We start from the raw sequence: 72,089 nt of genomic DNA, 5'->3' as shown, positions 1-72,089 counted from the left end.
AACAGGTTTTTCTTTCAACTGAACTGTCAGTTCAGACTTCACCAGCTGCTGAAAAACAACTATACTCTGAGGCTGATCTCTCTTTTGCCACCATCGATGAAATAATCCAGACAGTAATGCAAGAATCTCCGAAGGATGCTCTTAGAACTGATTCAGTTGATCACTCCGTTGATCACTCTATTCCAAAAGATTCTACATTAGCTCAGCTAGATGTATCTGCTGAGAAGTTATCTCCAACTGAAGTGCCAGTTACCGAAACTGATCAATCTAAAGAGGTACCAGTTGTAGAGACCACTGGATCGCCTACTCTTCAAATTCTCTCTTCACCTCATTCAGTACAGGCAGAGATTGCTACAACTGATGTCAATATTTCTCATGAGATGGACAAGACTGATAAATCGTTGATCATTTTTGATCAAGCTACAAAAGGATCAGATTTCTCTCATCCTCCAGAAGTCTCAGACATGGATCTAGTTCTTAAAGAGATCCAAAATATGCAGAATAACATGAACAAAATGGTGACAGCAATGACGAATATGCAAAACACTCAGCTGTCCCACACCTTGAAACAAGACCAGTCTCATGAATTCAATAAAGAGCAATTGACTGAAATACAGGCGGACATTCGTTTATTATGTGCAGCAGTCCTCGAAGTTCAAAAATTCAAAGGAATAGCTGCTTGTATTACTACTTCTCAGAAATCTTCTAACAGTAAAGTTGATGCAGTTCAGACACTTATGTCCAGAAAAATGGATGCGCTACAGCTGCTCGTCCAGACTTCAATCGAAAATTTTTCTACCTCCATCTCCGTTCTATCAAATCACGTGCAGAGATTATCAGTTCAAGTAGCCCTGTTTGACAAAAAGGGGGAAGAACTGAAAGAGCTAATCAGGGATGAACTGAAAGAACTACTGAAGAAACAGAGAGAAGCCTAAATCTCTTGTTTATTGTATGATTCAGTTATGAGAATCTATTCAGTTTATGTTATCTACAATGGAGTCAGTTACTATTTCCTATGTTACTAAGTTTTGTCAAACACCATAAATGGGGAAATTGTTGGAAATCTTATTCCGGAGTTTGACAAATTAACCAACTGAACCAAGTAACTGAATCAAGCAACTGATTTACGCATTGAAGTTACTAACTGGTTACGTAACTGATCGTTCAGCTATTATTTAAGCGCCTCAACCATCGATCAGTAAAGTGTGTTCCTAACTGAACACGTCATCAATTGATTGCGACAACCGACATATAGTACAGTCTAACTGCAACAGTAGTAGTGGAACGCCGCATTTCAGAAAGTTGCAGTGTACGATCTGTCAGAGAATATCGACGTGGCAAACAATGGCTGTTATTCAAATAAATGTTACCGTTGACAGAAGCCTATAAATAGTCGAAGAGAGCAGCTGAAGAACTACCGATTCTGAACTACTCATTTTACTTGCTGTTACTCTGCGAAAATATTCTCTCAACTTCGTCAAATCAAAGCTCAAGCTTATCAGTTTTATCAGTAGCATTCAGGCTACGTTTTGAGCTAGAAAAAGCACTTTGTAATCTTCGATAAATTGTACAAGTTGTGCTAAGATCAGTTGTGATCTGTAAAAGAGTTGTTAACTAAGAGTTTCAGTTTTGGCAATAGATAAGTCCAAACTGAAGTGGGTCAGTACACGTTATTGTATTTGATCAAAGTCTTTTAGTGAATATCCTATCTTTGTGATAGAAGGGGTGACGTAGGAGTTATTCAAGTCTCCGAACATCCAGAAACATTTCCTGTGTTATTTACTTTCAGTTATCCATTCTATCTTTCAGTCAGTTAGTTTTCCGCAACTGTTTTATTCAGTTTAACTGATTGTTATCGACCGACGAGATACTTGAGTCAGTTTGTAACAAAACTGAACCCAACCTTTCGAAGAAGTTTTAATTTAGCAAGTGTTTATTCAACCCCTCCCCCCCCTTCTAAACACTTTCACCTTGAGTTAACCGATCCTATCATAAAAATTTTCAGTGTTTTGACATGAGAGCTCCTTGATACATACCTAGACACTAACGAGTGAAATGAGCGAATCCTGTGTGGAGTGTTTGGACTCTATGCATTTTATTTCTACACATTCAAATGGAAGCAAATGCTCATGAGGTTGGTAGTCAGATGCACAACAATAAAATTTCTTTGGTGCATGAAAAAATTATTTTACGGACAAGTAAATGAAGCAGAAAGAGGATAACGAGTTGAGAGAATGAATTGAACTCTTTTATGCTTGAGGACAAGCATGGTTTAAGTGTGGGAGATTTGACAGGCTCATAATAGTTTGTATTTTTATTGTCATATCCCTCATTGTTACAACTACCAACGTGCTTAATTGACACATTTTTGTGTGATTTTATTGTAGAAGGAAGTTTTCTGTTCTTGCGATAAATCTGGGCTAAAAAGGATGATTTTATATCATAATTATAGTTGCCGATAAGATCTTAATGGAAGACGTGGAGCAGAAAAATGCAGAAGATGTTTTTGCATAAGGCGTGGCCACGCCTTGTGACAACTCCTCGGCTGCCTAGGATTAGGTTTTTACTTTTTATTAATGGGCTTATCTCAAATTGACAAAAAAAAAAAGGAAAAATAAAAGCTGACCACTCACAAAAGAAGGGAGACGGCAGACAATAAAAAAGGAAGAATTCCTCCACCAAGTCTCACGCACAGCAGTAGAAAGAAAAGGCAGAGAAGAATTTACAACTCCCATCGCCACAACTCACGAGAAGAAGAAAAGGAAGCACAAGGATTTTCTCTCCAAATCTCTCAACAACTCTAGCTAAGTTTTATTTCTATTCAAGGGATTTTTTACTATTTCGATTTATCACTGTGAGGCGTTTTGCACTTTAATTTAATATTCGTGTTTTGTTCAAGTATTCGTTGATTTATGATTTATTTATATGAAAGTTATATCTCGGTTAATCTGACAATTTAATTTGATATATAATTTTTTATTGCTATCCATGAATTCAGTGATGCGTAATTGTCATGAACGATTAGTACATGAGTAGCGATAGATTAGGTGTGTTGTGCTATCATAGCATATTTAATCTAAATAAATCAACGAAACTCGATCTATCAATTGCAGCTATCTCGGTTGTTAGATTTAGGATTAACTGTTTTCTCAAAACGAAAATGCTATTTTTAATTAATATGGAACGCTATCGTGCCCAGTTAATTATTAATAAGTTTTGACTGGATGCTGGGTTTGGTCAATTACTTTAGGAAAACACAAGAATTTTAGCGGCTATCCCTATAATTCTAAAGTTAATTGCTTGTAATTGCATGAATAAATATATGTTAGCCGATGAACAGTGATACAATTGAATAGTAGAAATCCCTTGAATCGAGCTTGGTAATATTAATTTACATTTCATTAGTTATTCATCTTGATTAGTTATTTCTTCTTGCATGTTAAATTTATTTTAGTATTTTATCAAATTCATATCCAAAAATCCCCCCTTTTATTTGCACTTTTACTCGAAAGAAATCATCTCCCGTTCCCTGTGGATTTGACCCTACTCACCATTACACTAATTTTATTTAGAGAGTAGGAATTTAAGTTTGGTGGCTCAACGACAGCACACCAAGTCCCGAAACATGGAGCACGATGTGAAGTTCTAAAAGTCCATCCACACTCAAAGTCTCTTTCCAACAATTTTCTCTTTTGCATCACCTTCATAGGTCAAACGTCCACATCTTAATTCAACATAACCAATGAGGTGGTCCTTATACCCCATCATGTGGCGTAAGAACCCACCGTCGAAATACAAAATACATGCAATGCTAGTTTTCAACGATGTATAAATAACAATATATTGAATTTCGGTTTTAGGTCCCAAACTTTCTTTATTGGATGTTTGTTGTTGATAGTGTTGCGCTTGGTGTTGGGCTAAACCTTGTGCAACGTCCGGTTTGCTTCCCAGCTCATATAATCATCTCTTAGCTTGAAGCAAAATGGTTTAATGTGGCCTGACTTAAAGCAGTGGTGAAAAATGAAATGTCGCTTTCTATGCTTTGGCCTGTGAATAGAATCTTGCTTCTTGGTTTGTAGAGTCTTTACAGAAGGATCAACTCTTGGAGGGCTGAAGTAACTTTACTTTCCTTCACAAAAACAATTGATTGTGACTCAGAGTTGGAAGATTATCTATAGTCAAACACGCTTTTAATGTACCCAAGACTAGCTTTGATGTTTTTTCCCGTCATAAACATCGAGTCAAGTTTTCTGAACTCAAGTTAAATTTGGCAAGAGTCTTTATAGCCTTTTCAAGATCACCCTTGAATTTGCACAATTCAACGTCTTTTTTACTCAACATAAATTCAATTTGCGACACACATCTTCCAAATCTGTATTCTCCTTTGAGATCATTGAGTTCAACTTGTTTCTTTTGATCCAGTCTTCATGCAATTCCTCATACATATTTTGCACACTTTTTAGAGTGACTTCATCTTCATCAACTTATTGGGTTTCTAGATTACTCGAATCATTGGGAGTTTTTGCATTGAGACACAATGATTTTGAAGAGATGTTGCAAAACAAAAGGCCACACCTAGAAAATTGACTTGCAACCAATCTTTTTCTTTCAAATAGCAGATAGAGAGGTGTGATTTTCTCTTTAACTGTCTTCCTGCCCTTTTTCAGATTCTTCATCACTTAAGTAGATTGTCATACCTTTGTTCTTTCTAAGTCTGTTGGTGCCATTTTCATTTGCATAGTGACATAAATCCAAAACATTCTATGCACTGAACTGATTCTAATATTTTAACATCTGGTTGAATTATCAATTTATTCCTTGGTATAAATTGCCCTTGAGTAAATGGAAGAATTTTCTTTTTCTCAGGAGCAGCCAAAGTTGGCACATTTTTATATAATCACCAAATATTCTTTTTAATCAAGGAGACAGAATCTTTGCATAAACCAGACTAGCTGACTTTCTGAGATAACTGAATTAAGTAATTGACGGAGTCACCAGAAACTTGCAGTGCAATAGTCTCCCCTTCGACTCATATTGCAAGTCCAGATTCATCTCAAAAGTTCTGCAGTGCAATAGTATCCCCTTTGACTCATTTTGCAAGTCAAGATTCATCTCAAAAGTTCTGATAGAGCTTATCAAATCCTCCAAACTAAGTGTGGAATTGTCTTTAGACTCATCAATTACAGAGATCTTGATGTTGAATAATTCTGGAAAAGATTTAAGACCTTGATGACTAGTAGTTCATTTGACATTGGATCGCCGAGACTGAATGCTTCATTTGCAATATCACACAGCCTACAATCATATTCAACTATTGTCTCGTTTACTTCCACAACCAAGCTTTCAAATTAACAGCCTTAACTTGGTTCTGTGAACACTCTCAGATCCTTTACAGTGATTTTAAAGAATTTCTCATGAATATTTGGTAGAGATGCAATTGCTGTTCAAGCTAAACATGTTGATTTAGACTGAAGTGAAAATTGCATTGAACACTTTTGAGTTGAAATATGAAGTTTGTATTTCATCAGTTGTCCATCCACTCTCTAGTTTGATGTGACTGTCACATTCGGAATCCATAGTACTTGGTGGAGACCAATCATCTAAAACACGTTTCCATGCTATTTCTTTGATGGATTTAATGTAGACCGTCATCTTGACTTTTCAAAGAGCATAATTGGACCCATCCGAAAAGGTGGTCGAAAAGCAGTGTTGATAGCTAAAACGTCCATCATAATTTTACCTATGTAAACAAAAAAATCCAGAATCACAGTTAGTATATCAAGAGTAGGCTCTGATATATACTACTTTTAATGATTTGTTTAACATAAAAGTACAAAAATACTAAGATTCTGTGTATCCGATTTAAGTGTTGCATGCAAGTGTTGTAACACTTATTCATAACATGCAGTTGAATACATTAATTAAACACACAAATAAACTTTAAGGAATAAAATAAGACATAATAAATCATGTGCACAATTATAAAAACTTATGTGGTGTCTCAAGGAAAATTATTTACTAGAAAATTGCAATTAGTTCACAAAACCAATACTAGTGAAATTATGAAAACATGTTTCCTTAACAAATTAAAGAAGTAAATTGCATCCTAAATAAACAAAAACCAAAACCATGGATACGACAACTATATTGCCGAAACCCAAAGTCTCAAATAATTCTTAAACCAAAACTTTACATGAATGTTATTTTCGAGTGTCTCCAACACTTCACGACAACACAACAGTACGTCTCAGTTTGAGCTATTTATTAATTCTCCGATATAATTCCTTGCTCTTCCTGCAGAGTTTCACAGCTCTCCTTCAACTTTAAATCATAACCACCGACGAGCAACAACAATGAGACACAATTATTTTGAAGAGATGTTGCAAAACAAAAGGCCACACCAGCAAATTGACTTGCAACCAATATTAAATAATTATTTTTAATAATTTAAAATATGATTGATATTTTTTCTTATTTTTGAAAATATTGGGTTTTGAGGTGATTTTATACGCCGGGATGTAATTTTTATCGGTGTTGGTTTTTTTTAAAAAAATACAAACGTTTTGGCAACCCGGCTAATAAATTCACAAACTTATTTAAGCAAAATTATTTTTAATATTTTAATTAATCACTAATGAGCTTAATTGGGCCTAATTAACTAACTAATGGGCCTAAGCTTGTTTAAGGAGTAATTTACTATCTAATATGCAATTAACCCCACCCCAATTCACAATATCACACGCCCACTTTTCCTAAATTCATCAAACACTTTTCTTCCCAAGTTTTACACGGCACACACACTTCATAATTGAAAGGACAAAAAATTCAAAGGTTGCAAGGAAAATCAAGCCATCATCTTCGTGACGTCGTTCGTTAATTTGTCAACGTAAAATCATGCGTTAATGACGCAAAGGCACGCCATATTTCTTTCCTTCAAACATCTATCGCACCATAATATTTATTTGAACATGTTTTGAAACAAAAACAAGGCACACACTCTAATATTTTCGTATATGCATATTGTATGATTTTAAAAACATGTATCTTGATCCAAAATTCATGAAATTTATGTATCTAAGGTGCTGCCATGATTAGGAAGGGTTAGGGTTATGTTTTACAAAAGTTGTAAGAGTCATAATCACCCCACAACGCTGCACAACATGAAAGTTAAAAGCTGGAACCGAAGGGGGAAAGTTAGAACAAGAGCCGTGAGTTTTGAGTGCAAATCTCATGCTTGATATTAAGGGGAGGGCTCGGTGGCTTGCATGGGGCCTTGGGGCTTGGCCAGGGATGGCTGGGGCTCAAGTAGGATCAGGGGTGAGGGCCTGGTAGAGTCCTATGGGGCTAGGGCTCGCGCTAAGTAGGCTGGAAGAGTCCCTACGTGAAGGGACTCTTCATGCGCAGGTTATAATATGGTTGAGAAAAGGGGGCTCGCGGCTGGCATGGGGGTGAGCCAGGTGGGTCCCTTAGGGTCTAAGGAGGGTGGTCTATGGTTGGGGCAGGGGCTGGAGTGGCTCGAGTCAGTGCTGGCACGAGCAAACAGGTAAAACGTGAGAGGAACATGAGGCGCGCAGCTGCTGGTTGCTGATCCAGGTGGCTCGTGCGCGTGGTCCAGAGCTTTGGTTGGTCTGGGCTGGGTCTGGGCTGGGTCCAGGGTTGGTTAGGGTGAGGTTGGCTCGGGGGTGGCTCGTTGGAAGTGTCCTAGGTTGGCTAGGAGTCCTTAGGTGCTTAGGGGTCACACACACACGGGCAGAATTGGGTCAAGTTTCATAAGTGTTTTGGTCGTGCCAGGGCTGGTTTTATGGTCTGGGCTTGGTTAGGAGGGTTTCTAGATGGGTTGGCCCGGGTTTGACTCGAGGTGGCTCGGGCATGGCTCGAGTAAATTAGGAGATGGCTCGGTGTGTTCGATAAGGTGTCAAAAACGAAAATAATAGGAGTAAAATTGAATCCATGGGTCCACGGGTGTTGCTCATGAATTGGAAGGGTAAAAAAATCATAAAAAGGTAAATAAAATTTTAGAATCAAAATATTAAGTTTTGGATTTATTCGAAATTTAATTGCCGCACGAAACACTAATTAGCGAGTTAATTGAAATGCATAATTTTAATTTTTATAAAATTATGAAAAATTATATTTAAGCACAAATAATTATTAAAAGCCTAAGTTTTCAATTTGGGAATTTTATACCTAGGTATGGTTCAATTCGGGATTAAAACACAATAATACGTCACATTTAAAGATTAATTTAAAAGTTCTCGATTTATGCTAAATAAAAATATGAAAAAATTCATGTAAGCTTAAATAATTATTTGGGACATGTTAGAGTCAATGAAATTAAGAAAAAGTCAAAAACGTGAAATTTTACGTCTAGGGGTAAAACAGTCATTTTACACATGGAAATTAGTAAATGTCATGTCAATGTCCTGAATGTTGTTTTATATGCTAATATGATTATTCCAAATTTTTATGAATTTTTATGACATTTAATTTAAATATTTACGATTTATTATGTCAAAATGTTATTTTAAAAGGTTATGATTTAATATGTTAAAATGTTTATTTTAGACGTTTATGATTTAAATGCATATTTTAAATGTTATGATGTTGAAATGTGTATTTAAAAAATTCATGGATTTATATGTTAAAAGGTTTCTTTTAAAATGTTTATGGATTTTTATGAAGAAACGATATCGTTAAAAGGAATGTTGCATGCTTGTTTTTAAAAGGAAAATGATATTAAATGAGTGATTTTATGAAGTGATGAAAATGTAAAATATTGAAGGAAGTGAAGTAATTGTGACTATTGAGGATATGGGTATGTGACGTAAGAATGGGAATGTCGTGAGGGAAAAGATCCCAGAGGGAGCCCATTTATGAGAGAAGGCCCAGAGGGAGCCCGCCGATCGTATTTCTATTCGATGAGGATAGGCCAGGGCCCAGTTGACCGGTGAGAGTGTTACTGGTGTCCCCCACTGCCCAGTATTGCGGTTTCATGTAGATGGATCAATCAACTTTTGAGGTTGAGGAAAGTCACAATTAACGATCTGAATTCAATAAAAAGGAAAAATGTTTATGATCATTATGAAAGGATACATGTTATGAATGAGTAAAAGGAAAATGTTGAGGTTTAAGTTATGCATGTTCATATGTATATGTTTATGGGGATATGAAAATGTTTACGAAAATGTTTATGAAAATGTTTATGTTTCAAGTTGATGCATCATTATGAAAATGATTTTTTTTAAAGTTTTTGCCTTATGAAAATGTTTACGAAAATATTATGTTTTAAGTTTATGCATCTTCATGAAAACGATATTTTAAGTACAAATATTTTTCACTATTGCATGTGATCTGTATACGTATTACTTGTTATCAAGGATATGATGTGTTGAGTCTTTAGACTCACTAGATGTGCTTGATGCAGGTGATTATGATAATAATGTTAAAGGAGGTCTTGATGGTTGACTTTGCTGAATTGAAGGTGCACATAACCCGAGGACCGACGCTAGTTTTCCGCACTAGTTATGATTTATGATTTTAAGTTATGTTAAGAATATTTTTATGACTTTTAATTATTTATGAGTGGTTTTTGAGAAGTTATAGTATGAGCTATTTCCTTTGGTTTCTAAATTATAGTTGGTTGAGTTATTTTAAAATGATGTCAAAAATATTTTATGGTTCGACCAATGCTAAGTGAGGTTTTTTTTAAAAAAAAAATATATTTCTAGCATGTTTTAAGGAAATGATTAGAAGACGCTTCATGTGATTTTCTCTTTTGCTGGATTCCTGCCCTTTTTCAGATTCTTCATCACTTAAGGAGATTGTCATACCTTTGTTCCTTCGAAGTCTGTTGGTGCCATTTTCATTTGCATAGTGACATAAATCCAGAACATTCTATGCACTGAACTGATTCTAATCTTTTGACATCTCGTTGAATTATCAATTTATTCCTTGGTATAAATTGACCTTGAGTAAATGGAAGAATTTTATTTTTCTCAGGAGCAGCCAAAGTTGGCACCTTTTTAGATAATCACCAAATATTCTTTGTAATCAAGGAGACAAAATCTTCACATAAATCAGACTAGCTGAATTTCTAAGATAATTGAATTAAGTAATTGACGGAGTCACCAGAAACTTGCAGTGCAATAGTACTCTCCCGTTTGACTCATTTTGCAAGTTCAGATTCATCTCAAAAGTTCTGATAAGTGTGGAATTGTCTTTAGACTCATCAATTGCACAAATCTTGATGTTGAATAATTTTGGAAAAGATTTAAGACCTTGATGACTAGTCTTTCATTTGACATTGGATCGCCGAGACTGAAGACTTCATTTGCAATATCACACAGCCTACAATAATATTTAACTATTGTCTCGTTTTTCTTCAATGCTCAAGCTTCAAATTTAGAGGTTAGCAACTTAGCTTGGTTCTGTGAACACTCTCAGATCCTTTACAGTTCTTTTAAAGAATTTCTCATGAATCTTTGGTAGAGATGCAATTGGTGCTCAAGCTAAACATGTTAGTTTAGACTGAAGTGAAAATTGCATTGAATGTTTTTGAGTTGAATATGAAGTTTGTATTTCATCAGTTGTCCATGCACTCTCTAGTTCGATGCGACTGTCACCTTCGGAATCCATAGTTCTTGGTGGAGAACAATCATCTAAAACACGTTTCCATGCTATTTCTTTGGTGGATTTAATGTAGACCATCATCTTGACTTTCCAAAGAGCATAATTGGACCCATCCAAAACCGGTGGTCGAAAAGCAGTGTTGATAGGTAAAACGTCTATCATAATTTTACATGTGTAAACAAAAAAATCCAGAATCACAGATAGTATATCAAGAGTAGGCTCTGATACTACTTTTAATTATTTGTTTAACATAAAAGTACAAAAATCTAAGATTGTGTGTATCAGATTTAGGTGTTGCATGCAAGTGTTGTAACACTTATTCATAACATGCAGTTGAATACATTAATTAAACACACAAATAAACTTTAATGAATAAAATAAGACATAATAAATCATGTGCACAAGTATAAAAACTTATGTGGTGTCTCAATGAAAAATATTTACTAGAAAATTGCAATTAGTTCACAAAACCAATACTAGTGAAACTATGGAAAACCTATTTCCTTTAAAGTTAAACAAGTAAATTGCATCCTAAATAAACAAAAACCAAAACCACGGATACCATAACTGTATTGTCGAAACCTGAAGTCTAAAATAATTCTTCAACCAAAACTTTACATGAATGTTATTTTCGAGTGTCTCCAACACTTCATGACAACACAACAGTACGTCTCGGTTTGAGCTCTTTATTAATTCTCCGATGTAATTCCTTGCTTTTCCTGCGGCGTTTCACAGCTCTCCTTCAACTTTAAATCATAACCACCGACGAGCAACAACAATGATTTCTTATTTATAGATTTCATATCCCTTAAAAGTTTATTCATTTTACAAAGTCCTACACAAATATGGAAATAAGAGTTTCACTAGGAAAAACTTTTTTTAACAATAATATAATATTTAGATATCTTATCATTAACATCAATAATATAGAAAATCTTATTAGTCTAGATTAGACTAATATCAATTTATCAATAAAAATATAGTCATTTCAGTGTGATTTATGAATATATAATTTATTTTATTGATTACTATATTATTCAAAATTATTTAATTTACGACGAAATTCACTCTCACCATCGAAGAACGAAATCACATTGAAGAGCAGAACGTGAATGAAATCGAAGAGAAATAGTATACTGAATATTGGAGATCGAGTGTAAAAATATGTTTTCAAAAGCATATAATATCTGGCACACTTTTTTGGTGTCAAAATTTTATATTTATTTTTTCCATGAAATAGTGTGTTCGTATAGATGAGGACTCGTTTACTTCATTTCAAGTCCATAGAAAAATATGACCATAGGGATATTTTACTATAAATTCTTCCAATTTATAATTTACACATTCATACGTAAAAATTGTTTCAAATTCAGGAGTCTTGCTTGGAGTTGCATTAACATGCGTAAACTTTTTTGTGCACATTTTGTGCAGACATGCAAAAAAAAAATGGAGATATATTGAAAGAAAAAGTGACTTGTATTGAAAGACACAATGTTTTTAAAATTATTTTTATTATTAAATGAGATTGTACATTATGAATTTTGCCTTTCTAAAATAGCGAGTTTCTAGTTTTTTAAACTCTATATTTGATTTCTAATTTTTAAAAGAGATTTTTTCTTAATGAAATAATATTTTCTTTATCTAGTAGAAATTTATTCAAGCAATCCTATCAAGATCAAAACAAGTCTCTATATATTGAAGAATAACTGATGCACAATGTCGTGCGAGTTACGAGAGAACAGAGAAAGATTATAAAGTTCGTGAAAATTTTCTGAAGAACTCGTATAGACTAAGCACCGTTATTTAACTGGGTTTCCGTAAAATGTTAGGCACTTGAAAACAAACACACGTAAGTGTTGATTGAAAAATTGTTTTTTTGCTCCAAATTTCAGGCCACACAGGTTGGTATTCTCAAGTTTTTGTTATTGATATTTTATTATGCATTTTACTTCATTGATGTGTTAAGGAATATAGTTTTTCTTTTCTTCACTAGTATTGGTTTTGTAAATTCGATTTCTTTTTTTTGTAATTATTTTGCTCGACATCGCACGTACAAGTGTGTCCACTTGTACATAATTATCTTTGTGTTATATTTGCTGGGGATCTATATAGAGTTTAGAGAGGAGGGGGGGGTGAATAAACTCGTTCCTTTGAAAGGTCATTTTTGCAAAGGGTACTAGAATCCTATTAGAGACTATAGCTTATCTTGTTCAAGTATATAGCCAGCAAACCACAATAAAGTGCGGAAACGATCTGATGGTTCAATGGTGAATAAAGATAAAAACAGTAGGCAGTAGACAATAGTTGTTTCTAGAAGTTCGAAGATGAAATCTTCTACGTCTCCCCTTCTTCTGTTTCCAAAAGTTATCATTAAACGACTTCAGGGCCGTCTTCAGAAATTTGGAGGCCCTAGGCTATTTTTTTAGGTGAATATTTTATATAATTTTTTTTAAAATTAAATATAAAAATATCACATAAAAACTGATGATTTTTTTTCGGGCTTGATTTTCTTATTTAAAAAAGCCCTAATTATATTAGAGGCCCTACAAAAAGAGAGGCCCTAGGCGGCTGCCTAGGGCGCCTACCCCTAGAGCCGGGTCTGAACGACTTTTGTTTTTACAGTACAACACTTGTACATACCACTTCAGCATGACTCATCCTTTGCCTACTGAAACTCTTAGTATTTTCAACACAATAAAACAAATACAATAAAGTTCTGGAAAAGACTTTTTTTCAGTTTACAAACTCTTCTCAAATATAGAGTGACGAGATTAAGATTGTAGAGAGAGTAAGAAACAGTCAGAACAATATGATCTCAAAAGATCAGATAACTATTATGAAGCGTGTGCTGCTTTTCTGTGTATTGAACTTGAAGATGATAAGTAGTTCTGAGTACTCAAATCGACGTTCGTATATTAGAGAATTTAATCGTTGCTCTGGTAAAATCTAAACGTTGTTGATCTTGTGTATTTATAGAAGTCTTGAATCCAACGTCTATAAACAAAACAGCTTCTTTGACTTCTGATAAAATCAGCTTTATTGCCGAAAAAGGTTCCTGCTAAAAGCTTCAGAACAATCAGTCTTGTTACATACCACATTTGGTAAAACATATTAAATGACTTTGTTCAACAGTAATGATGCATTTAATATTTACTTGGTAAAGTAACGGTAACATTTAATATATGATCGATAGCATCTGATTTAATAAAAGACAAGTTCTGCTTCTGTTTATCTAAGCTGATAAGTACTTGAAGAGTACTGCTTTGTTAAGGCGATACAAGAACTTCTGTTTTTATACTATCTTCTGGTTTTACTAACGCGATCTACTGGTTTTGACTATGATTTCCACAATTAAATTAAGTCTATCATTATTTTTAATTAAATTTATTATTTGTGTGTTATATTATTTCGTTGCATGTTGTCATAAGGTGTTACAACATTCGAGACAACACTTATATATATGATACATACAAAAAATTTTATGTTAAAAAAATTCTTTGAAAGATGAACATTACATTTGCGTGCGGTAAATTTTGATACGCTGTTTATTTAAATCACGATATTATTACAACCAATGACCCAAATAAGAGACCATCTCACAAAATACGACACGTTAGACCGTCTCAGACAAGTTTTTGCCCAAATTAATTTGGATGAATGTAAAACAACAAAACACATCCCATTATTAGGACAAAAAATGATCAATTTCCATGATCGGACGAGGATAAATAGGAAAACCAGTTATTTTGAGCAGAACCCAGTCAATTGCTATTTAAAGCAACTCTTTTGAGTCACAAATGTGTAACAAGCACAAGTATTTCATTTTTAGTTCATTCAAGGGGCCGAAAGGCATGCTTAAACAAGCGCTGCAGACTCTATATTTTTTATTATTGTTTTACCATTCACATACGATAGTAAGATTTGACAAAATGGCTCAACTCGAAAGGACACAAATATCGGCCGAGAGTCCTAAAACGCCTAGAGCTCAGACGTCGCCGACGTTTGAGCAACTATTAAGAGGTAATCGTCTATATCATCACTTAAGTTGATTCAACAATCCTTTTGCCAGAAAATGTGTTTAATACCTTTGATTGTGATACTATAATATGTGATGATCATTTCAAAAAGTTTTCATTAATGACAGCTGAAGACGAGCATTGGTCACACACGTCGCCTATCTATGGATTGAATCATAATCAAGAAGAGCGCACCAGTCCTACAAACAACAAAAAGTCGGTTCTCACCAAGGTAAAAGAGAGAGCTAAGAAGTTGAGGCACACTCTGAGTAGCAAAAAGAGACACGGGGACGAGCAAGATGAGCATAATGGCCCCCAAGCGTGGGGCGTTACCTTGGATGACGACGATGACTACGATGAACAAGACGAGGATCCTGAATTTCTAGGAGCTCCAAGTAACATATTTTCATTATTCGACTCAATTTATATCAAAAGTTTTTTTTTTTTGACACGTATTAAATGACATTATAGAATCGAATCAATGTCGCCCGTCTCTTTATCAAAAAACTGAAAGTTGTGATAACAATACGGCTGAAATTGTTTAAGACATGCGGAAGCCTAAGTGTCATGTTTCGAAAATAATCCTAATAGAGACAATGCAACTTAACAGACAGTATAGCATCATAGATAAAGTGTTGGTAGTGGTAAGTGCAGTTTACCTCTCCCTCTCCATCTCCGGTGCTTTTAAGAGATTTCTTTGAATTTTCTGTATACAGTGATGCATCCTTGATTTAATCTCAACAAAAAAAATTAATTTCGTTATAGTGTATGAATCGGAATTGGCTCCTGCTAGCTACATAGAGAATGCGAGGCAACATCCAAGAGCGGTTCCTGTGCTTTCTGATAAACATATATTGCCTACCAGTGGCAAACAGGAAGCATCAGATATAGAAAAAGGCAAGACATTTAGCCCAAGCAAGACCATCAGCGAAACCGTTTCCGAGAAGTTTGCTCCAGCATATGCCACGGTTTCTGATGCAACTCACACAATTGCATCAAAGATTGCTGGCCTAACTGTGACAAGTCCTGAAACGCAAGAAATATTAAGAAATTCTTCCAAGATTCATGGAGGTGCACAAGATACTGCAGCAGATGTTGAATGCATTTCTGTTGCGCCACATGCAAATTATGATACCAAGAAACTTAGTGAAACCTCAGGAAATTTAGTTAAATCTGGTGGCAGTCCTCAAAAGTGGGACAAAGGTGTTTCAATGAAAGAGTACTTCTTGAATAAGCTGGAGCCTGGAGAGGACGAAAAGGCTCTATCACAGGCTATAACAGAAGCTATAAGCCCAAGGAAAAGCGCCACTAGCGATGCAGGTGTGGTGGATAAGCTTAAAGAGGCTGTAACTTCATTTTTCCTGCATGAAGAGAAATCGAACTCAATGCCAAAGGCAGGAAGCTCAGCTTATATTCGCCCCGTCTCCTCAGATATTCCAACTTACGCTCAACAGAATCTAATCTCAACCAATACATGTCCCTCAAAAGTTTCCAAATCTGCTAGTGCTAACTACTCACGTCATATCCCAATTTCAGTCAATGTCCACGAAGGTAGTCCACATACTTTTTATTCTTTTGTATAAATTTATCTGTTCAGCATTTAACTACTAGAACAATGTTTCTGCGACACTACTCTTTTGGCATATTAGGTTCACTTACAGATGTTGAATCATTTACGGATTTCTTGTGACAGAGTATGCAGAAGAAAATCTAGGAAGGATACTGCAAACCAATTAAAGACAGATTTCTCGACGACCACAGGTCACAAAGAATCAGTTGCTACCGAGTTCCTACTAGCTTTAGCTTTTCTTTTTTCCCCCTCAACAAATATATTTATCACCCAGCTCACATGTAGGCTCACGCTTTTTGAACAACATATAGTTTGGTAGGAAGAAGATCATGCAAGGATAATTTAGCTTATTTGTTTTCATGTAAATGTAATAAAAAAAAAATTGTTTACAAAAGAAAGCAGTGTGTATCATTATCTGTATTAACATTCACACACATTCAGCTCCACAATTAGAGAAAGATGAGGACATCTCTTATGAAAATAAGAACGATACCATGATCAGAAGCAATAAAGACGGAAAGAAAAAAATCCTCATAGGCGTAATCATATCAATGGGGACAGATGATTGATTGGAGTTCAACTGCTTCGTGATCAAAGGAGATGATCTGGCTTGGTTCTTAAATTAAGGGATTATAATCTTAGTTTCTACATTTATCTCACAATAAATCCTCTCAACATATGTATATAATAGAGGTTGTAAAACTATGAATGTTTTCTGTTTATAATCATCATTCGAATAAGGCGTCAAGTCTGCTTAATCTAAGTATTACCCACAAAAATGTTCTTTACATAACAATTTCTCTAGTTCATATTTAAGTTAATCATACTCTCTGAACTTGTTCCAAGTTTGAAAGCACCAAACTCCATTAGGAAACTGATAGGTGGAAATGAGATCTAATTACGTCTTCATCTGTAAATTATCATTGGTTCTTGACAAGATTAATATCAGAAGCACAATTTCAGCCATATCCAACGACTAGTTTTGATTGGAATCCGATATTTACCGTTCAAAATATGCTTTCGTTTGTTTTGTGTAACCAAATTTCAGCCATATCCAACGACTAGTTTTTCGTTTATAGCCTTTGAAGGAAAACTGCTCAAATTCTAAGCTGGAAAAACATACCTACAATTTTTCATCCATGAACATGTTAAAACGACTTCCAAACCTGATCTCCACCAGTTGAAGGGCTGGGTTTTGGAGTTGCCATTTGCATGATTCTTTTGCTATTTTCGAAATTTTCCAAGCAATCATAAGGTAAGTGGGCTCGTTTTAAAATATGTTGTGTATGAATTATTTCGTTTTTGAAAGTTTCGGTCGAGCTCCGTTATTATGTTTCTACCCCTTCTTGATACAATTATCGTATATTTTATGTTTTAGCACTATGAGAATTCAACTGGATATAGGTGAAAATCTCAATATGAGATATGTTTGTGCCCTTATACGATGGGATTGTTACCATTATATGACCTCGCCCCCCTTATAGAAGTAAAAATTAAGGACCGGTATCATGAAACATGAAAAGTAGATGAATCTCAGTGCCTTGGCCATAATTATGTTTATAGTTATGACATGTTATGAGAACAATATTATGTATGATATGATATGTGGTTTTTGAAACTCATATGTATTTGTTATGTATGTGCTCGAACGGCCCCTACTTACTGAGTGACAATCATATCACACGCCCCTTACTCTACCCTCCCCAGATAAGTCAGAAGAGAAAATCGAGGAAGATGAACAAGACTAGTTTTGGGCTGATAATAAGATGAATCAAGAAGTTTATTTTAGTTTTAGTTTAGTTAAGTTTTAATTCAAGTTGTAAACGCTTCTACATATTTTTATCTTTTTAAGAATCTACATTGTAAAGATAATCTTATAATTGAGTAATAAACTGGTTTTTTGTTTATACTGAACTACGAGGCTTGTTGTTTTCAATTGTATGGTTGTAAAACAATGTCAGTGTCGACTAACATCGGTCTCGGAACGTGACATATTGTTTTGAAGTTGGTAAGAACTTAAAGTAGAGAGTGTTTGAAAATAAAAGTCTAAAGTTAATATAAGCTAAAGTTTGAGGGTTTAAAGAATAAGTGTTTCCAAGCATAATAAAATGGTTTTTAAGTTGTTTAAACTCAAAGCAATAAGCTTTATATTCTTTAAGATATAAAGAATGGGTGGAAGAAACTAAATTAAATTTAGATTTTTTCAAATGGTTAGTGTAACGCCCCAGATTTGACGACTGTCCTCACTGTACCAAGACGAGTCTTTCCAGCGTGCTTATGTCCTCACTCACACGCAACCTAGGAAACTTCCCAGGAGGTCACCCATCCCAAAATTGCCCCAAGTCAAGCACGCTTAACTTTGGAGTTCTTATGTGATGAGCTACCGAAAAGAAGATGCACCTTCGTGATATGAGTAGTACCAATCAAATCTTTTAAGCCCTCTTCAACTGTTCAATCCATTACATTGCCCAGTCTCGGAATCCCTCTCATTCCCGTGTGGGTCGGTTCATTCATGTTCCCTTCACCTAGAAGCCTGCCAGGAGCCGCTCATTGTCCGTGCAACTGATGGCACCGGCGTTCACCCCCCGCCCTCTTCGGCCCCGGGCCTCACATGCCCACCAGCTTCCGCTTGGTTCGTCCCCGAACCACACCGTACTAAGAGAGGTCGGCTCTGATACCACTTGTAACGCCCCAGATTTGACGACAGTCCTCACTGTACCAAGACGAGTCTTTCCAGCGTGCTTATGTCCTCACTCACACGCAACCTAGGAAACTTCCCAGGAGGTCACCCATCCCAAAATTGCCCCAAGTCAAGCACGCTTAACTTTGGAGTTCTTATGTGATGAGCTACCGAAAAGAAGATGCACCTTCGTGATATGAGTAGTACCAATCAAATCTTTTAAGCCCTCTTCAACTGTTCAGTCCATTACATTGCCCAGTCTCGGAATCCCTCTCATTCTCGTGTGGGTCGGTTCATTCATGTTCCCTTCACCTAGAAGCCTGCCAGGAGCCGCTCATTGTCCGTGCAACTGATGGCACCGGCGTTCACCCCCCGCCCTCTTCGGCCCCGGGCCTCACATCTTTGATCTGTGCGAAGGGCTGCCAGTAGTTGATGCTAAGGGGCTGTTCTTGGTGGTAAGCTGGAGTTATGAGATTGTTAGGAGGCTGGTGGTGATTTTGGTGACAGCCGAGAGGAGTGATGGCTGCGCGGGTGCTTTCCTTGCGGGGTTAGGGTTATGCGAATCTTGTGGGCTTGCTTGGGGCAGTAAGCTCGAGTCGATGGCGTCCGGTAGAGTCCTAGGGTGGTCTAGAAGAGGTGAGTCAGGAGCTGGTTTGCTTGGTGTTGGGCTAGGAAGACAACGTGAATGTGTGTTGTGTGCATGGGTGAGTAGTGTGGATGGGAAAATTAACAGCAGCATTTCACGTTGCTTTGGTTTAGTTTAGGAGGTCCCTTAAGGTTTGGGAAGGAGATTTAAAGGTAGGACAAGTGGTTGTATAGTAGTGGACCGAGATGTTGGAGAGGAGTTGTAGTGTTGTAGGACATGTGTTTGGTTGTGAAATAATGTAGTAGGGCCGAGAGTTTTTGGTAGGGAGGAGAATTTTTAGCCGAGAGTTTTGAATTGGGTATGATAATTTTAGGATCATTTTAATACGTTTACGATATGGTAGGAAGTTGGGAAAATTTTAGTTAATTTTTGGTTCGATTCGGGTTAAAACCGGGACCCCGGTCCAAGTTTTAAAAATGAATCAATTACGTTTGAGCTTGGGTCTCGAATTTACGTCTAGGAATATTTTTAATAATTTTTTGGAACATTTTAAGGAGTTTGGTAAGCTTCGGGTTAATTTTAGAGGTCCAGGGTTGAAACGATAATTTTTGGGTTTCCAGGGGCAAAATGGTCATTTTGCACCCGGGGTGAGATTTTAGTCATAGCAGCGCCCTGAGCACGAATCATAATATTTTTAAATGTTCATGCATCACGTTTACGATTTTTACGCTATTATAATAATTATGGTGCATGCTTAATTTAAAGGAATTAAGTGAGGAAGTGAAGAGCACTCCGTCTCCGCCGCGCCGCGTCGTTATTTCGTTTGTTTTCTGTCAAAACAAACCAAGGCATGTTTATATCTTCTTTCACTCTTCAATCAAGTCATATAGGTATTTTTAAATATAGCAAGTACATGATTTTAATGCAAGAAGATCGAAATTGTTCATATTTAATTATACTATTTAATTATATTACGTGCATGAAAACAGAAAATGATTATTTTTGAGATTTATGCGATATGGCTTGTGGTGCATTCACTATGTGGGAGCATTATTTATACGGTCGCCAGTGACCGCTCAGTGCAGGTTGGTACCACCCGGTCGCCAGTGACCGATCAGTTCAGGATGGTACCATCGGGTCTTCAGTGACCGCCAGCTCAGTTCCAGGCTCCCCGGTAGTCAGTTACCGATCAGTTCAGCTTAGTGCAGTGGCCACAGGCGTAAAACATAATCTCAACAGAAAATTTTATCAGTTATTTCAGTACATGCTCCAAGGAGCAAATATTTTTACTGTGATTATCAGTTCAGTTATGCACGTATTATAATTGCTCATATCAGTTTACTTTCAGCATGAGTACAGATTATTTTCAGTATGGCTCATGACATGATATTTTACCCCATGCATATTTTTACTCAGATTTTACTCGTTACCTGCGATATATGCATGCTGAGTCTTTAGGCTCACTAGACTTGATTGTTGTAGGTACTGATGAGGTCAGGGCCGAGGGCGGGGACCAGTGAGCCAGCTTGGGTCGGCAGTAGTGGCACCCGAGGACCTCAGTGCAGCAGTGTTTATTTTATTTCTCAAACAATATTTTTATCAGTCGTTGGATATTTTTAAATTGTGATTTTTGGCAACTTTATTTTCTTCCGCTGCGATATTTTAAACATTGAACTTGATTCATCAGTTGGTTTTATGAGTAAGGCCATTTAAGTTCTTTTAAAAAGAAAATTTTTAATTTTCCGCAAATTTTTAAGCAAGCAGTTTTAGGGCCTTTACAGTTAGAAAATCTATATTTTCCAGCAAGAAATAAAATATTTCCAGATTTTACCAATGAGACTTTTATAAATACTCTTGAATCAACATATAAATTATATGTTCATGAAACTGGAGAAGAATCTTGTGATATTCATCCTCCCTTTACTACTTTACAAATTAAAAAGGGAAATAAAGAGATTTATGCTACTCCCATAAAATCTGAAATAGGACATGGTAATTTTGACCATATAATTCAGCAAAATAATTTTACTAATCTCACTTTACATTCTTTAAGAAATCAAACCACTAGGATAGAAGAAATTCTTTCTAAACCTAAACAAGAAATTTCTAGAGGTGAAAGTTCGAAAGCTTTGATGATAAAACCTCCCCCTAATCTTAAGCAAGAAAAATTTCTTTTAAGCTCTAAAAAAGATGAAGATTTTATGGAAGGTCTAATAAACCGATTACAAAAAATAAATATAAAAGAAAAAAGTTCTATTTCGATAATTTCCAAAGATGAACAACTTGAAAATTTTTCAAGTTCATTTGAAGATGAAATGCAGATTAATAAAATGCATAAAGTATCAATTGTAAAACTTTTTTATAAGAAGGCAACACCTATTGATCTTCAAATTGAAGAAAAGAAAGATTATGTTCAGTTTAATGGTGAAGTCATTACTGAATGGAATATAGATGGTAAATCTGAATATCAGATTAAACTGTTATTAAACAAATGTTAATATACTCCTCTGCCGCAAAAATAAAAGGTAATAATGATAGGCAAATTGCTCAAGCTATTATTACTGGATTTACGGGCCAACTTCAAGGTTGGTGGGATTTCTATCTTTCAAAAGATGCAAAAAATAAAATTCTTAACTCTTCTATAATTGATTTAAATGGAAGAGAAGAATTTGATGCGGTAAATACACTTATTTATACTATTCTATCTAATTTTATTGGAGCAAATGATCTTCAATTAGATTGATCTCAAGAACAATTAATGAATTTAAGATGCCCAACACTATCTGAATTCAGATGGTATAAAGATGTGTTTATGACAAAAGTTTTAACCAGAAATGATTGCAATGCAAATTTCTGGAAAGAAAAATTTATTTCTGAACTTCCAGTTCTTTTTGCTGAAAGAGTTAAAAATAGATTAAAATCTAAATCTCCAACAAACTCTATAGATTGGAGTATTCTTACTTATGGAGATTTATCTGCAGAAATAACTGCAAAAGGAATTAATCTTTGCAATGATATCAAGTTAAAAAGACAACTTGATATGCAAAAAGAAGAAAATAGAAATATTATTGGTGATTTTTGCGAGCAAATAGGATTTCAACCAATACAGTATCCTAAAAGGGATAAGAAAAGAAAAAAATGTCCTTTTAAAAAGAAAAAACATTATCTAAAAGATAAAGAAAAATCTAAAAAATATTCTAAGAAAAGGTTTTAAAAACCTATAAAAATGATTCTACTAAGGTTCCAGTATGCTGGAAATGCGGAAAAATTGGACATAAAGCTAATACGTGTTATGTCAAGAAAAAGATTAATAATCTTAATATAAATAATGATTTAAAAGAATCATTAATAAATATTCTTCTTAATAAAGAAGAAAATCTAAAACAAAAAGATTTTTATATCAATATTATTGATAATGAATTCTCGGAATATTCTAACAATAGTTCAAATAACGATTCTGAAATATCAGAAACTAAAATCTGTGATCCAGACTGTGATTGTGATACATGTCTCATAAACTTTATGGGATTAGAAATAAATGTTATATCAAATGAAGAAACTTTTATTTTAGATCTTATAGATCAAATAAAAGACCCTATGGAAAAAAGAAAAGCTATATAACATTAGTTAAATATGGCAAATCACAAGCCTACTAAACTTGTACAACATACTGTACAAGAACATGAATTATATTCTTATAATAAAATATTAGAAAAGACAAAACAAAAAGAAAGAGAGCCTACTATCTCTGAATTAAAAGGAGAAATAGATCAGATAAAATCTGAGATAAAATATTTAAAAGAAAGAGTAAATACTCTTAGTATTAATAATGATCATATTTGGGAAAAATATTCTACTTCTGATGATGAAGAAGAAGAAGAAAATATTTTACCCAAAGATGATAATGAAATAAATCAAATGATATGGGTCAATAAAATTGATCAAATCATTTCTAAAAAATGGTACTCAAAAGTAACATTAATTATTAATAAAAAATTTAAAATTACTATTGAAGCACTTTTGGATACATGAGCTGATGTAAATTGCATCAGTGAAGGAATTGTTCCCTCTAAATATTATAAAAAGACTACTCAATTTATAACAGCTGCTAATAAGTAACCTCTTATAGTTAATTACAAATTGTCTGATGTGGCAATATGTAATTCTGGAGTTTGTTTAAATACTACTTTTATTCTTATTAAAAATATATCTATTCCTGTTATTTTTGGAACTCATTTTTTCCAAATGTTGTTTCCTATTAATAAAATTAATGAAAAAGGATTATATACTAACATTAAAGGAAATGGTTTATTTTTCCCATTTACCACTATACCTGTTTCAAAATCTATTAATATTTTACAAAAAATAGTAAATAATAAATAAAATTTTGTTACTTCATTAAAAGATGAAGTTCTTTTTAAAAATATTAAAGAAAAGATAAATTCTGAAAAAATTCAGGAAAAAATAAAAATTATTTTTGAAACCATATCTAAAGAGATATGTGCTGATGTTCCTAATGTCCTTTTGGAATAGGAAAAAACATCAAGTTAGTCTTCCTTATACAAATGATTTTTCTGAGGATAAAATTCCTACAAAAGCCAGACTTATTTCAATGGGGCCTAGACTTTTAAACTATTGCAAAGAAGAAATAGATAGTCTTCTTAAAAAAGATTTAATTAGACCAAATAATAGTCCTTGGAGTTATCGAGCTTTCTATGTAGAAAATGCAGCTGAAATAGAAAGAGGAGCTCCTAGACTTGGTATTAATTATAAACCGCTTAATAAAGCATTAAAATGGATAAAGCATCCATTACCAAATAAAAGAGATTTATTAAATAGATTATTTAAAGAGAAAATATTCTCTTCTTTTGATTTAAAATCAGGATTTTATCAAATTCTTCTAAAAGAAGAAGATAAATATAAAACAGCTTTTACTGTACCATTTGGACATTATGAATGGAATGTAATGCCATTTGGATTAAAAAATGCTCCAATGGAATTTCAAAACTTAATGAATGAGATTTATAATTCATATATAGATTATATCATAGTTTATATAGATGATGTTCTTATATATTCTGATAATATTGATCAACATTTTAAACATTTGAATATATTTGTTCGAACTACTAAAAAAAGCTGGCTTAGCAGTAAATCAGAAAAAAGTAAAACTTTTTCAAACTAAGATAAAAATTTTAGGACATTATATTGAAAATGGAATAATGATTCCTATTGAAAGAGCAATTGTTTTTGCTGATAAATTTCCTGATAAAATCACTGATGTAAATCAATTACAGAGATTTCTTGGAAGTCTTAATTATATAGGAGATTTTTATAAAGATTTCGCACAAGATTGTAAATTATTATTTCAAAGGTTAAAGAAAAATCCTCAACCATGAACTAATAGTCATACTTTGGCAATACAAAAAATAAAAGAAAGAGTTAAAGAACTCCCTTGTTTATCTATTGCTAATCCTGAAGCATTTAAAATAGTTGAAACAGACGTCTCTGATATTGGATATGGAGGAATACTTAAACAAAAAATAGATAATATATCTAAAGAAATTCTTGTCAGATATACTTTCGGAACTTGGAATAATACTCAAAAGAATTATTCTACAATAAAAAAAGAAATTCTTTCAATTTTTATATGTATTACGAAATTCGAAAGTGATCTTTTAAATAAGAAATTTTTATTAAGAGTTGATTGCAAATCTGCCAAAGATATTCTTTTAAAAGATGTTAAAATTATAGCATCGAAACAAATATTTGCTAGATGGCAAGCCATATTAGCTTGTTTTGATTTTGATATTTAACATATATCTGGAAAATCTAATTCTTTACCAGACTTTCTAACTAGAGAATTTTTGCAGGGATCAGCCTTGGAAGACAGTCTTAAAAAGACCAGCCACCGGGAAGAAACCGAAGAATAAACCACCTTTTAAAAGAGGTGCCACTATTCCTCAGCCTAATATGGCTACCACAGAAGAAGAAAAATTTGATCCAATTAAAGAATTCGCAGAAGATCCTACTGCATATGAAATACATTATTATAATAATGCCATATTCGCCTTAAAGGGATCAAAAGAAGAATTAAAATATCCCTATTTAATTTCAGGATTTCTTAATTGTTGTCCTGTTGATAAAGACCTTAAAGGTCTATCACCTATCCATATAGCTCAAAGATATTTAATTAAAGATTTACAACCTATATTGGGCAGAAAAACAAGAGACTACTTTGAAACAATTTTAGTAGAAACTGGATCAGTTGAAATTCAACATATAGATCGCAATCGTGATTATGCATTTTCTAATATGATAATAAAAAATATTATCCCAGCGGCTAATTGGGGTTTACTCCTTAGCCAAGCCAGACAAGTAAACACTTTTCAGACAATGCCTAATATGTTTAATTATCATGATTATATCATAGCTTGAGATACAATTGTATTATATGAGAATTCTCAAAGAAAACACTCTTGGTGGATAAAATTCTAATTAGATGATATTCATCAATTTATACCCACATGGTTTAAAATTTTTTCTTTTCATGGGGGGTAATGCCCTCAATCCTTCCAAGAAATGTTAAGAACATATGGATTAAATTCCAAAATGCCAATACCCAGTTCGATGGTCTAACAGCCATGATTCAATTTGCCATTAATTATAATGTTCCCTGGATTATTAGATGGGAATATGGACTGCAAGACTTAACTATAAAAAATTTTGAAATCAAATTTGCCCGTACCGGGGGCGAGCAATCAGCGCTTGGCTGGGCGAGCAGACGTGTTTTGGCGAGGGTGGAGCGGCGTGAGGCGAGCTGGGGGCGCCGGGCGAGCGCTTGGCTGGGCGAGCGTGGGCGAGGGGCGAGCACTCAGCGCTTGGTTGGGCGAGCGTGGGCGCTTGGCCAGGCGAGCGTGACTGGGCGAGCAGACGTGTTTGGGCGAGGGTGGAGTGGCGTGAGGCGAGATGGGGGCGCCGGGCGAGCGCTTGGCTGGGCGAGCGTGGCGCTCGGCGAGGACGAGCGCTTGGCTGGGCAAGAGTGGGCGCTTGGCTGGGGCGAGGCGAGCAGGTGATGGCAAGGCGAGCTTGGCTAGGCAAGCGTGACGCTCGGCTGGGCGAGCAGGCGTGCTGGGGCGGGGCAAGCAGGCGATGGCCAGGCGGGCTGGAGCTGGGCGAGCGTGGGCTCTCGACGAAGGCAAGGCACGCTCGTGCAGGGTGAAGGCGCGCTGGGCGAGCGCTTGGCTGACGCGCTGGGGCGAGGCGAGCGGCAGGTGGCGAGGCGGTGGGCTCGGCCAGGCGAGTAGGCGCGCTATGAGGGACTGCACGAGCGCTCGCCCCGTAATTTTCGCAGCGGTGAACATCGTTCGTTAACGGCGAACGAAGTAGATTTTTCTAGTACGGTACGTCCTCATCATCGATAAACCAAGGACAACACAACTAATCGAACTTTGAACCTACGATTCAGTTCGACTTGGGAGGGGGAGACTGGTGATACCCCATGGAAGACAGGCTCATCAAGGGCCCTATTATCCCTGGCTCATCCATAGCCCAAGTGGAAAACAAGCACATCAAGGGCCCAGGTATTCTCCTATAAATACCAGGTTTGAGCATATGATTATTCATTCAATAGATTGTTTTCAGCAACACCCTTAGCTGCTTCCCCCCATATATCCTCAGTCACTGACTTGAGCGTCGGAGGCGCTAAGCCAGGACACCCTCTTGGCCCCCTTCTAACGGTCTTCTTCGTGATTTCAGGCTCAGGACAATTTCAAAACCCTGCGTCTGTACTAGTGACACTTACCGGAATCGGACCCTAAGATGAAATTTACTATGTGATGATTAGAATGAATAAAAATATAATGAAGATAAGAAATGATTTGTATAATAATATAGTAATATTTTTCAGTCTAATGATTGACTACCCGATCAATAAATTTTCTAATGAAATTAAATAATAATTCAATTTAAAATATCTGTAAAGAATTAAAACTAAATATGATGAATGATATTTTAGACTTAATGAAATGAAATTATCGAAATGAACTTTTCTTGACTTAGTTTAGAATTAATTTGTAGATATGCTCGAGCTCGATTCTATCTTTACGAGCTCGAATCGAACTCAAACTCGAGCTTAATTGTATGTTTGACGAGCGCGAAATGAGCCCGTTTAACGAGCTAAAAAGTAAGTCCACTTAACTATCCGAGCTTGAGATAAACTCGTTAAACGTGATAAACGAGCTATTAACGAGTCGGACTCGAGCTATTCGCAAGCTTAGTAATTTCAAAACAAATTGAGCTCGAACATCATGATGAAAGCTCGAATCGAGCTCGAGCATATATATATTCTAAACAAATCGTGTTCAGCTCGACTTGATTTGTTTGCATCTCTAGTACTATCCCGGTTTCACGTCTTGATGATTGAAGATCGTTTGGCTGTGTAAGCCGAGCTTTTTCCAATAAAAAGCACAGTAACAACTCAAGCTGACAAATTCCAAAATTGACTTCAAGTACTTTAGTAATCATCTTACTCGCCCTATTGCTATATATATATATATATATATATATATTTTGATATGTTGTACACGGTAGTCGCCTCGTAGGCAACCAAGATATTTGCAGGAACATCTTGTGGCATGTCACATCGGGCATTAAATACTTTGAGGATGTTCTCGTGAACATCTTTAGAAACATTTAATGCATCAACGTGTGATGGAACGATCGATGTTACCTTTCACGAGATGTTTCTTATATAAACACAGCCCCCGAAACATTATAATATACTCACAGAACCAAAATTTTCTGATCGAACACTGAGCAAAAACTAAGTTTCACAATTTTTTTTAATCTAAAAATGCAGTCCTAAATGCCCACCGAAACTATAACCATACTTAACCTGGCAAAAGTAGTTTAAACCTTCTGTAGATTTGATTTGGTTGCACAATTATCCATCCTATCAACCTATAAATAATGTCTTTTTTAAATGGGTACAGATGACTGGCATCACAGATCATTTTCTGGTAATTATGCCGTGCTTATTATCGATTCAGTTCTGACTCTCGTTTATTAGCAGTTCATTTGGACTGGTCAAATTGCTAGGATTTCCCATCGTTGATCTTATCTTCCACTCTCCCCTTGCATTTCTCTCCTTTAAGTAGCAAATCACCTTTCTGGAATCTGAGAGTTCGGATTGATTACGCTTTACATGCATCTGTTAGTCTAGTCTGCTATCAGAACAACGAGGGGTTGAAATTCTTGGTTTCATCACTTGTGTTTATGGACTGAAATTTCTTGCAGAAGTTGTAATAAAATCTTTAAAGAAAAGCATAAAGTCAAACAATCAATAAACCATAGTGCCACATCAAAAGGAAAAGATTCGAATGGAGAAAGATAAGTTGAATCAAAATAATTGACAAAATGTAGAATAGGTATACGGTATATGAAGTGTTGCACCAGATCAAGGTTTTTACACTTTAAACTCATACACAGGAGCTAAAACCACTCCTTATATGTACACGAAGAAACTCGTTTAAATACCATCAAGGTTTCATCCATGAGAGAAAAAAGACGATTGAAGATCATAAACGACTCAAATTTTCTACTAAGCAGCCAGGCCATTAAGCAACTTGAGCTTACACCATCGAAATCAGAAGTCGAATTCTCCTGTTGCCTGGATAAGTAACACAAAGCACCTAAAAATTTTATCCTCCATTCCAAGACGAGAGAATCTAAGATACAGATGATAAATGACAGTTGAAATGGAATGAGAGAGTAAGAAAACAAAAAAAAAACACCTTGTTGAACAAAATGTCTTTGTTATTTATGTGCATGATACCATCCTTCAACATGCATTTCCACCTGCTCTTGGTTCTGGTCACCTATATAGAAACCATTATTGATTTTAGAATGATTCTAAAGATAAGATAGCTCAATGAATTAGATCTGAATCTTTAAAGGAAAAGTACTATTCAGATTGGTACCTTGTCAAATTGAGCCAGAACCAAATGCATCGTATTCAGGTCTTCCCCTTGGTCAACGTCATCCAACTCATCGTCGTCATCTTCATTCAATGGTTCATCTTCATCATCATCACCATTGACAGTATCATTCTGAACAGGAGCAGGAGTTGCAGCTAGCATATCTAAAAATGCAGATAGTTGGAAAATCGAAATTGAAGCACAAATACTTTAATTTGGGCCAAGCTGCTAAACTATAATAGTGTACCATTTGGTGCAGGCGTGTTCACTATATTGTAGTCTTCATTGACAACTCCTTGATAATTATATATCTTCATGTCAGAATGAAGCAAGTAAGTTACGACAGTTTAAAGTCACTGCCACCGAACAATACACACGATAAATTTTAGAGTTAATCAAGACAAAAAGGAACATATTTTCTGCAACGAATTTGAAGTAACGATATCTGCAATACAACAAAAATATAAACTCGCGCTTTTAAAAACTGGTACAAAGTGTTGATTAAAAGATGATATTGCCTATTCAAACAAGGGAAAAAGCTTCAATTTAATTTACACAGTGATGATAAAAAGTATCACAATTGAGTGAAACAAAAACCACAATGATTCTAATATCTAATCAGTCAAAATAGATTCACTTCCCATGATACAACGCATTCAATCTGCAACACCGAGGAGATAATGACACAGGTTTAATAGCTCCACAAGAATGGACCTTAATTAAAGATTTCTGAAAACAACGGGACATAGATTTCTGAAAATACCAAGATCAAGGCAATGTGGAAGAGTATACAGCAGGGGTAACCGTGACGCAAACTAAATCATCAAATCAACCAAGTTAAAACTTCAAACAAACTATATCTGACTGATACTCATTTCTAAGGTCACTAAAGTAAAGTTCAAATTGATCACTTTTTCAAAGATAAGTAAAGAATTAAATAATTAAAAAATGTAGGACTCGACAAACGCCAAGGGACAGCTGGCTCGTACATCTGTGGCACATCACAATATGCTTGTCGCCGAGTTGCTTCCGTGCATGATTTACGGGGAAAAAGAATGCAAATCAGCTCAAGCTAATGGTTTAACATAGATGGTTTAGCTTAATAGTAAATAATTGTTTGCACCATCAGGCTAAATATCGAAGTTCCCTGAACCTGTCTAAAATGTGAGAGAGGTAAGATAAATAAGGATTAGAGATATTTTATTTCATTAGCCACAGTAATGATTGAATATAATCACCTTAAGAATGGCGACGTAAAATTAATTCAGTCAGAAAGCACATGTTATTTTGCAACTTAATATTGGTGGTCCAACTGCTGCTGCTGATATTAAACTTACATTAGGCGTAGAAAGTACATCATCATATGGATCAGGTATGGGGCCATCCAACTGCGGAATACTAGATAGCGTTTGTTGAACACTGCCTTGAACCACCTGCCAAATGACCATGATATTTAATTTCTGGAAAACCAAATCCAACACCCAATTTCAGTCAATAAAACCCCTAATTTGTAGGGATGAGCGTCCAGTCAGATTTTTACTTCTTTTTTCTTGATCATAATCCCTTGTTTTCAGTATGTTTCCTACTTTATTTATAGGATGTCCTATGAACTGTAGTAGATAACTGCTCGTTAAAGAGGCTAGTACAGTCAATTTTCAATGCCAATCAACACAGAAGCCAATTGAAATGCCACTGAATCAGTAAATTCAACAGTTCTCCTGACAAGGAGAGTTCAGCTGACAATTTCAATAAATAGCACTACCAATGCAATAAAAAATTGGGAATGTAGTTCTCGGGGAATACGTGAGCCTCTCAGGCCAGGCCCCTACTCATCCTGTTTTACCCATAGATCCATTAAAGGATAGAGATATTATCCCTGTCACACAAACAAAAAACCAAAGGATAAAATGAAGTTATTAACAAATTACTGATATTCGATCTTTCGCATCTTGCTTTGCCCCCAATTTTTTAATCTCGTCTATAGTTTCCTACTCTCTAATCTTACTGTCTTTGTTCAGAGAAATATATCACACTATCAGATAACAACAAAAGTATTATCTGAAGATCAAGGACACACAAACGCAACAGATAAAATTTCACCTAATCAATCCAAAGGTACATTTAGTTCTCCAGAATGGGAAGATGAAGTAACCTAATGAGAAATAACCACAACGAGTCACCATCTCAAAGACGAGGTCCCTTAATTTCAAGGATCACACTTTACTGCTATTGAAGAGCTGAAAGTCAATTGATAGGAATACTGAAACGAGATGCAATAATAGAAGCTAATTTTACAAATCTACATTTATCACAACTTATCAAGTCACACCTGTGCATAAATTGTTTTGAGACGAATGGTTTTGTCACATTTTTTCACAAATGTGTAGTGGAAAGTTAAGCATACTCGGTGTTGGTTTTATGAATGAAATATTTTTTCGGTACATTTAACGCAATGTAATTAAAAAGTAATGTAACGTAAGAATATATTGGATAATTTAGTTTTTAATTATACATTTGGTATTTTAAAATTTGACAATATATTATATTTAGTTGGGATATACTCCCTACGTTCCAAATACATAGGTTCTGTTTCCTTTTTTACTTGTCCCAAATATATAGTCAAATATCTATATTTAGTAGTACTTAATCTATCCTTTTACTCATATACTCCTATTTAACACATTAGCTAGTTGCCTAGTTCCAACAATTTTTTATACTACAACTAAAACACTCATAAAATAAGGATTAAATTTTAAATTTGTTGTTAAATTGGTTTTTTTCAATGATATTCTTAATATTTGTGAAAAAACAAACAAACCTATATATATTTTCGGCGGAGGTAGTAACATATTACTAGAAATGTTATTCAGATAGATGAAGGTTGAATTTAAAAAATAATAGTATGGGAGAATTGGAAATAGGATGAAAATGAAACTTTGGAAATCAAGTTGGATATTCTTTTGTTTTACTTCACCCAAAGGAAATTTTTTTTCTGTAAACTAAAACAAGCACAACCTTTGAGAATTTATTTATAGGGTTAACGTTCTACAATAACCTTTCAAGCTAAACACGGGCTAATGGTTACTAGAAAACAAACTAAATATTGAGGATAGAGTAAGCAAACTAAATATTGAGGGGAAGAGAGAGATTTGGTATAAAAAAAAAAGAGAGATTCACAACATGGAACTGCTTGACACAAACCGAAAAATTGGTCCAAAATTCGGTTTCCATCAAACAAACTGGAACAAAATTCTAATACCAAAACATTTTTGAACAGTATCATAATATTTTTATGATTCCGTGAAAAAAATAATAATGCACATAACTAACAAATTTTACATTAGTAATTAATTAATTCAATGATTTTATATAATAATAATAATAATTAAATAAATAAAACAAGTTAACTAATTCAATCATTTAATTCATTCACGTATTTATCTAAGAATATCAGTTAAACAAAAATAACAAACCAAGTTTGCTGAAATAGTTTGGCAGCCGACTGAACCCCGCTATTTGGTTAGATAAATTGGAAGGCAGAAATTTCCCTTTTTACATATTACTGAATGAAGACCACCTTATGTGCATTAATGATGTGCCACTAAGATTGCAGAACGGAAGATCTTACGAAGCACCGCGAGTTCATGAGGGAACTTGGAATTGTTACATATAGCACGACAATAGCCTTTTCTTTAAGAACTTTGATGGTCAAAGGTAATTTATACGGATAATGTGACAACAAAAGGACATACCTTTTGCGCATCTGATAGAAGGTCAGCAGCTCCATCTTGCTGTGGGATGTATCCACCTGCATGATATTGAGCAGGGAAGTCCCCTCGCTTCCGTTTTCCAGAAGATAAAAGGAAATCCTGCATTTATTTCTCCAGGATTATCTCTGATAGTTAGCAAAATTCAGTAAACACACAAGACAAGAAAATCATACAGGAGAAATTGATACTATACATGACTTCTTCAGCATTCAATTAAGATGAAGGAAAAAGCCAAATGTGAGAAATACGAGGGAAAAAGTGGGAAACAAAAAAAGAAAAGAAAAAAGAAAAAGCCTCCAAGTTTTCAGGATAGAAATCAAGTCAACATACAGCAACATCACAACATCCGACAAATCTTTCAACAATCTTAAATCTACTGAATTCTAACAAACATTACATTTCTCTTCTAGGCCAACAACAAAGAAGTTCCTTGAGATATGCAGAAATGGAGGACTTGCATCTTCATTCCCTTTAATTTGACATGATGTTCATGGGCAGGGGTAGATCTTCCCCCAGTTGAATTTTGTTTCTAACTGAGTTTATTCAAAAGATGTCATCTTAGAATTTTGATTACATCATAATCCTTTCCTTACCGCGACAGACAACCTTCTCGAGGGCCAAAAAGACTTTATACCACCAAAGTAATACATAATTTGTTGATCGGTAACAATTAAAAGAAAAGAATCAGTGCAGAGTTCAATATCTAATTATCCATGCCAGTTTACATGGCAAGTTGTACAAGTCCCTAACTTTTAGATTGAAGATTCAGCAAATCCATGCCAGTTTACGAGGTAAGTTGTACAAGTCTCTAACTTTTAGATTGGAGATTCAACATAGAGTGAAATATCAGCATTGTTCTCAGTCTAATGGAAGGAAACCAAAAGAGAAGATGGCATCATCTTTTGGCATTCAAAGCTTAATAAGTACAGATAATATGTTAATATAATAACAGAAGAACGTCCAGATTTTTTCCTGAGAAGACTCTGAAAAAAAGTAACAGGCAGTCAACGCTTTTTCAAGAGAAGGTGGTTCAAAAAGAACTGGAAATCTGGAAATGCTGGCCTGTAACCCTGCAGGTGGGTAACGGCCTGCAGCAGACTTTTGAACTCTCAAATTTTCAAGTCTAACTATCGGCGTGCAGCAGACTAAGCTCAAAACAACATTTTTAGTTTCTCAATTTCTAGCGACTCAAATCAGGTAGAAGGTAGCCCTTATTTTCTTTTTTTCAATTGCATTTACTTCCTCCAGTTTTTTCAATTCCTATCACCCCACTTCCATTTTCCTTAATCCTTATCTCCTCTAAAGCCTAAACTTGTTGTTGAAAATGTCGAATTCTGAATCACCAGCCCTTCAAAAAGATCCAGCATGGAATTATGTCAAATGCGCTTTAGTTCGATAAAAGGTTCACAAGCGTGCGCCCTGCACCCTAAATAATTATGTTATAGTTGTTATTTCCTATATCGAGCACACATTTTAGTTGTGGTATGATCATCCCCAATGATGTCCACAGCAAAGAAAACAGAAAAGCAATATTTCCATCCTCGAAAATTCTCCTAATTTTGAAGATAAATTTAGTCAAGCACTCTTGCTGATTAACCTTTCTTATTTTTAAAGGAGAATCGAAAGACAATAAATCCTATTTTGAGTTAACATATGGAGAGAATCTTTAAAATAAATTACTTAAAAAAGATTAGCTAGAGAAAAAAAGTATCTCAATGATCCCCCACATAAAAAAATTGTACAATTCATTTTTTTGAGAGCAAGGTTGCCTTGGTTAAACGAGAGTTTTAAGTTCTATGAAAAACTCAATTTAAAAAAAGTTCTAAGAAAATGACTGCACAAAAAAACCAAAGGATTATTTATTGATCTATCTATTCCAAACCATCACCACCTAACAAACACATGTGGACAAAAATTAAGATACATTATTTTGTTCCAGAAAAGTGCAATCAAAATTATGACCTCTCAGTTTTTAGAACCAAATTTTATCCATTAAATGTAGACCACATTTCAAGTAGAAAAATACACTCAAAGCTATGAAACAATCAACATGACCAAGTCTCCAATAATAACATTCTAGAGACAACAGTTAAGAGACCAGAACCACAATCGACAGTCACCTGTGTTGCTGGCTGACGAGAAGCTCCCCTTTCAACTTCTTCACGACCTTCCACATAAGCTACAAGGCAAAGGCCAGAACTCATGCATGAAGTTGGAACGTTACTCACTTATTTTGAATAATTACATTATTGATTAGACTGTCGAACCATTTACATCGTCATCTGGTCATTATTACTTAATGGTAGCTTCAAAATCTTTACTCACCAACATTCACATCAAGAGGAGGCCTCTGATTCAACCAAGAAGAAGGAGGTTGCTGCAGTGATAAAAAAAAGGAAGATATTGGTTTTAATAACTATGCTAAGACATGGAGAAGATATCACCTCCTTATGTACGAAAGTGAGCTTCCATTTACATAATTTTCACCACATTTTTCCAAATATATCCATGAAATTGGAAAGACGAGTGACCTATACTCCAGGGGAAAAAACTTCAAAATGCACAAAGAAAAATGGTGCACACGAAACAGAAAAGATTTCTCAGAAAATGATGTTACCATATATGGATTAGGTCTTCCGACTCCATTTTTTATGTCAGGCACCCCGCCATTGTTATTAGCAGATGAAAACTCATTTGGGGTGATCGGGTTGCCACCAACAGAATCATCGAACAACGAACCACCATCAGGTCCTGGAAGAGGAGTCCGGGCTACTCCATGCAAAGGTGTCTGCACCATTCCAGGCAACGGTGTCTGCGCCATAGGAGTTTGCAGTGGAGTCTACAAAACCCCAAAAATGAAAGATTTCAATGCTTGCTGTTAAAACAATCTAAAAAAGTAAGACTTCTGAATACATATAGAAGTCTGACCGGTGGAAAGAGTAAATCAGCAGTCGGAGTTTCATACTCCTCCGTGCCATCGTAAGGCACGTTGAGGTCATGCACAGCGTTAGGAGTGATAAGAAGACCCCCTGTTCCTGTCTTTTGCCCTGCTGAACGGTCAATGGGACCCAATATTGCCCCAGATTGCATCATTTTCAGCTCCCATAACTGTCAAAAATCCAGCACCAATTCACCAACCCATATATTCCAGCCACAGATCCAATAATCTCAAAACACCCTAAAACTATGTTTAAAAATACACCCTAAAACTAAACACAAAAATTTCATCCGCCACAAATTTACCGCAAAGATTCAATTGTTTACCAAGCAGAACCGCCACAAAACACATTACCAATGGATGATTCAAACACGATATAAAATCAATTCTAACAATAAAGATAGCTACTCACGCCTTGAAGCTCAGCCAGGACAGCCTCGCCAGGGCCTCCGTTGTTGATGAATTCATCGCGTACTTTGTTGATAACATCTTCAATGACGTGAACGTACACGTTGCTGGTGGATGAACTCGCCATTTCCCAGATTCTTTCCTAGAAATCAAGATCAACAGACGAGCAGATTGAACAGACCAATGAGGGTTTAGGGTTTGCGGACGACAATTTCGCGGAACAGAGAGAGGATGAGAGAGAAAATGCGGAACACAGATTGGAATAAAGCGTGGAATATAAATAGGTTTGCATCCATTTTCCAGAGTTGGTCCACGTGGCGTGATCCGATAGCTCTGTTACTTTCTTTATTTCCATTTATATTTAATAATTTTGTATGAAATTAAATAATGGACATTTAATTTTAGGAGACTTGTTCTTTAAATTTGCAACACATAGTTAAATACTGTGTTCAGTTTTTATAATATTGAAATTTTTTATGCAGTCTCTGATTTACACAAAAATGTTTCTCCACTCTTTGATTCCATAATTATTTTTTCAAATGAAATTCGATACAAAACATTGATCATATAAATGATATTACAGAATAAATTGTTTTATATATGATACAAAATATAAAATATAAAATTTTGAGTATAAAATTACAAAAACTATATTAATATCAATAATTATTATACTTATTTGTGTGTTCGAATATCATATTAATACCAAATCTGAAAAATTTTATACTGAAATCTCATATAGTAGTATCACATATTTAATATTCTGTTTCAAGTTTCATCCGAAAATGTGTCATATTACTTAAATTTGTTATAAGTGTTTGAATACTCAAAAATCATATATTAGTGATAGATTTGAAACATTTAGTATTCAAATATCATATGTTAATATCAGATTTTCAAGGTTTTGTATCGAATTTTCCTTTTACGAATTTCGTGTCATTAATATAAAAAATTTAGTTCTGAAAAATCATATAATTATTCTAAATTTTCAATGTTTTGAACTAAATTTCATTTGAAAAACACATGTAGGCAAATGAAAAAGTATTTTTCTATGGTTAGTCAAGGATATATAGCAGAAAAAAAAAATCGATGTGACTGGATTTATTTATTTTCCATTTTCTATTTAATTTTTAATGTTTCAAAACTAATATAAAATTAGGGGGTTTTAATTAAATATTACTATTTGACTTATAACTTCAAATATAATGTAATATTAAAATGATCTAAAGAACATTGTAAATTTTAATCTGCAAAAAAATGTTCAAATACAAAAATAATAATTATTAAATAAAGTATCCGCAAAGTTACGAATTCATTTAATTGGATAAATCTAATTAAGAATTTTTCAATTTAACATTTAGTGATGAATTTCATACTTTAATCATTCCTTCAAAATCAAATGGATCTATCAATTATCATGATCATATTTGTTAGCTAATTTTGTTGACGTGAATTTTTTTGTAATTTGTGTACATCTATCTATCTATCATTTTTCGATTTTTTCTCTATTTTATCTATAATTTATTTAAAACTATCTCAGTAAATCTTATCTAATTTTATAAGTAAATCTCGTGTCCATGGTCGTAGCAGCTAGCGAGAATGAGTCACGGACAAATGAACAATGATAGAATCATAATTCGTAACCAATCTGACTTAGAATTTTAAACTATTTGATTTTTTTATTTTTAATTGAGCCATCTAAAGTAATATCAAATTAATCCCCAAAAAACGTGCGGCGACCATGATCAAAATATCCAAAAGGGAAACATATTTAGAAATTATTATTTGGAAAAAGTAGAAGTACTTATTATTTATTTCAAAAATCCCTTATATTTCATGGAAATGGTTGCAGTACTATTTTCAATTCCAAAGGTGAAATCGTGTTCCGGGTCGACAATTACCAGCACAGATATGCAGAACCCCAAGTGTTTTTGATGGATTCCGAAGGCCAAGTTTTTTTTCAACTGTGATGAAAAGATTGGAAGTTGCTACAAGATTATAGGGTTGGAAGGGAAGTCGATGTTAGAATTTTTCTTAAAAATCATGTTTCTGCACATATATAAACATGATATATAATATGCGGAAGCGGATCGAGTATTACCTCCGGCCATTGAAAGTTTTGATTTCTCTGATTTTCTTCTCGGTTGAAGCCTTCTAAGCACTGTACGATCTCTTTAGATGGTGTATATTTCTTACGAGGTGTGTGTGCTTAGGGACCTCAATCGTCTCTATTTATAGGCATCTCATACCATCAACGAGAAAAATAGGGAATCTGAATATTAGAAGAAGAAACGTGTACGTATCTCAATTTTTGAAGTTGAGCACGTTTGTCAAAGGTTTTCGTCAAAAGTTGTAGGCAATGGCCGTCGCCATTTCCTACACGTCTGTTCTTCTTCCTTTCTGATATGTGTCATATTTTTCTTACATTCTCTCACTTGACACATATATCTCATTTACCATAAGAGAAAACAAAATACATGAATCATGGCGATATGTCATCTTAAAACGAATATTATCTTCCATGTATTACTATGCATTATGTCTCTCAAATCTGTATAACTTAATGAATAAACTCAATGTTTATTCGAGGTCCAACTTTATTGATATTTCTCGAATCACTGAATGTGTGCACAACATATATGAGAAAATATCACATCATAGTTTCATTAATTTGTTCTTACAACAAAATTACATAAAGGAACCAAGTCTCATTCTATCTGTATGATCCTTAAATTTCAATGGTGGCATGCCCTTAGTCAAAGGATCCGCAATCATCAATTCAGTACTAATGTGCTCGACAAGTAACTTCTTATCCTTAACACGTTCTCTTATGGCTAAATACTTAATGTCGATGTGCTTGCTTCGACTACCACTTTTGTTATTTTTAGCCATAAAAACAGCAGCTGAATTGTCACAATATATTCTTAATGGCCTAGATATAGAATCCATAATTCTAAGCCCTGAAATGAAACTCTTCAACCATACACCATGTGAGGTTGCCTCAAAACAAGATACGAACTCAGCTTCCATAGTGGAAGTAGCAGTCAATGTCTGCTTCGCACTTCTCCAAGATACAGCTCCACCGGCTAGCATGAAAATATATCCTGAAGTGGATTTTCTTGAATCAATGCAGCCAGCGTAGTCTGAATCAGAGTAGCCAATTACTTCCAAATTCTCAGTTCGTCTGAACATAAGCATATAATCTTTGGTCCCTTGAAGGTACCTCATGACTTTCTTTGCAGCTTTCCAATGGTCTAAACCTGGATTACTCTGATATATTCCCAACATCCCAACAATAAATGCAATGTCAGGTCTAGTGCAAACCTGAGCATACATCAAGCTTCCGACAGCAGAAGCATAAGGAATGTTTTTCATTTGTTCCCGCTCTAGATCATTCTTTGGGCATTGGCTTAAATTGAATTTATCGCCTTTCACAACGGGAGCTATACTTGGTGAACAATCTTTCATCCGATATCTCTCTAAAATTTTGTTTATATAGGTTTCTTGAGACAGACCTATAATACCTCGAATTCTGTCTCTATGTATCTTAATGCCAATGACATAAGATGCCTCACCCATTCATATCAAAGTTTTTAGAGAGAAATTGTTTCACCTTATATAATAGACCCTTATCATTGGTTGCAAGTAATATATCATCCACATATAGAATAAGGAAACAAACCTTGCTCCCACTGACCTTCTGGTATATACATTGATCCATGGGGTTCTCAACGAATCCGAATGAAGAGATAACATCATGAAATTTTAAATACCATTGACGGGAAGCTTGTTTCAATCCATATATAGATTTCTTAAGCTTACAAACCAATTGCTCACCATTACTAGAGAAGAATCATTCAGGTTGTTTCATATAAACCTCTTCCTCTAGTTCTCCATTGAGAAAAGCTGTTTTCACATCCATTTGTTGCAAATCTAAGTCAAAATGTGCAACTAATGCTAGAATGATACGAAGAGAATCTTTCTTAGATACAGGAGAAAAAGTCTCCTTGTAGTCGATTCCTTCCTGCTGAGTGAATCCTTTGGCAACAAGTCTTGCTTTATACCTTTCAATGTTGCCTAATGAGTCTTTCTTTGTTTTGAAGACCCATTTATATCCAATGGCTTTTACACCATTAGGCAACTGAACAAGATCCCAGACTCCATTAACTGCCATAGAATTCATCTCTTCTTTCATAGCATTAAACCATAGTTTTGACTCATTACACCTCATGGCTTGTGAAAACGTTTCAGGATCATTTTCGGCTCCGATGTTAAAGTCCGATTCTTGTAAATACACAACATAATCACTAGATATAGCTGATCTTCTTATTCTAGTAGATCTCCTTATGTTGTTTGGTTGATCAACAATTTCTTGTTGTTCTTCATTAACAACTTGATCCACTGGATTTTCATCAGCAATTTGTGGAACTTCAGTAACTGGTTGTCTAACACCCATTTGGTCTTGAGGGGTGTGAATAACGACCGATCTGTCATTTGAATAAGAGGGTTGTTAATTAATGTGATCATTCTCAAGAATTATATCATTTGAATGATCACTCCCACTAATCAAATCATTCTCAAGAAATTTTGCATTTCTTGATTCCACAATTTTAGTGTTGTGAGATGGACAATAGAATCTGTACCCTTTGGATTTTTCGGCATACCCAATGAAATATCCACTTATAATTCTTGGGTCCAGTTTCTTTTCATGTGGGTTGTAAACTCTTATTTCTGAAGGACAACCCCAAACACGTATATGTTGCAAACTCGGTTTCCAACCTTTAAATAACTCAAATGGCGTCTTTGGGACGACCTTAGTTGGAACTCGGTTTAATATATACACAGCTGTCTTAAGAGCTTCAGTCCACAAGGATTTAGGAAGTTTGGAGCTACTTAACATGCTCCTCACCATGTCCAATAATGTTAGGTTTCTCCTTTCAGCTACGCCATTTTGGTCCGGAGAACCAGGCATAGTATATTGGGCAACAATCCCATGTTCTTGGAGAAACTTCGCAAACGGACCAGGTGCTTGTCCATTCTCAGTGTATCTACCATAATATTCTCCACCTCTATCAGTTCTCACGATCTTAATATGTTTTCCACATTGCTTCTCCACTTCAGCCTTAAAAACCTTAAAGGCTTCTAGTGATTCGTTTTTATTATGAAGCATGTAGATATACATGTATCGTGAATAATCATCAATGAAGGAGATGAAGTATTTCGGACTTTGCATGTCCATATCTAGACAACATATATCTGAATGTATGATTTCTAATATTTCCGTACTCCTCTTGGCACCTTTTTTAGACTTATTGGTCTGCTTTCCCTTAATGCAATCCACACAAGTCTCAAAATCAGTAAAATCTAAAGTACTGAGTACTCCATCATTTACTAATCTTTTAATTATCTCTATGGAGATGTGTCTCAATCTCCTGTGCCACAATATCGAGGAATCTTCATTTATAACACATCTTTTAATACCTCTGATAGGACTCGTTTTTACGTGTTTTTAGTGTTGGTTTTGAGTCGCATTCATGCATCATATTAGTTTGTTTAGTTTAATTTAGCATTCATTTAGCATTATTTAGCATTTGGCTGATCTCGTGTATTTTGTGGTGGTTTTGTAGGAAGTGGACCAAAAATTGGGATTTTATTTGCATAGCATCGAAGAGGTATCGCTAGGGCGGTCAAAAGTGACCGCCCCAGCGAGCATATTGGCCCAGCCGAGGAGTTTCTGCGCGAGTCCCTCGCTCTTTCAGCGAATCCATCGATGTGAACGAGAATATTTTGCGCAAAGCTCTCGCTAGGGCGGTCAAAAGTGACCGCCCCAGCGAGACCAAAGACACGGCCAGGAATTTTAATTCGAGAATCACTCGCCCCAGCGGACAATCTTGACCGCCCTAGCGAGCGACGCAATCCGAGAAGATTTGTTTCCAAGTTTTGTGGACTCTATCTTACACCATAACCTAATACACGAGGGAGGCGCCGTTTTGGAGACTATTCTGATATTTTCCATCATTTTTTCTTGGGAGGAAGGCTAGTAGCAAGAGAGACTTTCGAAGAACTCGAGAATTCCAAGCGTCGCAGCCGTCATCCATCGTCAACCTTAGTATTTTAATTATTCAGTTTTTATTTCTTGCATAGATTGTTGATTTTTATTATGAATTTTGTTGGCTAAACTCTATATTTGTTGGGATTTGAGGGGATCCTACCCCGTACTCGTTGTTTAACATTATTTATCGACGTTTTTATGAGTGATTTGTTTATGCTTTTGTGTTTTCTTATTTCAATTGAAGTCTAGCTAACTTCCTTTGATTATTTCATGTTGTTAATGATTTCGATAGAATAATTGACAATAGGATCGAATAGCATAGACCACGGATTTACAATTTTAGTAGATATACGGAATTGGGTACGTGTCGATAGTGATAATTCACCCGGATGAAAGCTAGCGGATTCCATAGAACGTAATGCAATCGTGAACTGTTAAATAATTGAGGATACTTGATTACTGTATGTTTATGATTAGTATTAATATAGCTCGACAGAGTATATTAATTAGTCTAGGGAATTCCGTCGAATGCACGAGTAAAAGTCAAGTATAATTATTTGAACACGAGCGGTAGGTGAACTGATAATTCCCAACAAATTCGCTTCTCATTTGATTTACATCCAATTTAATCATTGATTTCTTGATTATTTGTTCTTGCATTTTAATCATTTTAGTTATTAAATTCACTTTAGTTTAATCACCAACTCAATCTATCGTTGCTAAAGAAATTGAAGTGAAAATAAGAATATTGTAACGCAGTCCTTGTGGATCGATACTCGTATTCACTTACGTTTATTATAACTTGACTATCGTGCACTTGCGATATTTTAAATCGAGCTTTCATTTATAAAACAAATTTTGGGACTATTCACTGTGCAAGTTTTGCTCGATCAACCTCCTTGAACATGCATAGTGGTGTTATTATTTTGTAAAGAAATAGAGAAAAGACCATCAACCATTGTACCATTTCCAATAAGATTTGATTTATAAAACAAATTTATTGATTTATCCAAAAACTGAAATGAATAACCAATGGGTACAAGTTTTGAAACTGAAATTAAATTCCTAGAAAAACTAGGAACATAAAATGTCTTTTCCAATTTTAAAATAAAACCACTATCCAATATAAGGCAGCAAGTCCCAATAGCCTCCACATGCGAAGACATCTTGTTTCTTGAATAGATGTTCCGCTCATTTCCTATTGGCTTCCTTAGGTTTTGCATACCCTGTAAGGTATTTGTAACATGGATTGTAGAACCAGAATCAATCCATCATGTGTTATAAATTATATCAACCATATTAGATTCATAACAGACAAATGAAGTAGGAATACCTTTCTTTTCAAGCCAGTCCTTAAATTTATTGCAATCCTTCTTAATGTGTCCCGTCTTTTTACAGAAGAAACACTTGGATTCTTTCTTGATGTCAGGTTGGGGTGGAATTATTCCTTTCTATTTTCCCTTAACTTTGGCTTGCTTCTTAAACTTTCCTTGTGTGGTCATAAAAACATTATCACTTGTTTCCATCAACAGCCTTCCTTCCTCTTGAACACACATGGTCATTAATTCATTAATCGACCATTTATCTTTATGTGTGTTGTAGGAAATTTTGAAGGGTCCATATTGTTGTGGAAGAGTGCATAAAATGTAGTGCACAAGAAAAGTTTCAGACATTTCCACTTCAAGTGTCTTTAGTCGAGCCGCTATGTCCCGCATCTTCATGATGTGCTATCGCACACCTCTCACACTGGTGAGCCTTAATGAAGAGAATTCCATAATTAGGGTGCTTGCTAGAGCCTTATCTGAAGAGTGAAACTGTTCATCAATAGCCTTCAGTAATTCTTTGACATTATTATGCTGATCGACAGAACCACGCATACCAGCAGAGATTTTGGTCTTTATGAACATTACACAGAGTCGATTAGATCGCTCCCATTTTTCATAAAGATCAACATCATCCGGAATGCTGTTTTCAGTAATAGCAGATGGTTCGTCTTTCCGTATAGCATAATCAATATCCATCCACCCTAATTGAAGAAGAATTCTTTCTTTCCAAATTTTATAATTATCGCCCTTTAGATCGGGAATGTCACATTTCATATCAGAAAAAGTCGCAGGTTGCATAACTACACAAAATATCATATGCTTAAAATTTTGAGACAATATCATGTTTTACCAATGTAATTCATGTTTTAAAAATCTAGTGACATAAAATTTGCCTGTGGGCTAAAATTTTAATTCAATAAGATTTTTTTGTAACTTTATGATAAAACTATCAAAATGTATTTTCCTTAACTCCTGTGAGTAAATTAAGAAAAATATAATTTGATATTTTAACCTAATTAGTTATATAAATATAATAAAAATCCCTGTGGGGTAAATTTTATTATGTTTATATAATTAATTACAATTGATATCTATTATGTGAACCAAATCCACTTAATGCATAATTTTTCATAAATAAAGATGTTGTGGCTATTCTTTAATTATTTAAAATTATACGGTTCATCGGACAAAATTTTGGCTTTACTTAATGCTTTATATAATAATTATTTCGCAATCAACACTTTCCAAGAGTGCTCCCAGGAAAGATAGGTAGTGCTAAGGCCCTTTAAATACCCAACTCCTAGACAGAGCAATGTTCATCATATATATATATATATATATATATATATATATATATATATATATATATATATATATATATATATATATATATATATTAACCAAGACATGCACCAATCAATCATGCGGGTCCCACATTTATTTAAATTTTTTTTTTAAAAAAAATAATAATAAATAGTTAATGCAGATCAACCAATTTGTCAATTTGATATCCGTGTAATTGATTGAGTTGGCGACAGTATGCTCCATATATTAAATATGCATACAAATTATTGCACTGCATGCTATTCATCTTTATTGTCGAAATGCATGCTTTCGAATTCATTGTCTTCTTCATTTCCAGAAAAACCAGTAGCAACTTTTGTGTTTTGCTCTCCGGCAAAAAAAAATTTCAGAACTTGAGACTCCGATCAAGAAGAAAATTCTCCGAAGAAATTTTTCAGGTAAATTTCTTGATTTTATATATCTAAACTTTCATTTTACGTATGATTTCTGAAAGTTTATGAAAAATTCCCAAAATTTTCAAGGAAGAGGAAAATTGCTCTGATACCAAATGTTAGAATTTTTCTTAAAAATCATGTTTCTGCACATATATAAACATGATATATAATATGCGGAAGCGGATCGAGTATTACCTCCGGCCATTGAAAGTTTTGATTTCTCTGATTTTCTTCTCGGTTGAAGCCTTCTAAGCACTGCACGATCTCTTTAGATGGTGTATATTTCTTATGAGGTGTGTGTGCTTAGGGACCTCAATCGTCTCTATTTATAGGCATCTCATACCATCAACGAGAAAAATAGGGAGTCTGAATATTAGAAGAAGAAACGTGTACGTATCTCAATTTCTGAAGTTGAGCACGTTTGTCAAAAGTTTTCGTCAAAAGTTGTAGGCAATGGCCGTCGCCATTTCCTACACGTCTGTTCTTCTTCCTTTCTGATATGTGTCATATTTTTCTTACAGTCGATACTCAAGAAGATTATAGACTTATACACTAAGGAAGGCGTGTGATTATCATGAACAATGAATTCTGGAAAACCAAATAAAACTACAATTCAATCAAAGTCGAACAGTACTGATAGCCACCGCTTTGCAGATGGGGCAGAAGTTTTTCGAAGTAAGCCAAGTTTTTATGCACTCCACGTGATATCTATGCCTGTAATCCAGCGTCGCAATCCGATCGTTAATCAAATCATCTTGACACACGACGCAGATTTCTTCGTCGCCGCCGCTCGCATCTGAACTCCTCGTCTCCAAGAACTTAGAAACATTGTGTTGATCTGTCAAGCCATTGCTGGTGCTCGGAGCCTGCGGACTGGCTTCCGGAGTCGAATGTAGAGGATGATGATCGCGCGCATTTATAATCCATATGTCGTCTTCGTGAACCCCCCCTTGAAGACTTCTTGACGGCTGGAAGGGAGCGCCGCGGCTAGTTTGTCTGATGGTCGCATGAACCCCGTGCGTGTGGCTGTAAGAGAAGGGGCCGCCAATGATCACAAGAACAACCCAAATAGAGTCCACGATCGCGATGGGAATGGGAAGCAAGAAACCATAATCCCCTTCGTTGGCGACTCGGACATGCATCGCCGGCGGCTGAGAAAATCTAGAAGAAACATGGTGATATTCCATTGCACTGTCAAGTTTTCGAATTTTTTCTGCGAAGATGATATTGTATATATGGACAACAAATACACGCGACTTTCCTTGTAAAATCATGGGTTCTTAGTTATTTTTGGTAATAAAATCTTGGGTTAATAAATATCTTAACGGTCATTTGAAATATTAACAAATAAAAGATCAAGATAAAATACAGAATCTTCCGATAAATTATTTTTGAAAAACATTTTTTAAACTATATATATTTAATAAAAATACTATTCTTAACACATGAAAAATTTAAATGCTCTCGAATATTAAAAAAAAATATTTTTCAATTGAGATAATTTTGGTAGTACCTGTGAAAGATTATTAATTATGGTACCCTCTCGTTGATATATACATCATATTACAGTAAAATCCTGATAAGAGGATTAATATGTTTAGATAATTATTAATTTATGTTGTTGATAAAATGATAAATTTATATAAAGATCATCTCAAAATTTATTATTTATTAATTTATCATGAATTTTTTTTAAAAAATATTATTAATTTATCAGTTATTAATTTATAAATGCTTTATTGAATAGACTAATAAAATCCATGCCGATATACTACCAACTTAAATAACATAAATAAATTAAAAATAATTTCCTTCGTTCATATAATTTATTTATTAAATTGATACAAAAATTTTAATGAGACGTCTTACGAATCAATTTTATGAGATAAATCTCCTAAACGACTCGATCCATGAAAATATAATTGTTTTTATGTTAAAATTATTATTATTTCCTCAAGGTACCAAGTCAATTCATCTCACGAGCATATATTGTTTTTACGTTAAAATTATTATTTTTTCCTCAAGGTACGGACCAATTCAATTCATCTTGCGAGCATAAATCTGTAAGACCGTCTCACATGAGACCTTAAAAACTTTTACTTCTTTCTATCTCGATTTCGTTACTATCATATGAGTAAAGTAAGTAACTCCCTTTTCACTTCAAAAAACATATTATAATTAATTTGAGGAGGGCAATCAATTTACATTTGTTCAACAATATCAATTACAGTAGATTCATAGCAATTTATTGACATATTCTTTAGGGTATTTGTTTGTTAGAACTTTATCGGTAAACTTAAAAATATCCTATTTAGTTGAAATGAAATATTTATCTCCTCATATTTGCTTGATTTCTTCTTGTTATGTTACATATATATATATTTTTTAATGAAATCTCGCTAATGCACATTGATATGTTGTCCAACTAAGTTGATTTTCTTCTATTGTAGAAAATTGAACACATATACTGTAGTTAATATTTTTTTTTAAAATCAATTTGTGCTGAGTTATATTTATGCTTTTGAAAAAATTAGTTCTTTCTTAATTTTTTTATATTTAGAAGTAAACATGCAAAATGAACAGTAGACGTCGTTACACAGTACAAGAAATTTCAGAATCAACAACACACATACGACAACGGTTTTAGTTATATCGTCGCTAATTTCATATTAGCGACAGTGTATATTAAACCGTCGCTAAAGTTAGCAACCATCTCATGTATTACCGTTGCAAATTTGAATTTAGTGACGGTACAAATAACCCGTCGCTAACATTAGCGACAGTTTACTAAAATCGTTGCTATTATTTGCGACGGTTATAACAAAACTGTCGCAACTTTTCCATTTTCTTCCACCCCTTTTTATAAATACATACAAATTCGCTCCATTTTCTTCCACTTCACTTCACAACACTTAAAAGTTTTCTCACTTACACGATTTTACAACTTCACAACACTTAAAATTTTTATCTCTTACACGATTTTACAACTTCACAACACTTAAATTTTTTACCTCTTACACGATTTTATTACCACTTCACAACACTTAAAATTTTTATATCTTACACGATTTTTTTACCACTTCAAAACAATTAAAATTTTTATCTTTTACACGATTTTATCACTTCACGACACTTAAATTTTTTTATCTCTTACAAGATTGTACCAATTCACAACACAGATTTAAAATTTTTAAATTTTTTTTATTCTAGCTAAAATATTAGCGACGGAATTATAAATCGTCGCTAAGTAGCGACATTTTGCACATAAAAACTGTCGCTACATTTAGCGACGGTTTATATAGGTGTTCCGTCGCATTTAATATTGGCGACGGTTGTTAAACCCGTCGCCACTATCCTTTGAAACCGTCGCAAATTGTAGTTACAACCACGATTTTTCATTTGCGACGGTTGTCAAAACCGTCACAAATTGTTCTTTGAGGCGGGAATGGATAAAATCCGTTGTCTTATAGCATTTTCTTGTAGTGACATTAGACTTTTTCAGCTATTGCACCTAATGATGGTTCGTACCATTTTATAGTATATTTTTTAGTACGACATCGTATGAGATTACTCGCAAGAAGACAACGTCAAGTACATAGAACATCATCTTCATACAACATGACTAAAAGAATAAATGCAAAAATAAATCATTTGCATAGAATTATCGAAACATGAGATGTTCAAAGTGTGGCGAATTTGAGGATGTATATAAATTAATTTGCCTACTTATGTTATTCGCTAACTCATGTCAAGGGGATGTGAGATTTTAGATATGTGAGGATTGAAGAGAAGGTGAAAATATTTTTGTCTATCTTACGAGATCATAAGAAAAATCGAATTATTGATCATGATTATGTACGAAGCGGTCAAACAATCAGCGTTCATTTCTAGGCTCGGTCCTAAAGTTACACACTATATTGCTTGTGAAGCCTTCCACGGTCACTTACACTTGCACCGACAAGACATGGAAGTGGTTCAAGGTAATATTTACATTTTTTGAATAATGTACTTTTTGGCAATGTTTTCAAAACCGGACCGGACCGGCCGGTTGGACCGGTTCAACCGCGAACCGGTCACCAGACCGGTCCGGACATAAATAAAAACCCGGAAAACAGGTTTAACCGGAAAAAACCGGTTAAAACCCGGTTCAACCGGGAAAACCGGAAACCGGCCGGTCTTCAGGAACCGGCCGGGTCTGTGAAATTATAAAAAAAATTGCCCAGAGATCGGCGACGGTTATTTCATAATCCGTCGCTATATAGCGACGGTTAAGAATAACCGTCGCTATTTAGCGACGGTTTTTTTAAACCGTCGCTAAATAGCGACGGTTTTTGCAACTAGACACTTTTTTTTATTATAAGAATCTTGATGTTTACTACTTTTTTTATAATTAATCTTGATGTTTACTTGGACATTTAAACTTGGTAATCACTATTTGGTTACTTTTTTTAATAAGAAACTTGATGTTTACTACTTTTTTTATAATTAATCTTGATGTTACTTGGGCACTTAAACTTGGTCATCACTATTTGGTTACATGTTATGTGTAATTTGGATTTTTGAATTTGAAAACTGATATTTATTTTGATATTTGTTGTAATTTTCATCTTAAAAATTAAATAAAAACTATAAAAATATAAATAATCAATATTTTACTATTTTATTTATTATATAAAATAAATAAAATATTAATTTTATTGATCCGGTTCGACCGTCCGGTCGAACCGGTTGAACCGGTTGAACCATTTTTTAAGGCTTGACCGGTTCGATTAACGGTCCGGTTATAAAAACACTGCTTTTTGGCAATGTAACTATACAAGAAGAATCTATCAAGCATACTGCTATGTAACACTGACATTGACCTATCATTTTTATATGCATAAATTTTATTGTGTTGGGCTGTGTAGGTGCATTGAACGGTACATATGCAAACGTTCACGTACAAATTTCTGAAAAAAGAAATTATAGAACTTGAAAATAAATCATTGTAGTACTGAATGTGTTGAGCGCGTGCAACCGAGATATGAACTTCATTTATACATTGTGTGGATGGGAAAGATCGACAACAGATGCAAGAGTTATTTGTGATGCCTTAACTCGTGATGATGAACTCAAAGTTCAAAGAGGTTAAAATATTTGGTTTAATATTATGATGTCATATCAATATACTATTATAATGTTTTACAAATTTCTATAACAATAAATTGTTTAACAAAATATGTGATTTTAATTGTAGGTTGTTAATATTTGTATGACAACGGACACACAAATGTCCAAAGATTCTTGACTCCGTATAGAAGAGTATTATACCATAGAGATGCTCGAGGCAATCGCGTAAGTACCCCCACATAGTTATAAAAAGTTCTTCAATTGGAGACACAACAAAACTACAAACATGATCGGAAGTGCTTTTGGTTTGCTTACAAAAATATGGGCTATCATTCAAAATCCTTTCAACCCATTGAAAACTCAAAATGGAATCATAATAGCTTGCATTTTGTTACACAATTTCATTTGATCACGGATGCCAGACTATCTTGTTGAGGACTTGGAAAAGGACACACTAAGCCCACCTTCCCCAAAGAGATTATGATTTATTTGAGAATTTTACTTCCTATGATATGTGGAGAGATAACTTAATTGCGATGTCGAAGTACCCCAATTAAGAAAAAATTTGTTGTTATTCTAGTGTCTTTGTAAACTTTATTTGTTTGCAATTTATTTTCTAGATATGTTGCTTATATTTGTAATTGTGGTGGATGCATTGATGTCTTTTAGCAACCATTTTTTTAAATTGGAAATATTGTACCAAGAATTTGTTTCTAAAATGTTTTTATTCCGTACAACATATAATAGTCATTGTCGTATGTAACTCTCGGAGCCCACAATTATTTGTTTCTAACAGTACTATAGTTAAATATGTGTTCAGTTCACGTTATATCGAAATATTTTCTGTAGTTCTTGATTCACACAAAAATGTTTTTGCACTCTCTGAGCCCACAATTATTTTTCGGATGAAATTCGATACAAAACATTGAAAATATATATAATATTATAGAATAAATTGTTTTAGATATGATACAAAATACAAAATTTTGAGTATAAAATTGGAACAATTTTATTAATTTCAATACTTACTACACTTGTTTGTGTGCTATAATATCATATACTAGTATCGATTTGAAAAAGTTTATACTGAAATATCACATATTTAATGTTTTGTGTAAATTTTCATCTGAAAAACGTGTCATTAATACAAAAATTTGTTATACGTGTTTGGATACTCAAAAATCATATATTAGTGTTAGATCTAAAATATTTATTTCAAAAAACATATATTTATTATAAATTTTAGATGTTTTGTACAAAATGTAATATGAACAAACACATGTTGACCAATGCAAAAGTATTTTTTTATGGTTAGTCAAGGACCATATAGAAAAAAATCGATCTGACTGGACCGATTTATTTTCCATTTTCTATTTAGTTTATAAAGTTTCAAAACTAATATAAAATTTGGGGTTTTTAATTAAATATTACTATTTTGACTTATAACTTCAAAGATAATGTAATATTAAAATGATTTAAAGAACATTGTAAATTGTAATCTGCAAAAAAATGTTCAAATACAAAAATAATAATTATTAAATAAAGTATCCGTAAAGTTACAAATTCATTTAATTGGATAAATCTAATTAATGATTTTCCAATTTAATACTTTAATCATTCCTTCAAAATCAAAAGAATCTATCACCAAAACAAAAGTTGAAATAGGTGTCCTAATGATATAAATCGTATGAAACGAAATCAAATCCTGAAAAAAAATTGTGTAATCAAATCATCTACATTAAACAAGATCACGTAATTTGATTAACTTCTTTAATTTATAGATAAACAAGCATGACTTGAAATTTTAACTTTGTCGCAAATTTCATTTTTTATCAGTAATATTTTTAGAAAAATTCTACCAAAAATTGTATTTCGGTTCCATTCAATAGAGTGAATTACAGAGGAAAACAAGAAAATAACAATAACTGGTGCAAGAAACTAAGGAAGGCGTGTGATTATCACGAACAATGAATTTTTTGGAAAACCAAATAAAACTACAATTCAATCAAAGTGGAACAGTACTTTTAAGAATCTACATTATTGATAGCCACCGCTTTGCAGATGGGGCAAAAGTTCTTCATAGTAAGCCAAGTTTTTATGCACTCCACGTGATATCTATGCCTGCAATCCAGCGTCGCAATCCGATCGTTAATCAAATCATCTTGACACACGACGCAGATTTCTTCGTCGCTGCCACTCGCATCTGAATTCCTCGTCTCCAAGAACTTAGAAACATTGTGTTGATCTGTCAAGCCATTTCTGGTGCTTGGAGCCTGCGGACTGGCTTCCGGAGTCGAATGTAGAGGATGATGATCGCGCGCATTTATAATCCATACGTCGTCTTCGTGAACCCCCCCTTGAAGACTTCCCGACGGCTGGAAGGGAGTGCCGCGGCTACTTTGTCTGATGGTCGCACGGTCCCCGTGTGGGTGGCTTTCAAACAAGGGGCAGCCAATGATCAAACCAACACCCCAAATAGAGTCCACGCTCGGGATGGGAATGGGAAGCACGAAACCATAATTCTCTCCGTTGGCGACTAGGATATGTATCGCCGGCGGCTGAGAAAATCTAGAGGAAACATGGTGATACTCCATTGCACTGTCAAGTTTTCGAATTTTTTCTGCGTAGAAAGCGAAGATGATATCTGTATATATAGACAACAAATTATTCACGCGACTTTCCTTGTAAAATCATGGGTTGGTAGTTAATTTGGGTAATAAAATCTGCGATTAATAAATATCTTCAACGATCATATGAAATATTAATTACGCTATCTTGATTTCATCCATGGCAGCAAATCTCATAGTTATTTTTTTAAACAAATAAATATGGAGATAGTAAAATACAGAATCTTCTGATAAATTATTTTTGAAAAACATTTTTTAAACTATATATATATATATATTTAGTAAAAATACAATTCTTAACACATGAAAAATTTAAATGCTCTCGAATATTTAAAAAAAATTATTTTTCGATTGGATAATTTTGGCAGTACTTGTGAAAGATTATTAATTATGGTGCTCTCTCGTTGATATATACATCATATTACAATAAAATCTCGATAAATGGATTAATATGTTTAGATAATTATTAATTTATGTTGTTGATAAAATGATAAATTTATATAAAGATCATCTCAAAAATTATTATTTATTAATTTATCATGAAAAAAAATTATTTTAAAAAGATTATTAATTTATCATAGATTAATTTATAAATGTTTTACCGAATAGACTAATAAAATCCATGAAGATATACTACCAACTTTAATAACATAAATATATTAAAAATAATTTCCTTCGTTCATATAATTTATTTATTAAATTAATACAAATTTTTTAATGAAACAGTCTTACGAATCAATTTTAGGAGACAAATCTATTATGCGACTCGATCAATGAAAATATATTGTTTTTATGTTAAAATTATTATTTTTTCCTTTAAATATTGACCGAGTCAATCCATCTCACGAGCATAAATATGTAAGACCATAAAAACTTTTACTTTTTTATATCTCGATTTCGTTACTATCACATGTGTAAAGTAACTCCCTTTTCACTTCAAAAAACACGTTATAATCCTCTTACATTTTATTTTCAAAGTTATAACACTAACTTCAGATTATCGACTCGGAATATCACCTCTTTACTTACATCCCGCAGTGAGGAGATTCCAAAAGCCAAGTTGGATTGTCAGAAGATCAAGGGATTTTTGGTAGGCATGATCAAGGAATTATAGATTTTGAAGCTCACGTTCGAATTATTCTAATTTAGTGTTTGGAATATGAATATGATATATTATTTCCAATGTTCATGTTGGAAAACAAGTCCATGTCTTTGCCGTAGATTAAAGCAATATTCTCTCTAAGTTTAAATAGCTTAGAAATGGAAGGAAACAACGAACAAATCGTCTTCAGAAGATAGATATGAAGAATCATCGACTGTTTTCGAAGGTGAAATTCCGAAAATTTGATTTTTATACCTAGTCGCAAATTATATGCTTCTCATGAAGAAATCTCTTAATGGGTTTTTTGGTTTGCGAATAATCTGTGTTGGGTTTCATAATTTCATGGAGGATAGTGGATTTTATTTTCTTATGTTTTTATGTGTGCCTGATTTAGGTAATTATGTATAAAGCTTGTTAATAATTTTTTGAGTTTTTGTGGAGGTCTTTTCTTGTCGTGTAAAATAGTATGGACATAAAAGAAAATTGCGTTTTTGTTAGTTATTCACTGTATTTTTTCCTTGCAATCAATTTAAATTTGTTCGACAATAGCAATTACAGTAGATAATTCATAGCAATTTATTGACATATTCTTTATGATAGTTGTTTTTTAGACTTTGAGTAGGTCTCATGTGAGACCGTCTCACAGATATTAATCTGTGAAACGGATCAACCCTACCCATATTCACAATAAAAAGTAATACTCTTAGCATAAAAAATTATACTTTTTCATGGATAACCCAAATAAGAGATCCGTCTCACAAATTTGACCCGTGAGACCGTCTCACACAAGTTTTTGCCTTAAACTTTATCGGTAAACTTAAAAATACCCTATTTAGTTGAAATGAAATATTTATCTCCTCATTTTTGCTTGATTTCTTTTTGTTATGTTACATAGATTTTTTTTATTGAAATCTCACTAATACAGACTGATATGTTGTCCAACTAAGTTGATTTTCTTCTAATGGAGAATAGTGAACACGTATACTGTAGTTAAATTTTTTTTAAACAAATTGTGCAGAGTTATATTTGTGCATTTTTTGGAAAACCAAATAAAACTACAAATCAATCAAAGTGGAACACTACTTTCAAGAATCTAGATTGTTGATAGCCACCGCTTTGCAGATGGGGCAGAAGTTCTTCAGACTAAGCCAAGTTTTTATGCACTCCACGTGATATTTATGTCTGCAATCCAGCGTCGCAATCCGACCGCTGATCAAGTCATCTTGACACACTACGCAGATTTCTTCGTCGCCGCCGCTCGCCTCTGAATTCCTCGTCTCCAAGAACTTGGAAACAGTGTGTTGATCTGTCAAGCCATTGCTAGTGCTCGGATGATGATCGCGCACATTTTTTAGAGCAAGGTTGCCTTGGTTAAATGAGAGTTTTAAGTTCTATGAAAAACTCAATTTAAAATAAGTTCTAAGAAAATGACTGCACAAAAAAACCAAAGGATTATTTATTGATCTATCTATTCCAAACCATCACCACCTAACAAACACATGTGGACAAAAATTAAGATACATAATTTTGTTCGAGAAAAGTGCAATCAAAATTATGACCTCTCAGTTTTGTAGAACCAAATATTATCCATTAAATGTAGACCACATTTCAAGTAGAAAAATACACTCAAAGCTATGAAACAATCAACATGACCAAGTCTCCAATAATAACATTCTAGAGACAACAGTTAAGAGACCAGAACCACAATCGACAGTCACCTGTGTCGCTGGCTGACGAGAAGCTCCCCTTTCAACTTCTTCACGACCTTCCACATAAGCTACAAGGCAAAGGCCAGAACTCATGCATGAAGTTGGAACGTTACTCACTTATTTTTAATAATTACATTATTGATTAGACTGTCGAACCATTTACATCGTCATCTGGTCATTATTACTTAATGGTAGCTTCAAAAGCTTTACTCACCAACATTCACATCAAGAGGAGGCCTCTGATTCAACCAAGAAGAAGGAGGTTGCTGCAGTGATAAAAAAAAAGATATTGGTTTTAATAACTATGCTAAGACATGGAGAAGATATCACCTCCTTATGTACGAAAGTGAGCTTCCATTTACATAATTTTCACCACATTTTTCCAAATATATCCATGAAATTGGAAAGACGAGTGACCTATACTCCAGGGGAAAAAAACTTCAAAATGCACAAAGAAAAATGTTGCACACGAAACAGAAAAGATTTCTCAGAAAATGATGTTACCATATATGGATTAGGTCTTCCGACTCCATTTTTTATGTCAGGCACCCCGCCATTGTTATTAGCAGATGAAAATTCATTTGGGGTGATCGGGTTGCCACCAACAGAATCATCGAACAACGAACCACCATCAGGTCCTGGAAGAGGAGTCCGGGCTACTCCATGCAGAGGTGTCTGCACCATTCCAGGCAACGGTGTCTGCGCCATAGGAGTTTGCAGTGGAGTCTACAAAACCCCAAAAATGAAAGCTTTCAATGCTTGCTGTTAAAACAATCTAAAAAAGTAACAGACTTCCGAATACATATAGAAGTCTGATCGGTGGAAAGAGTAAATCAGCAGTCGGAGTTTCATACTCCTCAGTGCCATCGTAAGGCACGTTGAGGTCATGCACAGGGTTAGGAGTGATAAGAAGACCCCCTGTTGCTGTCTTTTGCCCTGCTGAACGGTCAATGGGACCCAATATTGCCCCCAGATTGCATCATTTTCAGCTCCCATAACTGTAAAATATCCAGCACCAATTCACCAACCCATATATTCCAGCCACAGATCCAATAATCTAAAAACACCCTAAAACTATGTTTAAAAATACACCCTAAAACTAAACACAAAAATTTCATCCGCCACAAATTTACCGCAAAGATTCAATTGTTTACCAAGCAGAACCGCCACAAAACACATTACCAATGGATGATTCAAACACGATATAAAGTCAATTCTAACAATAAAGATAGCTACTCACGCCTTGAAGCTCAGCCAGGACAGCCTCGCCAGGGCCTCCGTTGTTGATGAATTCATCGCGTACTTTGTTGATAACATCTTCAATGACGTGAACGTAAACGTTTCTGGTGGATGAACTCGCCATTTCCCAGATTCTTTCCTAGAAATCAAGAAAAACAAGATCAACAGACGAGCAGATTGAACAGACCAATGAGGGTTTAGGGTTTGCGGACGACAATTTCGCGGAACAGAGAGAGGATGAGAGAGAAGATGCGGAACACAGATTGGAATAAAGCGTGGAATATATCCACGTGGCGTGATCTGATAGCTCTTATACTTTCTCTATTTCAATTTATATTTAATAATTTTGTATGAAATTAAATAATGGATATTTAATTTTAGGAGACTTGTTTTTTAAATTTCCAACACATAATTAGATACGTGTTAAGTTTTAGAGTAGGTCTCATGTGAGACCGTCTCACGGATCACAATCTGTGAGACGGGTCAACCCTACCCATATTCACAATAAAAAGTAATACTCTTAGCATAAAAAGTAATACTTTTCCATGGATTATCCAAATAAAGATCCGTCTCACAAAATACGACCCGTGAGACCGTCTCACACAAGTTTTTGCCTAAGTTTTATCGTATCGAAATTTTTTATGCAGTCTTTGATTTACACAAAAATATTTATGCTTTCTTTGATCCCATAATTATTTTTTCAAATGAAATTGGTACAAATTATTGACCATATAAATGATATTACAGAATAAATAGTATTATATATAATACAAATTAAATATAAAATTTTGAATATGAAATTAGAATAGCTATATTAATATCAATATTTATTATATTTGTTAGTGTGCGCAAATATCATATTAATACCAAATTTGAAAAATTTTATACTGAAATATCATATAGTAATATCGCATATTTAATATTTTGTGTCAAGTTTCATCTGAAAAATGTTTCATATTACTTAAATTTTTATACGTGTTTGGATACTCAAAAATCATATATTAGTGCTAGATTTGAAATATTTAGTATTCAAATATCATATGTTAATATCAGATTTTCAAGATTTTGTGTCGAATTTTCCTTTTCCAAATTTCGTGTCATTATTATAAATTGGATTTCATTGTTGGAGAACAATTATTTAGCCACTTGGGTTGGTCAGTTTTAATGCGCGGTACTTTTTTTGTTTTTTGTTTTTAAAAAAAAAACAAATGTGGAAAGAGAAACTGAATATTACATGATTGTAATTAATACATACACACGTTCCCACAAGATCTTGAAAATCATGTATACAAAAATATTTTCATGTCTGAACCATTCTCCCAACCCCCTCCCCCCCAACACAAAAAAACAGTGTTCTTTTTCTTAATCTTAATATATAAATTTCGCGATTAAATAAAATTATATCAGTAAGCATAGTTTAATCAACACGATTCGTAAGCACTCACCAAAAACCAAGATGACCACAAATCAGACTCTGCCAGACGCCATAGAAAAAAGATTAAAACTCTGGGACAAAACAAAAACACAGATACTGATTGCACCAAGAAAATCCGAGGAAAACCAGATGACCTCCGGGAAAAAAGACACTTTCTTCAGAAAAGTTAACCGTGATACTCTTCGATTGATTCTTAATTTTCTAAAAATTGACTCCCACCACCCTTACGAATTCCATCTTATTTTTTTAAACAAATTGTGCAGAGTTATATTTATGCATTTTTTGGAAAACCAAATAAAACTACAATTCAATCAAAGTGGAACAGTACTTTCAAGACTCTACATTATTGATAGCCACCGCTTTGCAGATGGGGCATAAGTTCTTCAGAGTAAGCCAAGTTTTTACTGCACTCCACGTGATATCTATACCTGCAATCCAGCGTCGCAATCCGACCGCTGATCAAGTCATCTTGACACACTACGCAGATTTCTTCGTCGTCGCTGCTCGCCTCTGAATTCCTCGTCTCCAAGAACTTGGAAACAGTGTGTCGATCTGTCAAGCCATTGCTGGTGCTCGGATGATGATCGCGCGCATTTATAATCCATATGTTGTCTTCGTGAACCCCCCCTTGAAGACTTCCCGACGGCTGGAAGGGAGCGCCGCGGCTAGCTTGTCTGATGGTCGCATGGTCCCCGTGCGTGTGGCTGTAAGAGAAGGGGTCGTGAATGATCACAGGAACAACCCAAATAGAGTCCACGATCGCGATGGGAATGGGAAGCAAGAAACCATAATCCCCTCCGTTGGCGACTTGGACATGCATCGCCGGCGGCTGAGAAAATCTAGAGGAAACACGGTGATACTCCATTGCACTCTACGTAATATCAAGTTCTGAATGTTTTATGTGAAGATGATATTTGTATATATAGACAACAAATTCACACGATTTTCCTTGTAAAATCATGGGTTCATAGTTATTTTTGGTAATAAAATCTGTGAATATCTTCAACGGTCATTTCAGATATTAATTGGGCGCCGTGTCTTGATTTCATCCATGGCATCAATTAATTGTTATAGTTATTTTTATTAACTAATTAAAACATCGAGATATTTTGGCAGTACCTGTGAAAGTCGAAAGGCAAGTTTTACATATAACTTCCTTAATTAACCTTTGCGTCCATTTCTTTTAAAAATTATGGTAATCTCTCATTGATATATATACATATCATATTATAGTAAAATCTCGATAAACGGATTAATATGTTCTAATTATATTTGTATATTTAGATAATTATTATTTAATTTATGATATTGATAGAATGATAAATTTATATGAAGCCCATCTGAAAAATTATTATTTATTAATTTATCGAAATATTAATTTATCATGAAAAAAATGTATTTTAAAAATATTATTAATTTATAAATGATTTGTGAATAGACTAATAAAATACACGAAGATATACTACCAACTTAAATAACATTAATATATCAAAAATAATTTCTTTAATTAAATTAATACAAAAATTTCATTAAGATTTTCTTACTAGTCAATTTTATGAGACAAATATGTTAGACGACTCGACCCATGAAAATGCCTTGTTTTTATGTCAAAATTATTACTTTTTATTCTAGGTATGGACCGAGTCAACCCGTCTTACAAGCATAAATGTATGAAATCGTCTCACATGAGACCTAATGAACTTTTACTTCTTTATTGTCAAATTGTCAACTCGAAATATCAGCTCTTTATTTACATCCGGTAGCGAGGAGATTCCAAAACCCAAGTTGTATTGTCAGAAGATCAAGGGTTGTTCGGTAGGCTTGATTAAGGCAGTATAGGCTTTATTTATGCATTGTGTGGATGGGAAAGATCGACAGCAGATGCAAGAGTTATTTGCGATGCCTTAACTCGTGATGATGAACTCAAAGTTCAAAGAGGTTAAAATATTTGGTTTAATATTATGATGTCATTGCAATATATTATTTTAATGTTTTACAAATTTCTATAACAATAAATTGTTTAACAAAATATGTGATTTTAATCGTAGGTTGTTAATATTTGTGTGACAACGTACACACAAATGTCCAAAGAATTCTTGACTCCATATAGAAGAGTATTATACCATAGAGATGCTCGAGGCAATCGCGTAAGTACCCCCACATAGTTATAAAGAGCTCTTCAATTGGAGATACAACAAAGCTAAAAACATGATCGGAAGAGCTTTTGGTTTGCTTACAAAAACATGGGCTATCATTCAAAATCCTTTCAACCCATTGAAAACTCAAAATAGAATCATAATAGCTTGCATTTTTTTACACAATTTCATTTGATCGTGGATAGCAGACTATCTTGTTGAGGACTTGGAAAAGGGCACACTAAGGCCACCTCCCCAAACAGATTATGATTTCATTGAGAATTTTACTTCCTATGATGTGTGGAGAGATAACTTAATTGCGATGTCGAAATACCCCAATTAAGAAAAAAAATTTGTTGTTATTGTAGTGTCTTTGTAAACTTTATTTATTTGCAATTTATTTTCTAGACGTGTTGCTTATATTTTTAATTGTGGATGCATTAATGTCTTTTAGCAACCATTTTCTTAAATTGGAAATATTGTACCAAGAATTTGTTTCTAAAATGTTTTTATTCCGTACAACATATAATAGTCATTGTCGTATGTAACTTTCTGAGCCCATAATTATTTGTTTCTAACAGCATAGTTAAATATGTGTTCAGTTCACGTTATATCGAAATGTTTTCTGTAGTTCTTGATTCACACAAAATGTTTTTGCACTCTCTGAGCCCACAATTATTTTTCGGATGAAATTCGATACAAAACATTGAAAATATATATAATATTATAGAACAATTTGTTTTAGATATGATATAAAATACAAAATTTTGAGTATAAAATTGAAACAATTTTATTAATTTCAATACTTACTACACTTGTTTGTGTGCTATAATATCATATATTAGTATCGATTTGAAAAAGTTTATACTGAAATATCACATATTTAATGTTTGTGTCAATTTTCATCTGAAAAATGTGTCATTAATATCAAAATTTGTTATACGTGTTTGGATACTCAAAAATCATATATTAGTGTTAGATTTAAACAAAATCAACTACTTCCTACGTATCTCACAAGGATATAATAAGAAGTTCCAAATTACAAACTTTGTCGTTACTTATGCATCATAATATTTGTAGTGTACAAATTTTTTATACATATCCAAGTATTCAAAAATCATATATTAATGTCAGATTTAAATATTTAGTTATGAAAAATCATATATTTATTACAAATTTTAATGTTTTGTAGCAAATATAATATGAAAAACACATGATGTGGGACAGTACAAAACTAATTTTTATTGTTAGTTAAGGACATCAGGAAAAATCGATCTGATAGAGACTGAACTCATGTTTAAATATTAAGATAAAGATTAAGATGAAGATTTATTGACTATTTAATTTGCTCTTTAATTTAATATAAAATTAGGGGGTTTTAATTAAATATTATTATTTTGAGTTATAACTTCAAATATAATGTAATATTAAAATGATTTAAAGAACATTGTAAATTGTAACCCGCAAAAAGAAATGGTCAAATATAAAAAATATATTAATAATAATTAAATAAACTACCCGTCAAGTTACAAATTCATTTAATTGGATAAATCTAATTAAGATATTTTCAATTTAACATTGATTGTGCTGAATTTCATACTTTAATCATTCCTTCAAAATTAAACGAATCAATCACCAAAACAAAAGTTGAAATGAGTGCCCTAATGTATAAATCTTGTGAAACGAAATCACATCTAAAAAATTTGTTTAATCAATTGTCTTATCATCCACATCAAACAAAATCTTTATTGTAACTTTCACTTTTTATCGCTAATATTTTAAGAAAAATACTACAAAAAATTGTATTTATCCCCGTTCAAGTGAGTGAATTACAGAGGAAACACAGAACTTGACAATAATCGGTGCAAGAAACTGAAGAAGGCGTGTAATTATTATGAACAGTGAATTTTGGAAAACCAAATAAAAACTACAATTCAATCAAAGTCAAACATTAATACTTTCAAGAATCTACGGTCCCGAAAGCCACCACTTTGCAGATGGGGCAGAAGTTCTTCAGAGTAAGCCAAGTTTTTATGCACTCCACGTGATATCTATGCCTGCAATCCAGCGTCGCAATCCGATCGTTGATCAAATCATCTTGACACACGACGCAGATTTCTTCGTCGCCGCCGCTCGCCTCTGAATTCCTCGTCTCCAAGAACTTGGAAACAGTGTGTTCTGTCAAGCCATTGTTGGTTCTCGGAGTCTGCGGACTGGCTTCCGGAGGCGAATGTAGAGGATGATGATCGTGCAAATTTAGAATCCATGTGTCGTCTTCGTGAACCCCCCCTTGAAGACTTCCCGACGGCTGGAAGGGAGCGACGACGCGGCTAGTTTGTCTGATGATCGCATGGCCCCCGTGCGTGTGGCTGTAAGAGAAGGGGTCGAGAATGATCACAGGAACAACCCAAATAGAGTCCACGATCGCGATGGGAATGGGAAGCAAGAAACCATAATTCCCTCCGTGGACATGCATCGCCAGCGGCTGAGAAAATCTAGAGGAAACATGGTGATACTCCATTGCACTGTACGTAATATCAAGTTTTCGAATGTATTCTGACGAAGATTATATTTGTATTTATAGACAACAAATTATTCATGCGACTTATCTTGTAAAATCATGGGTTGGTAGTTAAGTTAGGTAATATAATCTGTGAATAATACTTATCTTGAAATATGAAATATTAATTATGCTTATCTTGATTTCATCCATGGCAGCAAATGTCATCGTTATTTTTTTAAACAAATAAAACTTCGAGATAGACAATTAAAGAATCTTCTCATAAATTATTTTTGATAAACATTTTTTAAAATATATATTTAATAAAAATACTCTACTTAATACATGAAAAATGTAAATACTCCCGATTTTTAAAATAAATTATTTTTCGATTAAGATAATTTTAATGTAAGTACCTGTGAAAGTCGAAAAGAAAGTTTTACTTTTAACTTCCTTAATTAACCTTTGCGTCCATTTCTTTTAAAAATTATCGTAATCTCTCGTTGGTATATATATACATATTATATTATATTAAAATCTTGATAAATGGATTAATATGTTCTAATCATATTTTAATTTTTAGATAATTATTCATTTATGTTATTGATAGAATGATAAATTTATATAAAGACCATCTGAAAAAATTATTATTTATTAATTTTTTGAAATATTAATTTATCATGAAAAAGATTTATTTTAAAAAGATTATTAATTTATAAACGATTTGCTGAATAGACTAATAAAATCCACGAATATATACTACCAACTTAAATAACATTAATATATCAAAAAAAAATTCCTTCATTCATAAAATTAAATTAATACAAAAATTTCAACAAGACCTTCTTACTAGTCAATTTTCAGAGAAAAATCTCTTAGACGACTCGACATATGAAAATATATTGTTTTTATATCAAAATTATTATTTTTTCCTCTATGTATGTATGAACCGAATCAATCTATATCACAATCATAAATGTGTAAGACCGTCTCACATGAGACCTTAAAATTTTTTACTTCTTTCTATTTCGATTTCGTTAATATCATATGAGTAAAGTAACTCCCATTTCACTTCAAAAAACACATTATATTCCTCGAACATTTTATTTTCAAAGTTGACCTTAACAAAGTAGATGTAACGTCCCGAAAATTTGAAAGTCCACGGAAATCACATGCATACAACTTATTAAATTTCTTTGGTATTTTATTAAATTGTTTTAAAGCAGTAAATGCATGTTTATTTCATTAATTATGTGTTTAATTATTTTTATGCATTTTATACATAATTCATGCATGATATGATTTAGTTCATGAAATTCATGCATTAGGATTTTTAGATGCAATTCATGTTCGATCGAGGAACGAAGACCGGAGAATTTTCAGGAAAATTATTTTAATTACACGATTTATTTTTATAAATTAATATAAGGTGTTTTTAAGTGTACTTTTCAAAAATGGGAATTTTTGGGTGTTTTTATCCACATGATTTTTATTTTTAACGGTGCGCGAATTTTATCAATCGGGAGACGTTTCGAGGTTTCGGCTAATATTATTAAAAACGTTCCAACATAAAATATTTTTTTGGGAGCGCGTTTAGATTTATTAGGCCTTCTTTTCAGCTTAGTGGGCTTCAAACTCTTTTAAAAAAAAATTAAAATGCTATTTTTAGGCCCATGAATTAATTGTTAAGCAAGCGTTTCTATAAACGTAATCCTCCTCCACTAAACCGCCTACCCCTCCAATTAGACATTCTCTTCGTGTGAGCTGCAGCAAGGAGATTCGGTTTCTCCTTCTTCATCAACTCAAGCTCTCTTCACTCTCGGGTGGCATTCCTTCAAGCCTTTGTAAACCAAAAATTATCAGGCACGCATTGTACCATTCTTTTATGCATCATACACGTTATATACTTGCTGTAATATGTATATTTGTCTGTAAATCTTCTGATCCAAGCGAGAGTTCACATGGTTTACGATTTCTCAAGTAATTCTTGTATTCCTTTGGTTTGTAACTCACGTTTTCATTCGGTTTGTGCAAGGGGTCTGCTGTAGTTGTGTTCAAAGGCTGTTATCACCAAGGAGAGTGGAGGGATAGGCTGAAATCGAGATCATCACAGCCTCTTGTAAGGGTTGTCTCGGTTATCGTTTATCGGTTCGGTAATTGGTTGATCAATGTATGGAGAATGCGGCTGTGGATGGGCTAAATCCCAGCCGTGTTTCAGACGTGTAGGCACTGGAAAAAAGACACTAAGTGAAACCCCAAGGCACGGACCCCGTGCCCTCATCCGTGTAGGGGTCCGTGTAGATACTGGAAAAAGACTCCGAGAAGACAACAAAGGCACGGACCCCGTGTCAGGGTCCGTGTACAGGTCCGTGCACCCACTGTAATCGCGAACTTACGAAAATTCTGAACACCTAATATTCATCCTTCTAGACTCGGTTATACGGACCATGCACCGACACCTCGAGACTCATCCTAGCATACCACAACATAAAACCCAAATTGTACAAACGTTTCAAAACAACAGTGTTCGCTCTACGACACACACGACCCAAAATATGGCAATTGACATCAAACTGTTTCCTACGACTTCTAGTTAGCTCGAGTGCCTATCGACATGAAACGTAACCTCAAAAAAAAACACTCTTAACATCATTACTAACATACCCGTACGCAGCAACAATCGCCCGTCGATTTCCAACGAAGCCTGCAACTTAAAACTTCAAGAACGTATCAATAACATAATTTTCTGAAAATTTCAGTTTGCGCAGTCGCACGGAAAATATCATAACTCACTCATTTTTCGTCCAAACATTTCGAATCATATATCAAATCGAAGGTATCCAAAATTTCTACGTTTTTGCCGTTGAAAGTTTTCCCAAAATATGAACAGAAAAATCGCAGTTTTGACATGAACAGTAAAAACGAGTTTCAGATCTAAAAATTTTCCTTCGAAATCGATCCGATTCATGATCCGCTCAAACTACTATCATCATACATAACTTTTACGCATAAAAACAATGCAATACAATATATGACGTGATCGACACAGCAAGAACAGATTATACGTGCCTTTTGATGATAACGTACCGGAAAAGACGACACCGAAGCAGGAGATAGAGAGAGGCTTTGATCCGGGACGAACGTGGACACCGATTTCTGCAATAAAACCCACCAAAACCCGATGGAAAGGACAAGGGGAAGGGCGGCTGCTATTACTCCCTCAAAAACCCTAGCTTTTGCTCTCAAAATAATAAAATTCTGATTTGTGAATGTGTGTGTGTACCGATTTTAGTGTGTGTAAAGGTGTGTGGTGTGTGGTGTGCGTGTGTGTTTAAATATTTAGGAGACTACTTGCCTAATTAAAATAATTACTACAACTAATCTAAATGCTAGTCTCCCTCAAATAATAAAACCTCTACAAAAAGAAATACTACATTTTACTCACTTTAAATAAAGTTTATTTAAAATATAACACACACCATACTAGAACTTTAAAGTTCTAAAATCATAAACTCACAAAATAATTAATTAGGATTCAAAGATGCTAAAACTTACTAAATTAATTAAAATGCCCCCAAACTCAACTTAAAATAAAATACCATATTTTAACTGGTCACAATCATCACCGGTCTCTTCCTCGATCTCGCCTCGAATAATCGCCTAAATCATTAAGCTCGAAAGACATTTTAACGTGCATCACATAAACATAAATAATTTAAAATAATGCATTTAAATAAATCATGCATCGCCAAAACTCATTTAAATTTAATTTAGATGATTTAATAATTAAATGAATGCATGGGTTATACGTGTATTAAATTTGGGCACTACATAGGCTTAGATAAGTAGAGTAGTTAGGTCCTAATGGTGAGTGTTATAGGCTGGACAAGTGGGGGAGTTAGAGAGGACCGTAAGAACATTGAGTTTTGGTGACATGTGTTGTGATGAGATCAAGGGAAAGGGACGGCCGAGAGTTGTAAAGTTTCTGGAAAATTTAACCGTGGGTTTAGTGGCTTGGTTGCATGGTTTTTAGGAACTTTAAGTGTTTGTATAATATTTTATAAAGTTGAGAAAAATTTGGTTGAGTTTTGAGGTTATTCGGGTTAAAACCGAGACCCCGGTCAAAGTTTTAAAACGAATTAGATAAGCTGTGATTTTGGCTTGAGTTTACGTCTAGGAATGCTTTTAAAAATGTTTTGGGACGTTTTAAAGAGTTTGGTATGATTCGGGTCAATTTTAGAGGTCCAGGGGTGAAACGATAATTTTCGGGTTTCTAGGAGCAAAATGGTCATTTTGCACCCGAGGTGAGATTTTGGTCCTGGCAGCGCCCTGAGCACAAATATATGATATTTTAAATACTTATGCATCATTTTTACGATTTTACGGAATTATGGTAAATACGTTGTATGCTTGGTTTTAAGAAAAATGTTACGTATATGCATGTTTTTATTAAGTGATGAATATGATGTTATTTTGAAGGATGTGATTTGGTTGTGACTGACGATGTATATGTATACGATTACATGAGATATGATGAGCTGAGGCCCGGGCTCAGTGGGCGGGTAATGCTGTCGCTGATGTCTCCCGCCACCGGGTACCACGGTTTTTATAGATGGATCCATCGAATAGAGCTGATACGATAGAGCTGATACGAAAGTCACAACTAATGAACTGAATTCAAGTAAAAGAAATTTTATGATTACACGATGAGCTGTTTTGACACGTATATGATGATATGAGATCATGTATTAGATTTCAGCTTTACTAATTTTACACGCGAATAACTTATTTCTACCCTGCATGACATGATAAATGAGTATCGTAAACTTGCTCTCTTCTTATAGGAAGCTAAAGCTAAGCAAATTGATCCCATCATTGACAAAATTGAAACTGCTTGTTCACAATCAGTTGAAAATCCTAACATCAAAGAGGAGATTGCTAAGCTGATACCGGAAAAGGATGAGAATCAAACATTGATTCAGCAGTTTAAGTCCGAGAACTCTAGGCTAACTGATCTGATTCGATTCTGGAACAATTCTTCAGTCACTTTGACTAAAATGCAAGGTTTACATAAATCAGTTAGGGACAAAACTGGTTTAGGCTTTAACAGCCAAGTTAAGCCTTCAACAAATGGTACTAAGCCAAAACTGAATAAGTGCAAATGAAAATACATTCACTTTATTAAATCAGTTATAGTACATAAACAACCTGTGCTCAGTAAGACGGTTGAACAGTCGTCGATTGAAAATATGAACAAAGCTAAAAGGCATGAGATTGGATATAGTCCTAAGAGTTCAATTGATTCATGGAGCTGGACACCTAAAAGGTCCAGTTATCCCAAACAAAACTCTGTGATTGACTAGTACAATCACTATCATAATTTCAAGCCTCTTTTTCAAGCATCTTCAAAAACGATATTGGATGAACAATAAGGATAGTAGTAGGGGTGTCAAAATGCGACACGACCCGTCAATCCGACACGACCCAACACGAAAAAAATCAGGTTCGGGTTGGGGTTTTCCAGTTCGGGTTGGGTAGATTCGGGTTAGTGCCATGTTAGGCGGGTTTCGGGTTGGGTCGGGTTGGGTCGGGGGTTGACCCGCGAACTTTTTTTTTTGAAAATATTACCTATATTTTTGTATATTGTATTTTTGAACAAAATTTATTGTATATTTATATGATAAATTTTCATCATTTAATATTTATTTTGCATATTTTTATTTTTTTAACAATTTTTTATTTGATTTAGTAAATATACATTTAATTTTCTACGAAAAAAATTTTAAATTAAAATCGAAAATTTTGTTATTATGTGTTAAAATTAAAAAATTATTATTTTTTATTTTTTTGAATTTTTTTTTAAAAATTTTTAAAAAATAATAAAATTCGGGTTATGCGGGTTAGACGGGTTGAGGCGGGTTATATGGGTTCGTTTTCGGGTTGCTTCGGGTTCGGGTTAGGTTCGGGTTGAAAAAAAAATCGCAGGTTGACCCGAAACCCGACCCAACCCACCCGATTGACAACCCTAGATAGTAGAGCTAAAACACAAATTGTATCATCTGCACACAACACACCTATCACACACAAATTAGGTAAATCTATTTGGGACACAAAAACTGGAGAGTCAGTTCGATTGATCCAAGTTTGGGTTCCTAAATGAATAATCAGTTCAGGATCCAAATAGAGACTCAGTCTGGTACTTGGACAGTGGATGTTCAAAACACATAAATGGAGATTCATAATATCGCAACTGGTCAAATAATCAGATCCAAAAATCAATTTGGAGAAGCCTCTCAAGGTAAAACCATGGGTAAATGTAAGCTTATCCGTGATAATATTATTATTGATGATGTATTATTTATTGAAAATTTGAAATATATTTTGATTAGCATCAATCAATTATGTTATCATAATCATACAGTTGAATTTTGTAAACATAATTGTATTGTTAAGAATATAACTGGTAGCATCATTATGTCATGCAATAGATGTGGTAAAACATATAAAGTCAGTTGAAGTAATCAACCCAATGAGCCAGTCTGCTTTGTAGCTTCAAGTCAATCTAAGAACTTGTTATGGCATAAAAGGTTGAACAACCTAAATTTCAAAATCATTGCACGACTGAGTAACCACAAACTGGTAACTAGCCTGCCAAATATTGAGTTTTCAAAAGATAAAATTTGTTCAGCTTTTTAGTGTGGAAGCAAGTTAGATCATCTTTCAAAAACCAAGGAATTAAATCTTCTACTCGATGCTTAGAACTGATACATATAGACTTGTTTGGTCTAATACCAGTCAAGTGCATAGGGGGAATGAAACATTCATTAGTGATTGTTGATGACTTCTCAAGATTTAATTACGTAATCTTTGTCAAATCTAAAGATATATAAAACTGCTTCACAATTAATAAAACTTTTCAAATGACTTTTAAATGAGAGATATGTTGGAATTGACTGATCCGATCAGGGAACTGAATTTTTCAATCAAACTCTATCTCAGTTTCTTGAAAATCTTGGAATCAGACATGAGTTCTCAGCTGCAAGAACACCACAGTAGAATGGTATAGTTGAAGGCAAAAAATTTCTGATATTTTTTATTATCGTCAATTATCGGACTTTTAAGGAGGCAGCAAGAACTATGCTAGCTGATACTGGTATTTCTCTAAAGTTCTGGGCAGATGTAGTTAACACAACGTGTTACACTTAGAACAGATAGATGATTAATAAAATCATTTGAAAACACCATATGACATCTGACATGGAAAGAAAAATATGGTCTCATACTTAAAAAAATTTGGGTGTAAGTGCTTTATTGACAATAATGGCAAAAACCACGTAACTGCCTTCGATGTTAAATTAGACGAAGGATAATATCTTGGTTATTAATCCGTTAGTAAAGCTTATAGAATATTTAATAAATGTATTCTTAATGTTAAATAATCAATACATGTTGTTTTTGATGAAAATGTTGAAGAATCAATACACGTTGCTAGTGGATGAACTCGCCATTTCCCAGATTCTTTCTTGGAAATAAAAAACAAGATCAACAGACGAGCAGATTGAACAAACCAATGAGGGTTTAAGGTTTGCGGACTACAATTTAGGGGAATAGAGTGAGGATGAGAATATGGGAATAAATCGTGGAATATAAATAGGTTTGCATCCATTTTCCAGAGTTGGTTCACGTGGCGTGATTCGATAGCTCTGATACTTTCTTTATTTCAATTTATATTTAATAAATTTTTTTATGAAATTAAATAATGGACATTTAGTTTTGGGAGACTTGATTTTAATTTTTAATAGTACAATTAAATATGTATTCAGTTCTCGTTATATCAAAATGTTTTCTATAGTTCTTGATTCACACAGAAATGTTTATGCACTCTCTGAGGCCACAATTATTTTTGGGATGAAATTCGGTACAAAATATGAAAATATATATGATATTGTAGAATAAATTGTTTTAGATATGATACAAAATATAAAATTTTGAGTATAAAATTGGAACAATTAATATTAATTTTAATACTTACTACACTTGTGTGCTATAATATTATATATTATTATCGATCTGAAAAAGTTTATACTGAAATATCACATGTTTAATGTTTTGTGCTAATTTTCATCTAAAAACATGTCATTAATACCAATATTTTTTATACATGTTTGAATACTCAAAAGTTATATAATAGTGTTATATCTGAAACATTTAGTACTCAAATATTATTTGTTAACTGAAACGACCTCGACCTTTTTTCTCTAATCATAAATCATAAATTCTAAAATACTAAACTAAATAAAATAACTTAACATAATCAACAATAATAATAAGTTAACATATGAAATCTCAAGTGGATAAAATAAATCCTAAATCATCGACTAACCAAAAACTCTTAAATGTACTTTTAAAAAAATCAATTAACAATAAAATAAAGCATAAAATATCTCTAATAAAATCATTAACAAAATCTTTAAATCTTTAATCTAACAAGCTAGTGTGGAAACTTAAAGATCTTCAGTTGTGTACTGCTGCACTCGATCCAC

At 34.0% G+C, this 72,089-nt stretch overlaps 4 protein-coding genes across 6 annotated transcripts; 1 reads left to right on the top strand and 3 right to left on the bottom strand.

The window, feature by feature from the left end:
- Positions 1-14,446: 14,446 nt before the first annotated feature.
- Positions 14,447-16,495, top strand: LOC140829826 (uncharacterized). The gene is made up of 4 exons (XM_073193116.1): positions 14,447-14,649; positions 14,774-15,040; positions 15,411-16,196; positions 16,339-16,495. The coding sequence occupies exons 1-4, from the start codon at positions 14,481-14,483 to the stop codon at positions 16,380-16,382; spliced, it is 1,266 nt and encodes a 421-aa protein (XP_073049217.1). The 5' UTR covers positions 14,447-14,480; the 3' UTR covers positions 16,383-16,495.
- Positions 16,496-28,872: 12,377 nt separating this feature from the next.
- On the bottom strand, positions 28,873-36,818 carry LOC140830994 (transcription initiation factor IIA large subunit-like). The gene is made up of 11 exons (XM_073194628.1): positions 36,579-36,818; positions 36,157-36,336; positions 35,846-36,067; positions 35,554-35,605; positions 35,349-35,407; positions 33,211-33,327; positions 30,796-30,891; positions 29,706-29,769; positions 29,462-29,622; positions 29,276-29,359; positions 28,873-29,151 (listed from the first exon to the last, which is right to left on the bottom strand). The coding sequence occupies exons 1-11, from the start codon at positions 36,699-36,701 to the stop codon at positions 29,128-29,130; spliced, it is 1,182 nt and encodes a 393-aa protein (XP_073050729.1). The 5' UTR covers positions 36,702-36,818; the 3' UTR covers positions 28,873-29,127.
- A 16,005-nt stretch (positions 36,819-52,823) lies between these two features.
- On the bottom strand, positions 52,824-53,393 carry LOC140830230 (probable E3 ubiquitin-protein ligase HIP1). Its single transcript, XM_073193512.1, has one exon. It carries the CDS (start codon positions 53,391-53,393, stop codon positions 52,824-52,826), a length of 570 nt encoding a protein of 189 aa, XP_073049613.1.
- Positions 53,394-55,604: 2,211 nt separating this feature from the next.
- On the bottom strand, positions 55,605-57,725 carry LOC140829825 (uncharacterized). Of its 3 annotated transcripts, XM_073193114.1 has the most exons (6): positions 57,478-57,725; positions 57,056-57,235; positions 56,742-56,964; positions 56,452-56,503; positions 56,247-56,305; positions 55,605-55,894 (listed from the first exon to the last, which is right to left on the bottom strand). In XM_073193114.1, the coding sequence occupies exons 3-6, from the start codon at positions 56,943-56,945 to the stop codon at positions 55,880-55,882; spliced, it is 330 nt and encodes a 109-aa protein (XP_073049215.1). In that variant the 5' UTR covers positions 56,946-56,964; positions 57,056-57,235; positions 57,478-57,725; the 3' UTR covers positions 55,605-55,879. The 3 variants fall into 3 exon arrangements, with proteins under 3 accessions (XP_073049215.1, XP_073049214.1, XP_073049213.1); XM_073193113.1 differs by lacking the exon at positions 55,605-55,894 and having other exon boundaries at positions 55,914-56,305; positions 56,742-56,963; positions 57,092-57,235; XM_073193112.1 differs by lacking the exon at positions 55,605-55,894 and having other exon boundaries at positions 55,919-56,305.
- Between the last annotated feature and the right edge of the window lie 14,364 nt (positions 57,726-72,089).

This window comes from Primulina eburnea, chromosome 4 (genome assembly GCF_022965805.1).
Source record: "Primulina eburnea isolate SZY01 chromosome 4, ASM2296580v1, whole genome shotgun sequence".
Classification (NCBI taxonomy): Eukaryota; Viridiplantae; Streptophyta; class Magnoliopsida; order Lamiales; family Gesneriaceae; genus Primulina; species Primulina eburnea.
The sequence above is the reverse complement of the archived record's forward strand: the minus strand, read 5'-3'. Positions and strand labels throughout refer to the sequence as shown.

Excerpts from the sequence above, each read along its gene's own strand:
- LOC140830230 (XM_073193512.1), bottom strand. The coding sequence starts at position 53,393 with ATGGAGTATCACCATGTTTCCTCTAGATTTTCTCAGCCGCCGGCGATA.
- LOC140830994 (XM_073194628.1), bottom strand. The coding sequence starts at position 36,701 with ATGGCGAGTTCATCCACCAGCAACGTGTACGTTCACGTCATTGAAGAT. Across the intron at positions 30,892-33,210 it reads TTCTATCAGATGCGCAAAAG|GTGGTTCAAGGCAGTGTTCA; the intron begins GTATGTCCTTTT and ends GTCATTTGGCAG. Across the intron at positions 29,152-29,275 it reads AAGACATTTTGTTCAACAAG|GCAACAGGAGAATTCGACTT; the intron begins GTGTTTTTTTTT and ends TTACTTATCCAG.
- LOC140829826 (XM_073193116.1), top strand. The coding sequence starts at position 14,481 with ATGCTTAAACAAGCGCTGCAGACTCTATATTTTTTATTATTGTTTTAC. Across the intron at positions 15,041-15,410 it reads TGAATTTCTAGGAGCTCCAA|TGTATGAATCGGAATTGGCT; the intron begins GTAACATATTTT and ends ATTTCGTTATAG. Across the intron at positions 16,197-16,338 it reads TTCAGTCAATGTCCACGAAG|AGTATGCAGAAGAAAATCTA; the intron begins GTAGTCCACATA and ends TTCTTGTGACAG.
- LOC140829825 (XM_073193113.1), bottom strand. The coding sequence starts at position 56,945 with ATGGCGCAGACACCGTTGCCTGGAATGGTGCAGACACCTCTGCATGGA. Across the intron at positions 56,504-56,741 it reads GAAGACCTAATCCATATATG|CAACCTCCTTCTTCTTGGTT; the intron begins GTAACATCATTT and ends TTATCACTGCAG. Across the intron at positions 56,306-56,451 it reads TCCTCTTGATGTGAATGTTG|CTTATGTGGAAGGTCGTGAA; the intron begins GTGAGTAAAGCT and ends TTTGCCTTGTAG.